Source organism: Solanum dulcamara, chromosome 12, assembly GCF_947179165.1.
Source record: "Solanum dulcamara chromosome 12, daSolDulc1.2, whole genome shotgun sequence".
Classification (NCBI taxonomy): Eukaryota; Viridiplantae; Streptophyta; class Magnoliopsida; order Solanales; family Solanaceae; genus Solanum; species Solanum dulcamara.
The window spans coordinates 6,605,541-6,677,629 of record NC_077248.1 but is presented as its reverse complement, the minus strand read 5'-3'; the positions used below and the strand labels follow the sequence as shown (position 1 = coordinate 6,677,629).

The window sequence follows — 72,089 nt, the reverse complement described above, 5'->3', positions numbered from 1 at the left end:
TACTTTCTCACTTTCTTATTGCTGAACGCCACAACGAACTATTAATGAAAAATCATGATCGTCGGCCCATTGGTTCTTTGCCACTCCCTGAAGTAAATCAGACAAACTATAACCAACGAGAAAGAGGTCATGACCCCAGTCGTGGTCGTGCTCATGGTCGAAGAAGAAATTATAATCATGATACTCGGCTGACACCGAGAAATGATCAACAATATAAAAAGAAGAGTGAAAAGAAAGAAGTTATACCAAAGAAAAGTTCAGAAAGTATATATCATAAATGTGGAGGTATGGGGCATTAGTCACAGACCTGCTGGTCATCAAAACGTCTGATTCAGCTATATCAGGCATCTTTGAAAATGACAGAAAATAATCCAGAGACAAACTTTATCTCTGAAGACAATATTGAGCCTATGTATCTGGATGTAGCTAATTTCTTCAATTTTCTAGAAGGAAATATGAATATTGATAAGCTTGATAATATTTAAATAATTTTCTTTTTATTTGTCTGTACTAAATAATATGTTTATATTTTTCTAATTTATGTAAATAAATAAAATTTGTATAATGAGTCATGTTTTAATTATAACGTTTACCTTATTTCTTTTTTTAAAAAAATATGGATATGCCTCAAATTTCATTTGGATCAATAATCAATCACGAGGATATTTGTGTAATTGATAGTGGAATGACTCATGCCATTTTTAAAGACGAGAAATATTTTTTCTACTTGCTTAGAAGAAAAGCGAATGTTACTACAATTTCTGGTAATTCAAAAATAATTGAAGGTTCCAAAAGAGCTACTATATTTCTGTCTAAGAGGACAAAGATTGTTATAGAAGATGTACTATTCTCTTCTAAATCCCCAAGAAACTTGTTAACTTTTAAAGCGAAAATGGATATCATGTTGAGACGCTAAATGAAATAAATACTAAATACCTTGGTATAACCAAGAGTGTCTCAGGCCAGAAATATATTTTGGAAAAATTACCAGCTTTGTTATCTGTACTATATTATGCAAAAAATAGTGCAATTGAAGCACATTTGATCGTAAATCGAAAATTTACTGATCTAAATACCTTCGTGCTATGGCATGATCGAATAGGTCATCCTAGATCAATAACGATGAGATGAATTCTTAAAAATTCAACTGGACATCCGTTAAAGAACCTGAAGATTCTTAGGAATGATAAATTTTCATGTGCTATTTATTATCAAAGCAAATTAATTATCAGACCATTGACCCTGAAGGTTGGCATCGAATCTCTTGACTTTTTAGAGCGTATATATAGAGATATATGTGGACCTATTCATCTACCTAGTGGATTATTTAGATATTTTATGGTCCTAATAGATGCATCATCAAGATGTTCTCATGTGTGCCTCTTATCATCTCGCAACTTGGCGTTTGCAAAGTTGTTGGCACAAATAATAAGATTAAGGGTGTAATTTCCAGATTATCCAATTAAAGCTATTCGCCTTGATAATACTGAAGAATTTACATTCCAAGCTTTAGATAATTATTGTTTATCAATTGGGATAAAATTTGAACATCTTGTTTCTCATGCTCATACTCAAAATGGCCTTTGCAGAGTCATTTATTAAGCGCTTACAATTGATAGCAAGACCTCCACTAATGAAAACAAAATTGTCGATTATTGTTTGGGGTCATGCTATCATACATGCAGCAGCCCTTATACGTCTCTAACCGACAAATTATAATAAATACTCTCCGTCATAATTAGTATTTAGTCATGAGTCAAATATAGCCCATCTACAAATTTTTCGTTGTGCGGTATACATGTTTGTAGCACCACTACAACGTACAAAGATGGACCATCAACGAAGGTTGATGTAATACCCCGTATTTTCATTTGCTAACGTTTTAATATATTGTACTCAGTGTGAAATATTCATACATATATGAGAAATCATGACTTGTAGGTTAATGTATTGGTTGGAAATGGATTGAAAGTGTGGCAATGGTTTGAAATTTTAAAAGGTGGCATGTGATTTTTTTTTAATTCTAAGAGGGGTAGTAAGTTGAAGTAAGATGTATTAAGATTTGGACATGGTGTAAGTTTAATAGTAAGTTGAAGTAAGAGGTATTAAGATTTGGACATGGTGTAAATTTAATGGGTTGGTTATATGGTACTATTAAGCTAAGTAATGACTTATTGTTGGGCCAATATAAGTGAATTGTGGAAAAACCCAATTCTAAAATTTTTCTGGCAACTCATTGTTGGTGGAATTGATGAGGATTTTGGGCTGCCAAACTCCAATAATTTTTTTGGTACAAAAGCCTAATATATTGTCCATATAATAAACTATTTTTGGTCCAAAAATTAGCCCAAAAACCGATCCAAAAGAGCCCAATTAAAAGGGACAAAGATCAGGCAATTTTCAGCATTTACACTTCACAAAAATTTCCAGAATTCTCTCCCACTTCTCTCATATCTCAAAACCTATCCAATAACGTCCCAACACTCTTTGAACTTCAAAAATCTCTCCAAGATTAAGGTAAGTTGATTATTTATTATTTTAACTTAATTCTTCCATGGAATTCATTGGAATCATGCTATAGATGTTGGAAACATAAATCTAAAATTTTTGGAAAGTTGTCAAAAATTTTGATTTCTAACTTTCGAGAATTACTTTGATCTTTGATTTGTTTTGAGAAGAATGATTTAGGATATTGTTGTATAAGTCTAAATAAGGGAATTAAAGATTTTCAATGAAGGTTTATTTCTCATTTTTGGTGTTTTTAAAGATGGAATTGAGAAGGAGTTTTACATGTTTTTGGTGTAAGGACTTTTGAGTTCAAATATTCTATTGTGTTGTGAAGTTATGTAGGGGCTGTTAGATGTTGTTTTTGTGCATGATATGGTTAAGGTATGTTTAAGGTGTAAACTACAAAGGATGTGTAAAATTTGGTTGAAGTAGAATAACATATTTGTATGAGTTAAATTGAATTAATTACAAGAACTAATTGGAGAAAGAAATTTGTCCACTAATATTGTTGTCGACATGTATTGGTTGTGGGCTGTTTTAAGGTTATTTTTGAAGTAGTTGTGCAGGAATTTATTGATATATAAATTTGAATAAGGTGGTTGTTGTTGTTAAGTAAATGGTGCTGAATTTATGCATTGTTTGGACTGTTTTGGAGTTAATCCGAAAGTACGAATTGTAGGGAAAATGCTGCCCAATTTTCGTTAGAATTCCTAATTATAGTGTTACTCTCTTATTTGTAGACTTATAAACATAAAGAGTAGCTGTAGCCATTGGACATTAGTTAGACATCCAAATATGTAAAGCTAACTTTTCTTTCCTTCGGCATGATCCATATATTAAACAACGGACGACGAATGTATAAATTCTAAAGAAACTCTTATTCTTAAGTATAATAGGATGACTAATGTTCTTAATTTTCCGAATGTATATCGTTATGCCTTAACTCATAGGTATGGTTTCAGCCATCCTAGTTGATAAAATTCATATTTTGTTACAATTCATGCTTCAGTATAATTCATATTTAGCATGATTTATAATGACAATCGAGGGTTACTTAAAACGACTATTGTCTAGATTTTCAAATGACGGTTCATTTTAATTGGTCTATTGAGATTGAAATGCATATGGTTACTCACTGCTCTATTCGTGCATGCCTTAATGTATCTTTCACCGAGTTCCAGGTCGGGTATGTATTCGTGCATAGTTTCACTGCATTATTCATCGAGTCTCTCACTAGAGGGCCGAGTACGATATATATATATATATATATAATGATATGGCCCGAGGACATGATGATAGTGTCGAGCCCATGATGGGCTGAATATAATATATATGTATATGACGGACTCACCGAGTCCCTAAAGGGCCGGATATGATATATGATATAAGCATGCATGACTTTATTTCATAAGGCACACAGGTATAGTGACTTCTTGAGTATCATACTTGTCTTTTGAAACCTCTACTTTAGCTATGATTTTTCTTACTGTATTTTATGCTTATATACTCAGTACATATGTCGTACTGACCCCTCCTTTCTTTGGGGGGGATGTGTTTCATGCCCGCAGGTACAAATACTCATTTTGGAGAGCCGCCAGCTTAGGATTCTACTCAGCGGGTTTAAAGTGCTCCATTGTCTCAGAGCCTAAGTTTTTGGTACCAATCCTTATAATATATATATATATATATATATATATATATATATATATATATATATGTATGTGTATTTAGGAGTACGGTAGGGTCCTGTCCCATCATATGTTTTTGTTAATTCTCTTAGAAGTCTGTAGACACAAGCATGGGTTGTATATAAATGTCGTTCGGCTGCACTAGTACGACTTATGTTTTGGGATGTTTCCATTCGGAGTGGTAGCCTCGTCGGCTTGCGTATGTAAATATTTGTTTTGGGATGTGTTATGTTGTGCAGCCTTGTCGGCTTGAATATTATGCTATCCTATCTTTGAAAATTTTAACTCCCTAGGAGACAAGTAATATCGGTATATATACAAGTGACAGTTTTGAGATGAAGTACTACCCATATAAAGCCCATAGCATGTTCTATTGCCGATTGATTATAGATAATAGGCGTGTATACGAGTGTCCAATTTGGACACTAGTCATGGTCCACGGAGTTGGATCGTGACATTGGGCATATATGTTGGGTTTGACTCACCCTCCATAATTTTTTACCTTGAACCTTTGACATGACACTTATTTACTGCTCAATTTGAAGATTGTCGGTTTGATGAAACAATATCCCCGCAATTAGGGGGAGAGAAAAAAAAACCCAAAAGAGAAATTACATGAAAAGTTTCATCACTGTCTCATTTTGATTCATGTACCCGCACATGTGAGCAGGAGGTCCAGAAGATCATCCACTTACAGAAAATAGCAAATCAAATACCAGATGCATTTACTGATTTGAAACGAATAACTAAGTCACATATCCCTATAGTAAATATGTCTATCCGGATTGATGTCTCAAAAGAACCATCTACTAGTATCACAGCTTCTGAATCCCAAACACAACTGAAGCGTAGTAGATCATTGGGTTGAAAGGATAAAAATTCTAGAATGAGAAGCGTGAGGAATAATAAAGATGATACTACAAAAGAACCTTCTGAAGAAGGTCAAGTTTGAGTATTCCTCATATTCCTAAAGAAATCAGTGAACTCGAGACTCAAGTGAATGAAGAACTTTCAATAAGTACTACCGATGATGAGATAAATTTAGATCGATCAAAAATCACGATTGATAATGTTTTCGTATATAAAGTTGCACTTAACCTTATGCAAGACAACGAGGAGCTTGAGCCTAAATTCGTCAAAGAATATCAACTTAGATGTGATTGTCCAGAATGGCAAAAGGTAATTCAATCAGAATTAGACTCACTTGCTAAACGTCAGGTTTTTGGACCTGTAGTCCAAACCCCTGAAGGTGTAAAACTAGTTGGCAGTAAATGGATTTTTGTGCGAAAATGAAATGAGAGAAATGAAATTGTAAGATACAAGGCATGCCTTGTTGCACATGGATTCTCTCAAAGACCCGGAGTCAACTATAAAAAAAAATATTCACCTGTTATGGATGGAATAATTTTTCGGTATCTCATCAGTCTAGCTATACCTAAAAATCTTGAAATACATCTAATAGATGTAGTTACAGCTTACCTTTATGGTTCACTTGATAATGAAATTTACATGAAAATCCCAAAAGGATTAAAATTATCTAAAACATGTACTAAGTCTCGGGAGATGTACTTAATCAAATTGCAAAGATCATTATATGGTCTAAGACAATCAGGGCGTATGTGGTATAATCGCCTTAGTGAGTACTTAATAAATGAAGGTTATATAAATGATGTCATTTGTCCATGTATTTTTATTAAGAAAACATAATTATAGTTTGTTATACTCGTCGTTTATGTTGATGACATAAATCTCATTGGAATCCATAAAGAGGTTCAAAAGGTGATTGAATATCTAAAGAAAGAATTTGAGATGAAAGATCTTGGAAAGATAAAATTTTGTCTGGGTCTGCAAATTGGACATTTAGCAGATGGAGTCTTTGTCCACCAATCTACCTACACTAAGAAAATCTTAAAATGATTTTACATGGATAAAATACATCCATTAAGTACTCCAATGGTTGTTCGATCACTTCAAGTGGATAAAGATCCATTTCGACCTCCAGAAGAGAATGAAGAACTTGTTGATCCTAAAGTACCATATCTCAGTGCTATTGGTGCACTTATGTATCTTGGTAATTCAATCAAGCCTGATATAACATTTTTTATTAATTTGCTGGCAAGGTATAGTTCATCTCCAACGCGAAGACATTGGAACAATATCAAACATATTTTGCGATACCTAAAGGGTACCATTGATATGAGTTTGTTTTATACTAGCAAAAGTTGTGCAGACCTTATTGGTTATGTAGATGTGAGTTATTTATCAGACCTACGTAAAGCTTAATCTCAAACATGCCATCTATTTACATACAAAGGAACTGCTATATCATGGCGATCTACAAAGCAATCTATTGTTGCTTTTTCTTCAAATCATGCTGAAAAAATAGTAATTCATGAAGCAAGTAGAGAATGTGTGTGGTTGAGATCGATGATATAGTTCATCAAAGAAAGATGCGGCCTGGAAAATAATGTCAAAGTACCCACAGTTATATTCGAAGATAATGCCGCGTGCATAGCTCAATTAAAAGGTAGCTTCATAAAAGGAGATAAAATGAAACATATTTCAAAAAAATTATTCTTTACATATGATCTCCAGAAAAATAGTGATATTGATGTACAACAAGTTCGTTCGAGTAATAATCTTGTAGATCTATTCACAAAGGCATTAACTACATCAACTTTTGAGAAGCAAAGATATAAGGTTGGAATGCGTCGTCTCCAAAATATCAAATAAGGTTTTCATCAGGGGGAGTAAAATACACATTGTACTCTTTTTCCCTTAACCAAGATTTTGTCCCACTGAGTTTTCTTGGTAAGGTTTTTAATGAGGCAACACTAAAGGCGTATTATCAGATGCGTGTACTCTTTTTCCTTCATTAGGCTTTTTCCATTGAATTTTTCCTAATAAGATTTTAACGAGGTACAACATCTATGGGTGTTCAGGATATTTATTTTTTCACTAGAATTTTTCTTTTGTATTTGAACATTCAAGGGGGAGTGTTATAAAAAGTAGTAAAAAGTGGATGTCCATGGGATCCACTTTCACTGTAGACTCACATATTTTTACACTGTAGCTCACCGTCCTTTTTGTAAAATTTGCCTATAAAAAGACATTAAAACTATGAAATGAAACACAATGAATTCTCTAATCTTTCTCTCCCTTTCTCTTACTGTTTCTTACTATTTCTCCTTTAGTTTGTTTTATAAGATCAACCGTCATTTTTTGCAATCCGCATTTTGGCGCAGAGAGTAATTACTACCATTAGAATTAAACAGACACCTATTATGTGAGAGACATTCAATGATAATATTTAATTGTAAATCTTAATATTGAGAATTTGAGATTTTTAAGAAGTTACCTTCTCCATTCTATATCAGTTGGTCATATTATTATAAATAGTTATCTCAAATTATTTAGCAATTTACAAAATCAAGATAGAATTGATTGTATTTTTTCTCATTTTACCCTTATAATTATTATTTTTTAAAAAGTATAAATAAGATTGTAATGTTTCAAAAAAAATAAGGGGTAAATTAGTAAAATTATTTTTTTTGTTTATGATTTTTAAGAGCCATGTAAAGAAAAAAATAGACAACTAATATGAAAGGAAGAAAATTGCTAATATTTAGTGAAACTTTCTTAAATATCTTTTTTTTTCTTCACAAAACTCTCAAGATCTTCTTCAAATTTGCATATCCACCTAACCGTTTGACTTATGCGCCTAGTTTGAAAAAAAATTGGTTTTAAAATTGTTAGGCATTGAAAATCGAGAATGAAACATGTGGCACTTAATTAAGTACTGCAATTTTTTGTTCTTTTGTTTCTTCATGTTTTTGTCAACTACTGAATGTCAAAATTACATTTAAACATATGCTGTTTTGCATCTATATATTGTTTCTACAATGACCGGATGTCAGTAGAGCATATTAAAACGAGATTTTTACCTTGTATAGCCGTCCATAAAAATAATAATAATAATAATAATTGAAAAATATATATTTTTCTTATATTAATATTAATATATGCACATATAATATTCATATTTTATACATAATTAGAATATATTTGGCTAGCGGTTGTAATTTTTGGCAGAGCGACTAAATATTTTTAAATTCCTATTAAAACTAGAGGTCCATTTTAAGCCATCTTGGTCAGATTAAGCCCATTCCACAAAATGTTCAGTTACAATGTTGAGAACTTGTTCAAAAGGAGTCGAACTAAAAAGCCCAATAGTAAGGAAAATATGCAGTGTAGAAAATATTTTCAGAAAACATATATTAATGTCTATGTGCTAAAGCATACATGAAATTAGTTAAAAGTTAATATAATCATAATGAAAATGACCTTAATCTTCCCAAACAAGTTTGGTATACTCTTATAATGATATTTTTTTAATGGAGAAACTACCTAATTACATAAGCATTTCCTACCGTGTATGCTAATCCATTTTATAGTTTGAAATAATTATATATTGTTTCACTAATTAATAATTTCATATTAGATTTCAAATCAGATACACCACTCCTTCAAATCTCCCCCTTGCTCTCTCCCCCTTGTACTCTCTCTCTATTCATAGATACACTGATTGATGAATGTATCAATGCATTTTTTGTTCCTAGATGCATGTATTTTTCGTATCAGATCCCATTTGAAATTTTAAAAAAAATACATAAGGAACTAGAGAGGCGAGGAGAGAGTCAATATGTATCTTTATACTAAATACATGTATCTTTTGTAAATTTCAGTGAAGCTAATCAATGAACACTAATTAGTGTAGAAGAATCAACGAGGAACTCAACTCCATTTCTGCAGAATCTCAAGAATACAAATGAGAAGAGAGAATTTGTAACTATTTTTCTATATCTAACTTTACTGCAAACATATCTATTTATAAGTGAATTGGCTAACAAACTTTCTAACAACCTTTAACAAACTTACACTCCTAACTTAACAGTCTACTAACTAACTAACTAATCTAGTTGTACATTCTACCTAATCTTCTCAACATCCTCCCTCAAGCTAGGTGTATGAAAAATATTTTTCATTCCTAGCTTGGTAAGTAGATATCCATGTTGTACACTAGAAAGTTCCTTTGTCAAAAGGTTAGCAGGCTGTTCTGTTGTGTTCAAATACACAGGCTTAACCATTCCAAGTTGAACCTTCTCCCTGATAAAATGACAATCAATGTCAATATGCTTAGTTCTCTCATGAAATACTGGGTTGGCAGCGATTTGAATTGCTGATTTGTTGTCACTATGTATAGTTACTGGCAACTTTACCTGCACTTTTAGTTCCTTAAACAAGCCTACCAACCATATTATTTCTACAACTGTTGAAGCCAAACTTCTATATTTTGCCTCAGCTGAACTTCTAGATATAGTATCCTGCTTCTTAGACTTCCAAGAAATCAACGATTTTCCATATGTAATCATGTAATCAGTTATGGACTTTCTATTGTTTGGACATGATGCCCAATCTGCATCGCAATATGCAGTCAGTTCATTTGCACTATCAGCTGCCATAAGTATTCCAAGGTCTGGTAATTGTTTAACATATCTAACCACCCTTATTGCTGCATCCATATGAGAAGTCTTTGGACTGTGCATAAATTGTCTTAATAACTGAACTGCAAATGCAATATTTGGCCTTGTAACTATTAAGTAAAGTAATCTTCCTACTAGCCTTTGATATTTACTAGGATCCTCCAGTAACTTATCCTCTCATCAGTAGGTGGAAAGTGCAAATCAAACTCTGTAGTTGTTTTTGGTTTAATTCAATGGGAGATCCAACAGGCTTTGAGCTTGAGAGTCCTATATCTGAAATAAGTTTAAGACAGTACTTCCTCTGATGCATCAAAATTCCAGTGTTGTTTCTAGCAAATTCAATCCCTAGAAAGTACCTCAACTTTCCTAAGTCTTTGATCTTGAAATTATCCTGGAGGATTTTCTTTGTATTCAGGATCAACTTGTGATCAACAAATCATCCACATATACCAAAACCAATACCAAGTTGTCTCCTTGATGTTTGGTGAATAAAGAATATTCATATTGACTTTGTTGAAATCCAGACTCAATCAAAGTTGTTGTTAACTTGATGTTTCATTGTCTACTAGCTTGTTTAAGTCCATAAAGTGATTTAGTGAGCATGTACTCTGTCCCCTGCTCACCTTTATGGACAAACCCCAGAGGTAACTCCATTTACACTTCTTCATTCAGATCGCCTTAAAGAAAAACATTGAACACATCCATTTGATGAATGTCCTAATGATGTGTATTAGCTAATGCTATGACAGCTCCAACAGTCCCCATCTTTACAACACGAGAAAAGGTTTCTTGATCGTCTAGGCCTTCCTTTTGGTTATAACCCTTGGCTATTAACCTAGCCTTGAACCTATCAATTTCCCCATTGGCCTTATACTTTATTTATACACCCATTTATAACCTATAGGCCTCTTGTTCTTAGGCAATTGAGTGATCCTTCATGTATGATTGTCCTCCAAGGCTTATATTTCATTCTTCATAGCTTCAATCCATCTGGGGTCTTGAATAGCCTCCAGATAGGAAGTAGGTTCTTTTTATGAGAAAACTTAGCTACAAAACTCATATAGGAAGGTGTGATTCTTTGATAATCCACTGCATCTGTAATAGAATATAAGCAATTTCCAGTTGTCTTCTTGTGTGGTAATATGTAATCTATATGCCAAATAGGAGGCTTAGCTGCTCTGGTGGACTTTCTGGTAGCTATTGGTGAAGTCTGATCCTGAGAAGAACCCTGAGAAGGCATATAAAGCAGTGATGATCCTTGGTTCTGTGAAATTATAACCCATGCAGTGTCCATAGACTGAGCACCTTCAGAATCCACATTATCATGTTTAGAGGATAGTGTAACAGTAGGCATAGAAAAAGTATGCTCTGTAGGTTTAGTAATAGTATCACTTGCTTCAAAGTTGAGGACTATACATGGTGTATGGTCACAATCTTCTGCTTGGGAATATGGCATAAGAAATTTTGGGCCATTGGCTTCACAAAGATCTTGATCCTGAAAAGGAACTCATTCTCATGAAAAAAATAAATCTCTACTCACAAAAATAACTCTGGACTTAATCTCTAGCAATTTATAACCTTTCTGATTGACAGCATATCCAAGCAACACTGCTCTTCTAGCCTTTGGTGCAAATTTATCATCTCTTCTCAACTTTGTGGCAAATGCAATACACCCTATCACTCTGAGGTGTGTCAGAGAAGGTTATTAGTTGTACAGCTTCTCATATGGTGATTTATTTCCCAGAACTAATAAAGGCATCCTGTTGATGCTATAAGTTGCAGCTTCTATACACTCTCCCCAAAATCTATTTGGCAGATGTCCTTAAAACTTGATAGCCCTTGGAATGTCTAGTAAATGTCTATGTTTTCTTTTCACAACTCTATTTTATTGTGGAGTATATGGACAGGATGTTTAATGACTAATACCATTCAATACAAATAGATCATGACAGTTAGAATTTAAGAATTTCCCTTCATTATCAGACCTGAACACTTTAATACACTTTCCAAACTGAGTCTTTATCATTACTAAGAATTGTTTCAGAATTACAAATACATCAGAGTTCAAGGCAATCAAAAAAGTCCATGTCCATCTAGATTTATCATCAACCAAAGTAAGAAAGTACTTTATTTCATTGTAAGTAGGTACCTTATATGGACCCCAAATATCCATGTGTACTAAATCAAACACAACATCTACTGTAGTACTACTGATAGGAAATAGAATTCTAGTTTGTCTAGCTTGTGGACAAATGATGCAATCTTTAATGGTGAAGCTATTACAGGGACTAAAAGACTTTATTCATCTAAGAACTTCCATAGGAACATGACCTATTCTTTTATGCCAAAGTGCTGGATCTCCTTCTCCATTCCTTATTGCAGACACTGTCTTAATCTCTTGTGGTGACTTTGGCCTCTAGTTCAGCACATACAATCCATCTTCTACATCACCAATCCACTTGACCTTCCCAGATAAGTGGTTCTGAAATATACAGCAAGTAGGGAAAAAAGAACACAACAATTCAATTCTTTTGTCAGTTTGTACATAGACAAAAGATTAAACTTGAATTCTGGGATACACAGGACATCACTTATCATTTCACCATCATTCAGTTTGAAATCTCCCACATGTGACACTGCTACTGATTCTCCTATTGGTAAATGCACATTTCCTATATTCCCTAGCATGCTCTTAAGTAGTAGATAATTGGGATTGTGTATCATGTGGTCTGTAGCTCCTGTGTCTATAATCCATTTCAAATAGTAAATAGCATTACCTTCCATGTTAGCACAGCTAACCCTGTTGTTTGAATCCATAATAGCAGTATTTCCTTTTAGCACATTGAAGATCTGATTAAGTTGTTTTGGTGAGGTCTTGTTTAACAGCTGATGTAGTTGTTCTTGTGTGACTTTTGCATTATACATGTGTTCTCCCCTAATTGTGTGTGCCTTCCTGTCCATTTGATCCTGCAAGTTCTGTGGTTGTAGATGAGCTTGACTTTCACTTGCTCTTATATCCTGACTTCCATTACCTTTCATCACTGTATTCACTTTTTTCTTACCTTTGAAATTATCTGGATATCCAATTAGCAAATAACAGGTCTCCTTTCACATGTTCTGTAGCATGACAATGATCACATTTCTTGAGCTTATTGCAATTTGTTCTAGTATGCCCCCTCATATTGCAGTAATCACAAAACACAGATTGAAAGTTCTTTCTTGGATATTGATTTGATCTTTTATTCCCTGCAGTATACATTGCCAAGGACTCCATTTTCTCCTGTATGTTTCCTGCCAATCTTTTTGACGTTCATCCTATATCACTAAAGCATAAGCTTGATTCACATCTGGCAAATTAGGCATCATTAAAATTTGTCCCCCTTGCTTGTGAGTAAGCATCATTTAATCCCATCAAAAATTGCAACAAGTGTTGGTACTGCATCTGCAATACGTAATCCTTAGCTTTGTGACAATCACAGCTAGGTGGAGGTAGGATGAATCGTATTCATCCCACAAGTTCTTCAGTTTAGTGTAATATGCAGACACAGTTGATACTCCCTTTGTAAGAGTAAAGATACTTTTGTGCAATTGATAGATCCTAGATCCATTTATCTTATCAAAATGTTCTCGAAGGTCTAACCATACCTGATGTGCATTGGACGAGTACAAAATTCCACTTAGTAACTCCTTACTAACATTACATATAAGCTAGGAAATAACAATCGCATTGCATCTATCCCAATTCTTCTTCAATTCTCCTTCAAAATCACTGCGCAGGACTGAGCCATCAATGAATCCAAGCTTGTTTCGACCAAGCAAAGCAATTTCCATAGCTCGACTCCACAGTGTATAATTCTCCATTCCTGTCAATTGAATTCCAACTGAAAGAGCTCCTGGTACATCTGCATTGCTCAAATAAAGTGGATGATTGTGATCGATTGTTATCGAACTACTTTCATTTAGAACTCCAACTCCTCTGCTTTCTGTTCCTCCTGCAACTCCTTCTTCAACTGTCATAGTTATCCCAAAACCTTAGCTGAAACAGAATCTCTCAATCTGCCGTGAAATCCTGTGATAGATCCCTAGATTCGTTCTCCAAGCTCTGATACCATGTAAATTTCAGTGAAGCTAATCAATGAACACTAATTAGTGTAGAAGAATCAACGAGGAACTCAACTCCATTTTTGCAGAATCTCAAGAATACAAATGAGAAGAGAGAATTTGTAACTATTTTTTTATATCTAACTCTACTGCCAACATATCTATTTATAAGTGAATTGGCTAACAAACTTTTTAACAACCTTTAATAAACTTACACTGCTAACTTAACGGTCTACTAACTAACTAACTAATCCAGCTGTATATTCTAATTAATCTTCTCAACATTGATATCAGATATATTTTGAGACAGTTACATCGGGAAAGGCAAAACGGGAGAGGAAGAGAGGCAGTATATTTCAGATACATGCCGATCACGTTTGGATATAATGTAATTGAAATAAATTACATCTAATTTGATCCGCATATATTTCAGATACATGTATCTGACAAAGAAAAAGTAGACATAATATAACTTCCTAAACTGTTATAAGCCACATAATTAGCACCTAAACTAATAATATTTTTGCTATTTACTTCTTTTTTTTCATTTACTTATAAACCAATATAAATAAATAAGAAAACCAATAATGTCAATATTGCGAGGCACAACAGAAAGCAGCCAAGTGGATGGTGAACTTTTGTGTTCATAATAGATAGGAGCTTCTCGAATTCAGGATATTTATAGCTATGAATTGCAGTGGTCATATTTTGCTAATGACCCAAATGAAATGCTATAAATGCAAATTAAGACAAAATAAAGTATTATAAAAAATACTTTATTTTAAAATATTAATAAAAATTCACATAATTTAATATAAATATGATAAAAACTATATTTTAAAATATTAATTAAAGTTCACATAATTTAAATATTAATAAGCTAAAAGTGGGTCATAAATTGGACGAAGGAATATTTTGTTTGTAGGTGTACACCCATGAAATTAACATTTATCTACTTGATGTCTTAAGGAAGACATATATTGATCGAATTCATGAACAAATTACAATCATGAATTTCTTGATATGTATGCGTCTATGAAAAAGAGGAGACTATAGTTTATAAAATACAAAACGTAAATTTTAAGACACGAAACATATGCAAATTTATTCCATTGATAGCAAGTTTCTATAAGAATGTGTTTTGCAATGACTAGGGCTGTACAGGGCAAACCGATAAACCGCACCAAACCGACAAACCGAACCAAACCGGAAAAAAAAAACCGACTAGTGGTTTGGTTTGACTTGGTTTGGTATTTGAAAAAAAAACCCCGACCATTATAGGGTTGGTTTGGTTTTAACTAAAAAAAGTCAAACCGAACCCAAACCAACCCGATTATAGATATACTACTTTTAAATTATGTTATACATAAAAATATTTATTAAAATGTAATTTATAAATATTTTTTAAAACTTTTTCATAATTTTTGTTTTCTTTCTTATATTTAGATTTAGATTTGAGAAGCTCATCTAAATAATATACAAAAAAAGCTCATCTTATAAAGTTATATTATAAAGTTAAAACTTCAAACAGTGTTCTGCATCCATCTTATATATTGATATTTTGTACTAGAACTCTTTTTAAGAAGTACTGCTCTGTGCTTTTTACTAGATACTATGAAAACCCGAGAAACCCAAAAAAACCCGAAAAAACCGAGAAAAATTGATATAAAAAAACCCGACTTTTATTGGTTTGGTTTGGTTTATAGATTTAATAACCCGACACAAATGGTTTGGTTTGGTTTGTAAAAAATCCGAACTAACCCGGTCTATGTACACCCCTAGGCCCTAGCAATGACAATAAATATCAAATAGGCGTCCATTATTCATCAGTTTGAACATGAATTTTTCCTCCTCTAAATTTAGATTATTCATCGCATGCTTATTCTAAAATTATTTAATTATATCATTTTAAACACTTGTATTAATTAGCATGAGATACGTATGTCCAGAAATTAATTGGTTAAAATATGTAAAGGGTTTTAATCCAATAAAATTTCTTCAAAACTTAGGTTTTAATTTTTTTTAAAAAAAATTGTCTGGAAGAAGGTGACAACTTTTGCACTCTTGTTACGGTTAAGTTCTAGAGTAGTGTATTGCTTCCAATGTTTTAGTTGACAAATCCAATTCAATTTTTTTTCTTCAAAATTTTGGTGGATGTGGAAGTTGCACAATAATTGACTCAAAGTTTCTTATATTCTACAATAAGAAATATAGGAAAACAACAACAAAAAATAAAAAAAATTATGGATGGGACAAAAGCTTAAATTTGTGTTGACCACAAAGCCAACTAGTTCCTAGAAGACTCCATTTTGTTGTTAATTTAGTTTCTAGGGCATTCAAAAAAGACAAAAAAAAAATGTCCATATCAGAAAATAAAATCCTCATCAAAATGTCCACGTAATATAGCCAATCCACCATTTTGTGGTTATTATGAATTTGTAATCCAAAAAATAAAATTGTAACATTCTCATATACTCCAAGCAACTTGTGCTATATAAATTCTCTTCCTTCCCCTATTACTCAATTCAACAATCAACTAATTTAACTCAGAAAATAAAAATAAGAGTTTGTGATCAATCAGTTGTTTGATTTTCAAAGTTGTCAAAAAAATATTTTTTTTTAAAAAAAAATGGCTAGCTCTGTCTCAACTATTGCAGCTGCTAACAAAGCACTGGTATTTTTTATTTTTATTTTCCTTATAATTTAATACATGTCAACTTGTTTATTATAGTTAAAATGGAATCAGCTATGTCTTTATCTTTGTTTTAGCTAGGAAACAATAATGATTCTTGTTTGTTTAGTAAGATTGGACCATTCCTCTTTTGGGTAAATTGTTTGTCTCATGCACTCAATTTTCTACTAGAAACAAAAGTAACACTTGTATCTTATGTACATTAATTTTGGTCATATACCGTTAAATGGAATGTATAAAAGAAATTGAGTAAAGATAGGAGTAGTATATTGCCTTGTGACTAAGGTCAGAGGTTCGAACCCTCCATCATGTTAACTAAGTCTAGTATTTAAGTGGAGTCTGATAGATGTCGAATTCATTATCTCTGAGTTTCAAAGGCAGAGTTGGTTCTAAGGAATGGCCCGAGACAAATTTTTCGATCATTAAATTTAAAAAAAAAGGTTCTCCTTGCGTCTCAATTTATACCATGTTTTTGCCTGTGCACATAGAGTGTTATGTAAATTGTGATAGAGAGACCGAGTAGTATATTGTTAATTTGTCTTAGTTAAAGACTAGAAGTTGGATAATATGTGTCATTTTTTTTATGAGAATGATGAATTGTATGGAAAGATAGCAAGAAACTTAATGGATTGATTTTGGGAATGTTCATGCTTTAACATTGATATACTTATACTGAGAAAACATTTTTGGTGCAGTTGAGTTTGAATAACTCTGTTGCTGGAACTTCAGTTCCAAGCACAGCCTTTTTTGGCAAAACCTTGAAGAAGGTAAACGCGAAAGGCAATTCCAGCTCCAAGGTTTCGAACAGGAGCTTCAGGATTGTAGCCCAAGAACAAGAAATAGACGAGAAGAAACAGACCGATCAAGACAGATGGAAGGGCCTTGTGACGGACATGTCTGATGATCAACAGGATATCACCAGGGGAAAGGGTATGGTAGATCCTCTTTTCCAAGCTCCTGTGGGTACTGGTACTCACCATCCTGTCTTGTCATCATACGAATACATCAGCCAAGGTCTTCGTCAGTACAACCTGGATAACACACTGGATGGATTCTACATTGCTCCTGCTTTCATGGACAAGTTAGTTGTACACATCACAAAGAACTTCTTGAAATTGCCCAATATCAAGGTCTCTTGTTAAAATTTGGCTTAGAAATTTTTTCGTGTCATAAGTTGAATGGTTTTAATCTTGACAAATTTTCTTACAGGTACCACTAATTTTGGGTATTTGGGGAGGCAAAGGTCAAGGGAAGTCATTCCAGTGTGAACTTGTCTTCCGTAAAATGGGAATCAAGTGAGTATTAATGATTTGATCACATAAAAACATTACCAATTTTTCAGAACGACGTTACTCAACTATGTTCGTGTCTTGATTATTTGCAGTCCCATCATGATGAGTGCTGGAGAATTGGAAAGTGGAAATGCAGGAGAGCCAGCAAAATTGATTAGGCAAAGGTACCGTGAGGCAGCAGAAATCATCAGAAAAGGAAACATGTGTGTCCTCTTCATCAACGATCTCGATGCAGGAGCTGGTAGAATGGGTGGAACTACCCAATACACAGTTAACAACCAGATGGTGAATGCCACCCTTATGAACATTGCAGACAACCCAACGAATGTCCAGCTGCCCGGTATGTACAACAAGCAAGAGAATGCCAGGGTCCCTATTATAGTTACTGGTAACGACTTCTCCACGTTGTATGCCCCTCTTATCCGTGATGGTCGTATGGAAAAGTACTACTGGGCACCAACCAGGGAGGACAGAATTGGTGTATGCAAGGGAATTTTCAGAACTGACAACGTACCTGAAGAGCACGTTGTAAGGCTTGTGGACGCCTTCCCTGGACAATCTATTGGTAAGAACACTCAAATTTGTGACTAAAAAAAAATGTACTTCCAAATGAGGATAACTTCTGTGCATATTTATTGTTAAAAACAGACTTCTTTGGTGCTCTGAGGTCAAGAGTATACGACGATGAAGTCAGAAAGTGGATTGAAAAAACTGGAATCGAACAGGTTGGGGAAAAACTATTGAACTCTATTGAAGGACCTCCAACATTTGATCAACCAAAGATGACAATTCAGAAGCTTCTCGAGTACGGAAATTTGCTTGTCCAAGAGCAAGAGAATGTGAAGAGAGTTCAATTGGCTGACAAGTACCTCAAAGAGGCAGCACTTGGAGATGCAAATGCGGATGCCATCAACTCAGGAAACTTCTAATGTTTGCTAAAACATAAAGAAGAGGTTTGATCTTCGTTCTAACGATAAGATTTTACTAGTGATGAAGGAACCTGTTTCTTCAAAGTTTTCGGAGGATCTTTTGTGACAGTAGAAATAGGATACAAATTGTGTAATCCATGAAATCTCTGTTCAATATAAGAGCAAACAAAATTTGAGTAATTTTTTAAGTTTGTTTTACACCTCAATGAGTAATACAAATATAATTAGAAACAAATATCTAAAGTTTATATCAAGTTTAATGACATGAGTTTCAACAAATTCAAATACCAATTCTCAAATTGACAAAAATAAAAATAAAACAATCGAGTCCTCACCAATAAGGTGTAACTTCAGATACTGAACTACTAAGATTCCACGCCACTGAATGACATGATTGGTAAGTTGGGACGAATAAATGACTCTCTCTAACGTCTATTCTTGTGGAGGCAAAACTGAAGCTCTGCACATGGGGCAATCTAACTTCTTCAACAGCCACTTGTAGATGCAGTCAATATGATATTTGTGTCCACACCGCAACATCCCTAGACTCCCTTCTTCAGAGAGACATATAGCACAAATTTCTGATTCAACATCAGCTACTACTCCATCTTTAGCAGGAGCATACTGATGTGTGTGATTATGGAAAGAGCAATGAATATGCCTATAAGAACTCATTAGTTTCTTTGATCAAGAAATAAACGAACAAATTAAAAGTAATGTAATGAAGATATTTGAGATGCAACAAATGTAAATGGGGATATTTTGGAATGAGTAGTATTCCCAGTTTAATTTGGATTCAATTGTTTAATTTATTTTCTAAAAGGGGTTTTTAAGTTATATTCCTACTTTGGTTTGGTATGAGAATTTAATTAGAAAAGGAAAGGGCTAAGGGAAAGAATATAGGTAAATGAATGTGTTTGGTAGGAAGGAAATGTCTTTTAAGAAAAATGATTTTTTAGAACATGTTTTCTTGGAAAATGAGTAGATTTCTTATTTTCTAGTATTTGTTAAATAAATAAATAAAAATATTATTAAAAGAACATTTATATGTTATCTAGTAAAACGCATTGCAAGTGGGATTGAATGGTGAGTGAGGTTTAGGGGTGGAGGGGGGTGGGATGGTCAATGGGTGGGGTTGGGTGGTGGAGATAAGACAATAAATTTGGAATGTCAATTGTGCAACTTATTTTCCCTACTTCCATTAGGGAAGTCATTTTTCTCATTTTAAAGGAATTTGTTTTCCTAGAAAAAATATGTTTCAAATATTTTTATCAATCAAACATAGAAAAATTGAAAAAGCATTTTTCAGAAAATATTTCCTCCATACCAAACCCATAATATGACAAATAGATGATATGTATTTATTATATACAACTATATAATTCAAAAGAATTACAATTCATAGCTACAATTAGAGTTTCATAGCAAATTTCTCACTCCTCTCTCCCCCCCCCCCTCTCTCAAGCCCAACAACGTTTCAAAGTGCAAAAGAAGGTGTATCAATTGTATTATGTTAAATTGTTAATTGCTTTCTATCAAATATATACGTGAGAGATTTGTCTTTTGACAATTTTATTTGTATTTTGTATCAATTGTATAGCTAATTTGTATTCTGCAAATTGTATTCGTTGATAAAAATTGTATTCGTTAATGACAAGTTTTATTTTGCAAATTCTATTCGTTAATACAAATTATTTTCATTAATACACTTGATACAATTATATTCGTTGATACAAATTAATTATATCAATTGTATTCGTGATACAACGAATACAACATGTATTCATCCCCTTCTCTCTCTTTCATCACTCCTCTCTCTCATAAATCTCACTCTAGTCTCTCCTCCCTCTCTCAATCTGGCTCACCTCTTTGCTCATTCTAATATGTAGTTATGAAAATCGTAATAAAGCAAACCATAGTTATAGATCTCTAATTAAGTTCAAACTATAATTATTTTTTAAAGTTAAATTCATTTGCATTAGAGCTCCTTATCGGGCAAAACATGCATATTATTATATTTAATTGTTTGATTTATTTTTTATCGACTTTTAAATGCATTAATCCGTTAGTCAACCGATAAAATATCGATTGGTTCAATGTCATGTTAGCACCAACGAAATTAAAATCAGAACTTTTAATTCTTTTGCACAACTGTCATGCTATGAATTTAAGACTTTGAATCACTATGATAAGATAAATCGAGAAATAATTATTGAAATTACAGCTACGATCTTTAGATTAGGAAGTAAATTAATTTTCAATATGAAAAAGCATAAATCTTTAACAAGTTCCTCACTAAATCATCCCAAGTAATTCAATAAATTACCAAAATAAGAACAAACAACATGAGACTTAGAACATAAACACATGAGTTATCTCAAAAAAATAGCGATCCATCAAAATTAAATTATAATCTCTCGAATCATGAAATGAAAATAAACACAAAAAAGAGGGAATTACTTACATGACGAACTTGTTGTTGTTGAAGAAAAAATTAAGAAAAGACTGGTGTTTCGCTTCGATCAAGTTTATGGAGGGCAACTATGCTTTAGGGTTAAGAAATGACAAGAAGTGACTCGTTATTTCCTAAGCTAAGAAGTGAGTAGAAGACTAAATAGATCTTCAAATTTAGAGTTTATAGTAGATATTTTATATATCTAGGTAGGGTGACAAATGACTCGTTTAGGCTGAGGTTGGGCAGGTCAAGATGGGTTGAACCAATAGATGAATTAATGCCCTACTCCACCTAAAACTTGTGTGGGCTAAGATGGGTTGGGTCAAGATGGACTAAACAAGGTTTTCTTATATAACTATACAAGTAGAAAAAAATTCAACAAAATGATCGCATTTATATGTAATGTATATATAATATATAGGTATTGTATAAATAGTTATATAATATATCAATATTGTATAAATAGTATATAATCATGTATATTATGATGTATAACTATGTGTCATAGAAGTATATATATATCTATAAGTATTGTTATACAATATTTATACATTACAACAGTTCATATTTTTTATGAGCTGAATTTTTCCCCCAATCCTGTCGAGTTCAAATCTCCTCTAAACAATTTCAAATTTTGGGTGTGAGCTCCTCTCGATGTTTCGATTCTTTTGATACAATGTTCATTCAAAACGATTCATATTTACGATGAATCAAATTTTAAAATTGAGATTCAAAACTCTTCAATGACATATTCTTCCATTGATTAACATACTATACTTCAATATTCACAATCTTTATGGCATTTCAAGATTTTGACAAGTTCTAGCTAGAACAAATATAAAGGCGAATGTTGTATTTTTGAGTTTTAATGATGTAACAAACTATAGAGAAATATGATCGGGTAAAGGGATTTGATCCTCTGAGTTTTTTTTTTGTATAGAACAAGTCAATGACATGCAGCTATAAAGCTGTAAAAACTGCAGTGGTTAGTGGGCACTGAAGCAGAGGTGTAGAAAGGTAAGCAGATTTCGACAATGGCGTTGCTCTTAGGTTTTTGTCTCTCTTATGAAAAGAACATATTGACAAGAAACCTCTTAATTTTTGCAAATCAAATAAATATAAAAATTAAAAGCCATTCTCGAGGTAGAACGTTGCTCAACCACAACAAAGGATCTAATCGAGTATTGTAGAGTCCTTAGTTGTTTTTGAGTATTGTGTCATGTTCTCTACATTGTAAGATCTATAATCCTAAGCTATAAAGGAATAGATCATTCCAATTGTAACTCGTGTGAAGTGAGTTCGAGGCTAGAGTTAGCGGTGTGCGACTGTCAGAAGTCTATATTAACTAGAGTTATTTTATATAGTGGGCAACTTGCATCTTGTAATAGAGGTGTTACAAGGTGTATAGAATTAGGAGTTTAATCTTTGTTGTAATTACTGAAGTCTGTACTCACAAGTTGCTTGAAGTTATTGGAGTTCAGTAAAATTCTGTGTAACAGATTATGATTTTTTCTTTCCATAAGTAAGAAGGTTTACACGTAAAAACATTGGTGTTTTTTACTTTAAGCATTTATTATTCTTCCTGGTTATTAATATAGTGAAGGAATCTGGTCTCCTGAGTGGTGAACTCATATAACCCATTAGTGAATATAATTAATTAAATTCTCTTAAATCGTTGTCAAACATGCATGTTATAATAATTGATTTATTACTCATTCAGTTTCATGTGCTTAATTGATGGGTAATAAATGGGTAAGGTAATTTTTTAAACTCACATGATATTTTAATATTAAAAAACCAATTCTAGGATTTATTTTTTTTATTCAATAAAATATTCGAATGGTAAATATACATCATTTAGTAAACGGCGAGAATAAATATGCACCACATTTTAATGAGAATACATCAGTCTATAGGATATAAATTATGTCATCCATGAAATCTGTTTGCTTTGGTTCAGTGAAGTAGAATGTAACTTCAATTTTATTAGGTCTATTCATTATGTTTGCATTTGTTTGTGCCTCAATGAACTTAATTAATTATAGTAATGAGATAGAATGGTACCATACATATTAAGTTTAATGTCGACCATATTCATTTGTGTAATTTGTTGCTTTATCTTACAATGTTTTAAAACAACAGGGAAAAATATCTTACTACTAATTTGTATGTACTATACCAATGACCTGTTTCGGTCTTACAGTAGAAAAATAAAACAATCTCAAATTGACTAAAATCAAAATAAAATAATCTTTCATATCAATAGCGCGCCATTGAGTAAATGTCTCTCTATAATCTCTGTTCTTGTGAAGGCAAAACTGAAGCTCTGCACATTGGACAATCTTTCTTCTTCAACAGCCACTGTTTGATGCAATCTGCGTGATATTCGTGTTCACACTGCAGTACTCCTATGTTCTCTTCGTGTTCGTATTCAGATTGACATATAGCACAAATATTTGATTCTACTTCTGCTGATACTAATTTGGGATCGATTTCATCTTTATCAGGAGCATGATGAGTTCTTATTTTAAAATACTTCAACACATCGCCATCATTGTCATTATAAAAATAAGATACATAGTTATACACACGGCGAAAATCAAACCTTAAATATAAAAAAGTTTGATAATGATCCCAAAATTGTCGATCAAAATACACATATGAAGAATAATTCGCATGTGGATTATTATGAACATTGTGATGTCGTCTAGAAGACTGATAATTGTGGCGTCTTGGAGCGTTACGCAAATTATAGCCTTGTTGATGATTTGGTGAAGAATGACTATGTGTGCGGTTATGGAAATAGCGATGACTTCTCATTGTTTCTTTTTTATCAAGAAATAAACGAACAAAGTTTTTTGAGTACTTTGAACAGAAAATAAAGTAATGAGGATATATAACTTTAATTTTCAGAACAACAAATTATAAATAGAGAATTTTTTTTGTTCCAAGTTAGATTTGATTGGGTTTAACTCAAATAAAATATTAAATTTCAATTCTATTATTTTTCTAAATGGTTTTTAGTTGGATTCCTAGTTTGATTTGGTTTCGGCTAATTAGTAAAGAAATGGCTAATTATGGAAACAATAGAATATTCTATGATAAAAAAATTCACTTGTACTCTATGTTTATACCCCCAATTTCTATGTTTAGCTAATAAATTCATGACGTGTATTTGTATATAGACTTTTAACATAATTAATTAACATGCATTATTATCTCATTTAGATCACTTAGTGAATGTTTGATCATAAAAATCAAATATTTTTAATTTTATTTGAAATTGTGTTTGACCGTACTTTTTATAAAGAATATTAAAAAATTTAATGTATTTTTTCTAAATATTTTTATACTCCCAATTTCTAAAAACTAGCAAAATCGTCCAACTTATTTAATTTACTTAAAACATACGATCAAATTTACTCTAAAAGAATAATTTCTCAAAATAGATAGTTCATATCATTGCTAGGTTAGATTCCAGATACAAGCTACGACTACTATTACAAATATACTTTTTTTTTACTTTATTTAATTATTTTTTAAAATTAGAGTTGAAGATAGAGTTATGTTTGATATTTTTTTGTAAATAATACATTGAGTTGTTTGAATGTACTTAATATTATTTAAACATGAAACATAATTTAAATCGGGTCATTTTAATTAAAATAAGTAAAATTTGAAAAAGGAAAATACAATGAAAGTGAGAAAAAGAAGAAGTAAAAACGCGATATTAAATATTTTTCAGATTCCAAAAACTGCTTAAAATTGTATTTGAAATTTTCATGATCATACTAAGAACCTGTTTCTTCCCTACAAAAGAAGGGGAAAAAAAACAATTCTCGAATTGATCGACTAAAATCAAAATAAAATAATCTCTTCACAACTAGCGTGCCGCGCCATTGAGTAAATGTCTCTCTATCATCTCTGTTCTTGTGAAGGCAAAACTGAAGCTCTGCATATCGGACAATCTTTTTTCCTCAACAGCCACTGTTTGATGCAATCTGTATGATATTCGTGTCCACACTGCAACTCTCCTATATTCTCTTCGTCTTCATATTCAAATTGGCATATACCACACATATTTGATTCTACATCAGCAACTACTTCTTCGAAATCGATTTCATCTTGAGGAGGAGCATAATAAGTTCTTATTTTCAAAAACTTCAACACATCATCCTCTTTCTCCTCATCGTCATGATCATCCTCATTACGCGGATTATAGCCTCGTTGTTGTTGACGTTGTTGCTGATTGCGATAATTGGTTGAAGAAGTGTGATTACGGGAAGAATGATGAGTTTGACGACGAGTACTCATTGTTTCTTTTTGATCAAGAAATAAACGAACAAGCTTAGTTTGCATTGCAGTTAAGTATAAATAGAGATTTTGTTTTATTCCCAATTTGATTTGGATTGGGTTTAACTCAAATGACGTGTTAATTTCTATTCCTATATTTTCCTAAACGGATTTTTTAGTTGGATTCCTAGTTTGATTTGGTTTGGGATCAAATATTCTTGCTTTTGGAAACTTTTAATAAGGAAAACAAAAGGGCTAAGCGAAACAATAGAATATTCTATTCTGTGTTTATATTTAACCAATAAATATATGATATGCATTTGCAAAAACATTTAACATGTATATTGATTAATTTATATGCACTCTTACCTCATTTAAATACCTTTAAGTACAGTAAAGTTTATGTAAAAAATTTATTCACAAATTTTATAGTGTTAAGATCTAATTATATTTTATTTCTATTTTATTTCTATTCTTTTTCAAATTACAAAATTTTTTTAAAATTGATGGATCTCGGATACGTCACAGGCAGTACGGATACATGACCCCTAATACATTACCTTTACGATTGTACTTATGCTTAAATACAACAACAACAACCCAGAGAAAATCCCACAGCGTGGGGTTTAGAGAGGGTAAAGTGTACGCAGACCTTACTCATACCAAGGTAGGACGGCTGTTTTCGAGAGACCCTCGTCTCAAAAGAAGCATAAAAAGAGGTCAGATAAGGCTAAGAAGTTCAAAGCGATATGGGAAAGCAAATAACGAAAGCGACACAGATAAAGTAGAGTAGAGTAGAGTAGAGTAGAGTAATCAAAGTACCGAAAGTAATAGAGAGATAATAACAAAAGTCAGAGCACAAGAAATTATAATGCGCTAATGCGCCTACTAATACGGAAGAATAACGAGACTATGTACTAGCCTTCTACCCTAAAATGGGTCTTCCACACCCTCCTATCTAAGGTCATGTCCTCGTTAAGCTGTAACTGCGCCATGTCCTGTCTAATCACCTCTCCCTAATATTTATTCGGCCTACCCCTACCTCTTCTAAAATCATCCATGGTCAATCTCTCACACCTCCGCACTGGAGCATCTGTGTCTCTCCTCTTCACATGCCCAAACCATCTCAGTCACATTTCTCGCATCTTGTCTTCCACCGAGGTCACTCCTACCTTGTCCCGAATAGCCACATTTCTAATCCTATCACTCTTGATATGCCCACACATCCATCTCAACATTCTTGCTCATTATCAGGCAATCACTTATTCACAAACTTCGTGTGGGGAAAATAGTTTTCATTTCCCATCTCAATCTCGGCTACTTTCATCGTTTGAACGTGTGAGACCTTAACTGGCTAACACTCTGCCCCATATAACATAGACGGTCTAACCACCACTTTGTAGAACTTGCCCTTAAGTTGTGGTGGCACCTTCTTGTCACATAGCACATCGGAAGTGAGCCTGTATTTCTGTACTTATGCTTAAATAGAAAGAAAAAAAAAGTAAAATCAAATTACAATCCCTAAATCACGCAATCACGTTGTTATCATTTCTAATCAAACCCTTACAAAGCGTGACAACTTCAAAAATTTCAAATTTCTTCTCCCAGATCGTCCAACATCCTTTCGATTTTGATTTCAAATTATCAAAAATTTTGAGAAGATACATCATGAAAATCTTGATTTTGCTGAGACATTCAGGAATTTGGAAAAGTGAAGTGAGGTATGAACAATACAAAAGCTTTGAAATAGTTGTTGGAGAAAAGATTTCATTTGTGAATCTCAAATTAGTCACTGTAGTTGAATTGGAGATTGATGAATTGACGAAAAAATGGTGATATGATTCATCGCAAAAGGTAATTCATCTGTAATGATTATTAAGAATGACATGGGAGTAAAGTTATACGTCAAGGTGAAGAAACATGAAACTGGATTTGGAATGTATACACTATGCATCGATACAACGAACGAAAAGGCTGGAGAGATATATTGCTTTGATGCAACATCTGGTGCCAATTGATTTTTGATTTGTGTTTTTCAAGATGGATGATCATGATACATTACTGTTTATGTATGTTGTATAAATTGATAAGTATTGTATTCCTACTAGATACATTAAATAAGTAATTATTGCAAGTAAGGTGTTTGATTTGAGATCGATACATTATTGTGTGATAGTTTTTATGTATCAGATACATGTAGTATAAATTCATATTTAGGCTTAAGTCATCGACGACCCCTTAAAGTTGTCCACATAATTCACTTAGACACCTCAACTAGTACTAGTACCTATTAAACACCTAAAATATTTAAAACATGTACCTATTAAACACAAACTGATGATGTGGCAAAAAACGTGTTCTTCATTTTCGGTGGGCGCATGAAGAGATCCCAAATGACATTTTTCTTTTCATTTTATGATAAAGTACACTTTTTTTTACTTTATTGACATTTGACACTAAAAAATGACAAAAAAAATTATTTATTTGTAAAAATAATAATTTCTTAAGAAAAAGTCAAAGGAAAATCAGCTCCCACCCCGTCGATGTGTCTTCTTCACCTCTTTTTTCTTCAAAAACTTCTCTGTGCTTTTCTCTCTCCTGCAATTTTTTTCTTTTACTTTTTGTTATTTTATTTCTTTTAATCTTTATCAAGGAAAATAATTTTTGAATCAACTAATCTTCTTTCTCATTATATTTTTATTTAAAAATAATAATTTTTTTCTCTTTTCTCGCTTTTAAAATTGCACGACCCCTGTTACCACCATTTTTCATCGTAGTGACTGTGGCATAAGCCATACTGAATTTTTCTTATCAATTTCCTTCGTTCTCTCTTTTTTTTTAATCTTCTTGTTATTATATTAATTTTCAGATGTAGAAACACCTCTCGTCATTTTTTTTAGAAAAATGGAGACCATCCATGTTTTCTTTGCTGGCAAAAATGGAGACCAACATCCATGTCTTCTTCGCTGGAAAAAAAGGAGACCATTATTCAGATTTTATATTTTATCTCTCTCTCTCTTCACCTCTGCCTACACACACCCCGCCCCCAACCCACACCCCTTCTTCCCCCACAAAACAGGCAGAAACAAAGGAGGGAAAAGAAAATTCAAAATTAAAATAAAAAATGGAAGAACAGATTTAAGAAAAAAAATACTAACAATTTAAAATGAGAATAAGAAAGAAGACACAAAGAAAATAGAAATAGTAGATCATACTTAACATATGTTAAAACCTCCATTTTTCTAAACGAAGAATAACAATGATGGACAAGAGGTGGCTTTTAGGGGAAAGAGAAGAAAGGAAGAGGTATGGGGTAGCTGCAGTGGGGTGGGGTAAGTGAATTTTTTCTTTTTTAAAATGAGAATAAGAAAGAAGACACAAAGAAAATAGAAATAGTAGATCATACTTAGCATATGTTAAAACCTCCATTTTTCTAAATGAAGAATAACAATGATGGACAAGAGGTGGCTTTTAGGGGAAAGAGAAGAAAGGGAGAGGTATGGGGTGGCTGCAGTGGGGTGGGGTAAGTGGTTTTTTTCTATTTGGAATCGTGTTAGGTCTAATTCTTATTACTTTGGCTGAATTATTCGTAACTACATATTTACAATATAGGCGTGTAGATCAGTTGGACCTTTGATTAATTAACATTTATTTTTGATTGACCCCCTCCTTTCTTTAATTCACAGGTACAGGAGGTCAAATTTCAATTGTTGTGAAAGTTACTGAATGAATCTATTTTATTCTAATTCGATCTAAGAAGAAAAAAATCACGCTCTGTAGGATTTGAACCTACGACATCGGAACACTTATAGGAGCTCCTTTGTCAATCACAACTTATTTCTAAGTAAATCTATTAAAGAAGGGGTTAGTGCCTTGAGTTTGTGCAACTCTTCTTCTACCAAATTTCAATTTGCTTTCTTAAGAAAAACTAAGATATTATGACACATGTTAATTGTCACGACCCAACTCATCGAGCTGTGCGAACACCCACTCTATTACTTAGAGTAGGAGAACTTTTAACCCCTTTCATAAAATGTATTGTGGAATTTAAATCAAAACTTGAGTAATTTAAATCAGATGTTTATAGAAATCTATAATAATACACTTATACAAAAATAACACGTAAAAACCCATAAATACTAGTCTAGAACAGGTACAACAGCTTCTAAGAGTATTAATAAAATAAAAGAACAATGACCCAGCTTCCACCATAAGGAAGGAAAAATAAGGAACTTTTTCGTTTTCACCTAAAAGACATAACTGACCCTGCAACCAGACTACGCCAAGTGACATAGGAAAAGTAGTATTAGTACAAACAATACGTATTGGTAGGCATTATCGTTCAATCTGATACCCACCTTATAGTATATGAACTGAAAAATAAGAGAGATCATAATAATTGAACTTTGTAAATTGTCCATCCCAACCAATAAGTATACTCCTTACTCTCACCGTTAAGGTCTTCACCACTCTACTCTACAGAATTCCACTAACCACTCTAGTTACAACTTAAAACATGTGGTTTGGGGGCCGACCATACTACTGTTTATTCATTCTAACAGTCTCTACCTAACAACTTTAACTGCTCGATGATTTCACCCAGCCACCACTGGCCTTGGTCCAATTGTCTCACAATATAGGGCCTAGCCATACCATAATCACACTTCCTAACTAAACCTGATTTTAGATAACCACTACTATCACCACAGTTACTCGTGGAAACTTCAATGTTAACACTTTCGGTCAATAAGCAACCTCCACCTCTAAGCCTATGAATATAGACTACTTTATATATCACATATGTCACCTCAAGGCCTAATATAGCCCATCCTCTTACCCATAAATAAATTTATTCATGCTCACAATTCTTTATAACTAACACACCTCAACTCAAGATTTCCTTTATAGGTCCTTAATCCATGGCTCATTCACCACTAACCTTATTATTACATGTAAATACAGATATCATTAGGTCCTCTCATGGAACCATCCACACACACATACTTGGCCCTCTCAGGGACCTAGTTCAGTCATATTTATTACCAAAAAGTGACATCCGATCCAAAGATGTGTTGGAACATGACACTTGATCCAAATACATGTCGAAACATGACACCCGATCCAAATATGTGTCGGAACATGACATCTGATCCAATTTTACAACCAACCACAAACTATCAATAATAGACCACATTATATCACCAAGAACAAGTTCATCACAGAACAAGCCAGCGAGGAATCATTTGCATAAGGTCTAACATGTTTCCCCTAATCATACACACCTATGCATATCATAAGTATCTCAATCAAGTACATAAGACATTTCCGGAAAACAAACCCATGCCTACACTATCAAACCTTTAAGGTTTATCATCAATATTTATTAGTTTTATATTCCTGTACACAATACTATGCCCGCTATAAATTAACCATCTGTATGCAATAATATCCCAATCAATAAACTTTCCAATTCATTACAACACCTTTTTACCCAGGTCACATTCGAATTAGACCCTAACACAATCGAATTTCTTCCCGTGACCCATGACCCACAACTTAGTTATATGATTCTTTATTAACTTTCCTTCTATACTACACAATAGGTATATATTTACTACTCAAAAAAGAGAAGCCTAACATATTTGGGCACCAAGCAACTGTGGAGAGATATTACGATTGAAATCCTTGGCTCCAGATGTTCCACGGGCAAGACCGGGCTGAATTCCACCGGTTGAAAGCCTTCCAATGCTAAGATTCCTCCTCCTCTTCTTCCCAAGTCAAGAGCAGCCTTTTGGAGGGTTTTTGCAGTAACCCTCGCCTCTAACTTACCCTTGGAAAAAGTGGGGGAAATAAGAAAATCGCGACTTAAGTTTCTGACCCACGTCCTCCCACTCTGACAGCCACATTCCCGCTTTGACGGTGCCGCTAAGGCGGGACCATCCCGCTCTGGCGGGATGGTGGGACCCAATTAAGTAAATTTCTTGCGATTTCTTCTAATCTTAAATTAACGATGATTCAGATCATTACATTAATGTTTAGAACCACCAACCGATTATTATAAGATTAGAAGAAGATTGATAATCTTATTTTCGAAAATGATGTAACACACGAAAATCTATGGACGTTACACCTGCATTGGGTTTCTCAACCTTAGTAAAGGTCTTAGCTACTTTGATTGAAGATAAAAAAAATAAGAATAATAATTGAAAAAATTCATGAAGCTTACTTTGAATATGAAAAAATAATGGGTATTCTTTGTTCTTCACAAAAACAAGAAATTAAAGAGAAAAAATATTGGAACTAGAACTCCAATATTCAAACGACAAAGTGTACGTGAAACTTGTCTAAAAACTCCTTGAGAAAATAAACCTATAACGACTATTTATAATGATCCACAAAATTGAAATCCTCAATATATCAAACTACTCTATCGAGACATTCTACAAGAATATTTGCGCTTTGTGGATTGCCTTTAAACTTATTGTCGACATCTCCTTAGCACTTAGGTTTCTATTTACAATTGACAATGAAACATAGGAAATAGAAAATTTGAGGATAAGATTCAGAGTCATTTCTATAACAACTAGTCCAATTTATTTTTTAATGATAAAGGATCTTTTCTTTTTTTCTACAGAGAAATCCAAAGGTGAACATAAATCAATAACTTTCTCGTACGAAAATGATGATGATAAAGTTCCATCATATATTTGTGAACTGTAGAATATCTAATCATCTAACTTATCTTTATGCTTGACAAAAAAAAAAAGAGAGTTCTAAAAACAATGAACTAGTAGTGGTAGTTGTAGTTGAATATGTAATACTTTAGGTACACATGTTTAATTGAATCCATAATTTTCAACGTTTAATATATATTTATGTGTAAGAAATTGTTAAAATTATAATAAATTGTAGAATGAATTTAATTATTAAAACTATAATAAAAATACAATAAGTTTAATGCTAACAATCTTAACATTGAACCTATAGAATTTAAATTTGAATCTACGTTTACACTTACTCATATTTCTAGGGGTTAAATATGTATGAGTTGAAGCCCACATTTTATTCATTCATACCCGAGTTATCAAAATATGAATTCATTTTACTAGAGGAAATGATAGACACACTTTATATAATACTTAAGCAAAATTGAATGATTTTTTACTACAAAAAAAAATTTAGCGACATTTTGTGGATTGTGGTACTTCAACAAAGTTGATTTCTAGAACACAAGTGCATTAAAAAAATGTAAAATTGATCCCTAGTCTATTTTCAAGATAAATAACTCAACAATCAACCAAGTGCACCATTTAGCTTTTTGATAACATGGATGCCAAAATATAATATTATATCAATTTAAATATATATATATATATATATATATATATATATATATATATATATATATATATATATATATAAAATATATTTAATTTTACGAAGAGATCACAAATTTATGTGCCTCATATTTTTAAATATAAACAAGTTTATGGAAACGTGCATTGTCCTCTATCATTATAATACAATCAACAAAATATTACCAATAGAGAGAAAAAAAAGTCATCATTTGATTACAAACTACAATAAAATTATATTAATAAAGAGAAAACAATATGATTAGATTACATGCTATATCTGTCTCAATTCATGTGACATTTTTCTTTTAAGTTTATTCTAAATAATATATTTTTCTAAAATTGGAGTAATAGATATCAAGAAAACATCACAACAAAAAGGATCTCATGAACATATAATAGTATAACTAATGTCTTTGGGTGAACTTAACATGTCTTTATCGAGTGTAAACCAACCGAAGCACAATTGATTTTCCTCTTGCAAAAGAAAACAAATCATTCTCTAATTAATTGATCGATGATGTAACATATGCTATAATAAACAGATAATAGTTTTTAAAAGCATAGTTACAAAAGAAAAAAAAGATAATTACAAATTTGTTTTACCTATTAATCTTCTCCTAAAGAGCTTTCATACTTTTATTACGTACAACAATTTACTTGTCCAATTTGGTAGGAACAACTTCATATAAATCAATTTTTCAAGATAATAAGGAAGGCTATATCATCTTGTCCAAATATAGTAACTCAAACAAGATTGGAATAGGGATTGCGATCGAATTTCTCAAGAAATAGGGAGAAATACTACTAATTGTACGATTATCAGATTTATTGTCTGAATTCCATTCCGTAGGAGTTGAAAAGATTTTTGTATAACTAAAGACTAGAAATTAAATTGTAGTAAAAAACTTTGAGATTTAAACTATATGATCAAAGCACTAAGGTTGTGTCTCCCTAATGGAATACACCATTTTCCGATTTTTATGCAATTATAGATAATTGGAGTTTCTAGATATGTACTCAGCCCTAAATCAGCCCTAAATCATCACTCAATCTTTTTTAAGAGTTGAATGATCCATCTCGTGATATTTTCACAACTATATGAGTTAGAGCTTGTAGTAAAAAGTCCTTTTAAAAAAAGATATCTTTTTGTGAGAAACAGTTTATATTTGACAAATTCATTTTTAAAATGCTTTTAATAATTCACTACTAAAAAACTGCCAAAAAGCGACGCAAAAAAGCGATGGACTGCGTCGCTTTTTTTGTCAAAATCGACGGAAAAGCAACGCAGTCACTGCCGTCGCTTTTTTGCTCGACGCTTTTGAAGGAGCGACGGATAGGGTCGTAAAAAACGACGGACTGCGTCGCTCCTAATTTTTTTAATTAAAAAAATATATAAAAAAATACGACGGACTCCGTCTTTTTATTTTTTTTAAAAAAGAAATTATTTAATCTAAAGCGACGGACATTTAGTCTCCGTCCGCCGCTTTGTTTATCTGAAATTTTTCCAGAAAAGCGACGGACAGGGTCCTTTTCTCCGTCGCTTTTCTGGAAAAAAAAATTTAAAAAAAAAAGAAAAAGCGACGGACTAAAGGACCCTGTCCGTCGCTTTTCTGGAAAATATTTTAAAAAAAATAACCAGAAAAGCGACGGACTAAAGGACCCTATCCGTCGCTTTTTCTGCAATAATTTTGACAGCAGAAACCTGCAGTTTCTGCTGCCCACCTGCAATCAAAATTTAATTCAATTGTATTCAATTCAGCCCATTCAAACACAAATAACAACAAACAAAATTCGCAAAATACATAATAACAAACATAATTAAACATTTAAAATGAATAAAATCATAATTTAGAACGATTTAAAGTGTTTCAAAGTTAATAAAAAATATTCAAAATGTTCATAAACAAACATAGGGAACCCTAAGGACTATTTGCTATATATTCATCACTATCGTCGGAATCATCCGGAGTGGACGCTCTTGAATAACGGGGCGGAGGCTGACGAACGAGGTTGAGCACTTGTTCTTTAATTTGCTCAACTTGTTCATTCATACTTTTTTGATCCTCGATCCTTCTTTTCTCTGATTCTGCCAATGCGCGTGTAAGCTCTGCAATTTGCTGAGACATTGCACCTATCTGAACCCCGTCAATGGCCTCGGCTTGACGCGACGATCCAATACCTTCTAAACCTGATTGGAGTCGTCGTACATTATTCCTAGAGCCTATTCCATATATTCGGCCCTTGTGGCTGCCTCCAACCACTTTTTCTGTCCAAATTTGAGTGGACTGTTCAGGCGTTAGCTGAACCGAATCTCCCATCTCACGTACGTGCCGCTCATAATCTTGCTGCATATTAGAAAATAAAAGTTATAATCAAACTATATATATATATTAAAAATAAAACTTAGAAACAAAAAACATTATAATATATCTTGAATAACTTACATAGGCTCGTTCGGCCCTTTCCTCCACTCACTCATCCGGATCCGACTCATTAGTCTTTTTCTTCACATGAGTCTTTTTAAAGACTTCATGGCGATAGAGAGTGCGTCCCAATTCTTTTTCTTATAAATAAAAATACAATTAATGAAATAATATTTTGTGAAATAATTTATTTCAGAAAATGAATTTAAACTTAAAATTTAGAAATCTTACCATCTCCCTCTGAATCGTACCAACACTCTTTGCACCTCCAGTGTGCAACGAGCCACCCTTTAGGCTGGCTCTTGCTTTTTTACCTTGATCTACCATGAATAACTTCAATCGAGCAAAGCCCGTATCAAAAATTACAAGCTAAAACATCAAGGTAAATCAAGATTCTCAAAAAAGCACAGCTAAAGATTTCAAATTTGAGGAATTCCAACCAATAATCAAGCAAAACCCATATCCAAAACTACAAGCCAAACCATAAAAGAAAATCAAAAATCTCAAAAACTTAAAGCTAAAGATTCCAACTTTAAGGAATTCCAACCAATAATATCTTCAATCCAACAAAACCCATATCATAAACAGCAAGCTAAACCATAAAAGTAAATCAAAAATCTCAAAAAATCACAGCAAAAGATTCCAACTTTAAGGAATGCAACCAATTATAACTTCAATCCAACAAAACCAATATAAAAAAACTACAAGCTAAACCATAAAAGGAAATGAACTATAACAAACTAAATGTAATCACCTAATTAACAAATGACAAATAAAAAAAATTAAAATTTAGTTTTAGGTTTAAGCCATAACCTCTTGAAAATGAATAATAGTCCAAAAGCTCCACAAGATGGCAGCGGTTGACTGACGGAGGACTGAGAGACGGTGGTGGGACGGCGGTGGGATGGACGGATTTAGAGAGAAGGCAGAGAGAAATAGAGAGTTTAGAGAGAGAGAGAAAACTGAAAAAAATACGTTCTGTGTTGAACATATTTAACAAAAAGCGATGGATAGAGTCTCTAAGTCCGTTGCTTTTTTAAAAATATTTGACCGTCATTTTGACCAAAAAGCGACGGTCAAAGCGACACCGTCCGTCGCTATTTTAAACATGTTGACCAAATATTTTGACCAGTAGCGACGGACTTAGCGACCCAGTCCGTCACTACGTTAAAAAAAAACAAGCGACGGACGGCGTCTTAATATTTAATTTATAAATAATTATTTTTTAATAAAATATATAAAATATTTATATAAAAATAATATTTAATTTTAGCAGAAAAATCTGCCAAAATAAGCGACGGACTAGGCGTCACTGTCCGTCGCTCCTATTATAAAAAAATTTAAAAATAAAAAAAAACGACGGACATCGTCATTTTATCCGTCGCATTTTATTTGTGACGCAGTCCGTCGCTTTGTGTTCTGTCGTTTTTTGGCAGTTTTTTAGTAGTGTAAGAGGATTGTGTTTGACTAATGTTTTTGAAAAAGTGTTTTGAGTGTCAAATTATAAAAAAACAACTATCAATAAACATTTACTATTAAAGTTATTTTATGGGGGAGAAACTATTTAAATCTATTATATATGAAAGAATTTAATTAAAGTATGTACTTTTATTTAATTAAAATAAAAATACGTATTAAAATTTTCAATCAGTATAATACAAAAATAAATCAAAGAAAATAATCTTCACTTCATCCATTCAGCGTCAATACGATGCGTGACATCATCGTTGATGTCCCCACTATTTTGGATGACGGACCCAAGATATTTAAAGCTATCCCTCTTGAAAATAGGATGAGTGGCAAGCCTTACTTTCATGCCCTCTTCACCCATCGCAACACTGAATTTACACTCTAAATATTCTGATTTAGTTCTACTCAATTTGAACCCTTTGAACAAGAAAATAAGAGCTAAATATTGATATAATATTAATATGATGAGGTAAATATACTAAAAATATGAAAAGAAATAAACTATATCAAATGTGTGATTAAAGGATTAAGTGGTTGTGCGTTGCTATGCGTACTAATCAAATAGGTTGTTTTATAATTAAAATTAATGAATTAATAAGGTATATATTGAGTAAACATATAATTACGGTAGGAATATTCGTACCTTAAAAATATAATTTTTGCTTCTACATTTTTTAAGAACAAAATTTTTTAACTTCTTTTCAACCGCAGAAAAGTTGTTTCTACTGCTCTCAAAAAAGAAGAAGCGCTTGGCTAAACAAGCTGTTAAGAGTGATCGTATATACGACATAAATTTAATTTATTTCCACGTAAATTCAAATTATTCCCACGAGATTGTAATTCCTCATCCTATCAATCAAATATAGAATAAGATAATTTCAAATTTAATTTCAAAATTATTATTCATTATTCTACCAATCAAATAAAGAATAAAACAATCTCACATTTTATTTTAAAATTATCCCTTATCCCACCAATCAAACCGTAAAAGTCTTTCGGTCAACTAAAGTGATAATGAACTAGTGGTTCATTGCGTCAGATGTCACAACAAACTACATTACTCCACTTTCCATAAATAAAGAGAACACAATGCTTCTGTAAGAATAAATGTCTCCTTTTTTTTCTCCGACTTTCCTCTCAACTCCATGTGCCCATTGCATAAAAAAAAAAAAATGAAAATCTCCCTCTCTATACAAAAATCTCTATACCCATCACAAAATCTTGAAAATTTGATCTGAAAAAAAAAATCTTGTAAAATTTACTCTTTACTTAAAATGTTCAATTTTCTCACATTCCTCTGCTTTACCATTTCTTTCTCAATTCTTGCTTCATCTAAACTTGATGAATTCATTTTTACAAGATTCAATGAACCAAATAACAACAACATAACCTTGAGTGGAGCAGCAAAAATAAGCCAGAATGGTTTTATTCAATTAACCAATGACACAAGTAGATTAATAGGACATGCATTTTGTTCTTCACCTTTCCATTTCAAGAACAACTCCAGTACTACTAATTTCACTTCCTTCTCTTTCTCTACGTGTTTCGCGTTGGCCATAGTCCCCGAATATCCAAAACTCGGAGGCCATGGCCTAGCGTTCACAATTTCTCCTTCAAAAGACTTTAGTACAGCTCTTCCTAGCCAGTACTTAGGCCTACTTAATGCAAGTGATATTGGTAACTTCTCTAACCACATTTTTGCTGTTGAATTCGACACGGTAAGAGATTTCGAGTTTGGGGACATTGATGATAACCATGTTGGTGTTAATATTAACAGCTTAGAATCCAATACATCTGCTGCAGCTGGCTATTTTACTGATGATCAGTTAGTGAAACAAGATTTGACTCTCAAAAGTGGAAAAGTTATTCTTGTTTGGGTAGAATATGACTCTGTTACAAAATTAGTTAATGTAACTCTTTCGCCAATTTCTTTAAAACCAAAAATTCCTCTTTTATCTTATCACTTAGATGTCTCTCCAATTTTTAAAGAATATATGTATGTTGGCTTCTCTGCTTCTACTGGTTTGCTTGCTAGTTCACATTACATTTTGGGTTGGAGCTTTAAGTTAAATGGAGAAGCAAAATTACTTGACTTGAATTCTCTGCCATCACTTCCTGGACCTAAGAAGAAGCATACTACTGGCCTAATTATAATCATCTCGGTTATAGTATTTGTGTTCGCGTTATGTTCAATCTTGATTGTTTTTTATTTAATCCGGAGATTCAAGAATGCTGATGTGATTGAGCCTTGGGAGTTTGAGATTGGTCCTCATAGATATTCGTATCAAGAACTCAAGAAAGGTACTAGAGGTTTTAAGGAGAGTGAACTACTAGGGCGTGGTGGATTTGGCAAAGTTTACAAGGGTGTTTTACGAAATTCAAAAGGACAAATCGCTGTGAAACGAATTTCTCATGAATCTAAACAAGGGTTAAGGGAATTTGTGTCTGAGATTGCGAGCATTGGAAGACTCCGTCATAGGAATTTGGTTCAATTGTTAGGATGGTGTAGACATCGTGGTGATTTATTGCTTGTGTATGAATTTATGCCTAATGGAAGTTTGGATAACTTCTTGTTTGATCAGCCAAAAAGGGTATTGACATGGGAACAAAGGTTCAAGATTATCAAAGGGGTTGCTTCTGGTTTACTTTACTTACATGAAGGCTATGAACAAGTCGTTGTACATAGAGACATTAAGGCTAGTAATGTGCTACTAGATGGTGAACTAAACGGTAAGCTTGGGGATTTTGGACTAGCAAGATTGTATGAGCACGGGTCAAATCCATCCACGACTAAAGTGGTAGGTACATTGGGTTACCTTGCACCAGAATTATCAAGAACAGGACGAGCTACTACAAAGACTGATGTGTTTGCCTTTGGTGCTTTGTTACTCGAGGTGGTTTGTGGACGTAGGCCAATTGAACACAAAGCAGGACCTGAGGAGTTCGTTCTGGTGGATTTGGTCTGGGATAAATGGAGAGAAGGGAAAATTCTTGACATTGTGGACTATAAATTGAAAGGCGAATTCAATGAGAGTGAGGTTTTAATGGTATTGAAATTAGGACTAATGTGCTCAAATAACAAGCCATTGGCGCGACCAAGCATTAGGCAAGTGGTAAGATACTTAGAAGGTGAAATTGGGATGCCTGAGGCTCCAACAACACAAGGTTCTGATGATCTTGAAGGATTTGAATTCGATGAAAGTGAACGTTGGAATACTTTAGGATCAACTAATATTATGATCAAGTCGAGTTCATTTACATGTTTGTCTAATGGAGATGAAAATAGTAGTACTTATGTTTCTTTTTCTACTTCACCACTTCCACTTCTATATAGTGGTGAATATACCTAGATACTGATGTGAACTAGCATTGCAAACTTCTCTTTATGTTTCCAGGAACATTTCCTGATGAACTCTAATGTACATTGTTTTTTTCATTTTCTTTGTGTTACCTCTCTCTACCAGTTCTAGTCTATAAAGACTCAATTGCATAATCGCTACTAAAAAAATCACTATTCAATTTAAAAATGTTTAGTGGCTATTTCCGCAGACAATTTGATTGAATCACTTAGAAAAGAAAAATAATAGTGTTTTCAGTGAGAATTTATTTTCCCTCATATGTTTTCTCAGTGAGCTGGTTTGGTGGGAAGTGTGTGGAAAAATTATGTTTAATAACACAAATTTCTCATTGACTTGCGAGGGAAAAAGTGTTTGTTTCCAATAGTGAATCTAAACTTCTCTTCAGTAGTGGCAAAGCCAAGACATTCAAGGAAACAAAATATAAAAGTAAACACACAAAGAAGTTAATGGGATTCGGCATCTACTATATATTAATAAAATATATCGTGTAGTTCTCCAACGAAGCGAGTTCAAATGAACCTCGTGTGCCCCTAACTCCGCCCTAGTATACTATAGGAAAATTTAACCAAACTTTGTGGTCATCAAATTGAAAATTATAGGAAAATTTAACAAAACTTTGTGGTTTAACAAACATTGAAAAATATGGTACTAAAGTCAGTCATCACCAAAACTGTATTTGACACTAGTCTAATGAAGCAATGATAAAGGCAAAATGATCAAAAAAGAGAAGTGATATAGAGCCCGTTTGGATGGGCTTTAAGTTGATCAAAAACAACTTAAAGTCCCTTTTTAGCTTTTGGACGTGTTTGTCTAATGCTAACTTTAAGCCATAAAGTTCTTAAAGTCAGTCAAAAATGAAAAGTTAGGATTCCTAACTTTTTTTTTCTAAGTGGTTAAAATCATTTTCTTTGACCATGAAAATTATTTTTATATCCCTTATATTTTAACTAAATTTCCAAACTACCCTTTTTATTCTTTTAACCCTAAAATTTACATCATTTTCCTCATTTAAGCACTTTTATCCAAATACTCAACTGCTTATTTATAAAAATAATTTTCAGCACTTCAAAGTTCTAAAAACACTTCATACATAAAAGTTATTTTTTTAAGCACATCCAAACGGGCTCAGTTGTGTTTTCTTAAGCAAAAGGCAAGGTTTAATACTTTTATAGTAGTTATAAAGCATAGTGCCTTTTCTGATGCCACCACAAATGAATGAAGATAAAGTTAAATAAGTACCTGCCTTGTTAAAAATGTAATTTAGATGATATTGCTTCTAGGCAAATAATTTCAACTTAGCCCTCTTTTGGATTTTGAATTTAAGCTCTTTTTTGAACAGAATATTAACAGCCACTAATAGTCAGTGGTGAAGTTGTTGAATAAAGTCTTCTAACGGAATATAAAATCTTCCAAATAAGGAACTTGGGATTATGCAGGCCTCTTTTGAGAACGAGAATAGATTTTGCATATTATCGATTCGAGTTTAAATTTCTATCATAATTCATTCTTTGTACTTATTCGGTGGAATTTTTAAAAATATATATAAAATTTGAATCAAAATTAATAAACTCAAATAATAGTAAGTTCTTAACTTCAGCCACACCCTCAAAAACATGGTATATTGTCAACCACAACAAAGTTAAGAAGGGGTCAAAGCTAAAAGGAAAATGCATAGTGCAATCTAAGATTTTTATGCAAAAGATTCCTAATATTTCGGTTTGAACCTATATGCATATGTACGAAAAATAAGTATTGGTAGAATTAAATATACATCATAGAACTTATTATTCAGACTCAGAACTCACTACGACTCAAAGATGATGTCTGCTTGTCTAGCTTCATTAGAGTTTAGATATATAATATAATACTTCCTGAACCCTAACAATATATTTCTGAAAGTATAAAACTTTGTACATTTTTTTATTTTTTATTTTTTATTTTTTTTGTGGAGAGTTGACGAAGTCTAGCAGCAGCAGTCTTTGATGACTTATAAAATGAGGTCCAGTGTTCATCACGCTGCTACTTTTGTTTCTTGTCTTTTTGTTTGGCCCACTTAATTTCTTTTCAACTGAATTTTATAAATTTGAGTTCGAGATTTTATCTATTTATATGTTCAAAATCAATTATTTATACTTATTTATGCAGTAAATTTTTAAAGGTAATTTGTAGAAATTTCACTAAGTTAGGAGTTAATTATTTAGATATACGTTAATTTATAATATTATGATTCTTACCAGATTTTGAACTTGGGATACATATATTTGGCGTCCAGATACATGTATCTCGGATACATGAGATCAAAATTAGGTGTAATTTATTTTAGATACATTATATCCAAGTGGATTTGCATGTATTTGAGATAAATAGACAAATTTCGCTCGCCTTCCTCCTATCTCGCGCGTGTATCAGGTATTTCAGATACATGTATTTAGTATCAGATATATATATATATATATATATATATATATATATATATATATATATATATATAGTGTGATTCATATGTATCTGAGATACATAAATAAATCTTGCTCGCCTTCCTTCCATTCTCGCTCGCCTCTCACCCTATTTCAGTGTATTTGATAGCAAAAAATATGTATCTAGGTGTATCTGATTTAAAATCTGTTATGAAATTATTAATTAGTGAGATAATATGTAATTATTTTAAACTATAGAAAGAATTGACAAGACCTTAAAACTCTAATTTGGTAGTGCTGCTTATAAGACTCAGAAGAAAATTTCGTCAACTAAATTTAATATTTCAAGTCACTGTTGAAATGGTGGATGCATCATATTTCAGATTAATAATTTTATCGTTCGTATTAATTTATGCGGTAAAATTGGTATAAAACAAAATTTAGAAGAAGAAGGTTATGAGTTTGAAATATATAATCATAAATATGTAAAAATAAGAATTATTTTATAAAATTAAAAATAAATTTGTAAAGAATTATAGAATCAAATTTCTCGAAGCAATCTTGTAACTCCCTCGTCTTCCTTTTCACTATTCGTTCTTCTTCCAAATATTATTAATTACTCCATTAGGTACTATATGTTAAATTATCTTAAAATAATTTAACAAAATAACAATAATATATTCAGTGAAATTTTACAAATGGGGTCTGGGGAGGGTAGGATGTACGCAGATTTTACCACTACCTCATGAAGATAGATATGTTGTTTTCGAAAGACACTCGGCTCAAAAGTCACAATCCTAAGCAATAGAGAAAAAAAAGTAATTAATAAAAATACTTATTTAATCAACTTAAAATATAAAGTAAATTGAATAATAGATCAATTTTTCATTTTTAATCAATTTGGTATTACAAATCTTTCAATGATCAACTTCTTTTCAGTGTAATGTAATAAGGGAAGCTAATATTATATTATTATCTATCAATTTATTTTATCAAATACATCAATTACTCTTTTTATTTCAATTTGTTTATTTTGATCTTAAATTAAAAGTACGCAATATAAACATGTCAGATGAACAATTGAAATTAAAAATTATCAAAAAAAAACATTTTTTAAGTGGATAAAAAAAGGAAAAACTTCTTGAGTGAGTAATTTTTAATATATAATTATTAATTTTAGCGATACTTTTTATTTGTTATCATTTATAGCAATACATAACAATACTATGATAAATATGTACTATATATTAAAAGTGAATTATGCATGTGATATAAATGTATTATAAGTATTTTTAAAATATATTATGCTTGCTTTATAAGAAATTGACACAATATATTATAAATGTATTAAAGTGAGTGATAAATGTATTATTCATCAGTAAAATTTGTATTATACATAATAAGGGAAGCTAATATTATATTATTATCTATCAATTTATTTTATCAAATACATCAATTACTCTTTTTATTTCAATTTGTTTATTTTGATCTTAAATTAAAAGTACGCAATATAAACATGTCAGATGAACAATTGAAATTAAAAATTATCAAAAAAAAACATTTTTTAAGTGGATAAAAAAAGGAAAAACTTCTTGAGTGAGTAATTTTTAATATATAATTATTAATTTTAGCGATACTTTTTATTTGTTATCATTTATAGCAATACATAACAATACTATGATAAATATGTACTATATATTAAAAGTGAATTATGCATGTGATATAAATGTATTATAAGTATTTTTAAAATATATTATGCTTGCTTTATAAGAAATTGACACAATATATTATAAATGTATTAAAGTGAGTGATAAATGTATTATTCATCAGTAAAATTTGTATTATACATATTTTATAAATTATTCTTTGTAATATATATTAAAATTATATTATGAATATTTACTGAAAATATAAATATTATTACTATAAATTATAAATATTTTCTTAATATAGTATATCGAAATGTAAGTTACCTAAAAAAAAATAAAAAAAATTAGGACAAACAAAATATTACTTACCAAAATCAACATAATTTTATTTTTTTTATAACTATTTCCGACGGAATAAATTTCTCTGAGAAGTAGGCTGAGTTATCAATTCTCAATAGAGACGACCGCAAAATGCCCGTGAGAGTGGTGGAGGGTTCTTCCGCACTTTCCCAGCCTTCAGGTAATCAATTTCCAATTAATTTATCATTCTTTTGATTAAATTTATCTTTATTTTTTAATCGAAGTTGCAAGTTTGATTATGAATATAGAAACTGGATTTAGTTTAATCAGCGCAATGTGGGTTTATTTGCTTCTTGTTTTTACATTGAGAATCAGACAAAGTTAGATTTATTTTTTTTGTTTATTATCTATTTGAAGATTCATTTGCAAAGATCTGGGCTGCTCACTTTGCTCAATTCGGTTGTTTAAGTGAAATTTGAATTGGGTTTCTTCAACTTCTGATTTCAGTATGTTTAATTCTAATTGTGTTAGTATGTTGTTTTCTTGAGCTGAGCTTCAGTCAGAAATAAAGGTCTGGTACACACTAACCTCCCCAGACCCACTCGTGGGATTACACTGGTAGGTTGTTGTTTTTGGTGGTGGTGGTTGTGTCAGTATGTAGTTTTCTTGAGCTGAGCGTCTATCGAAAATAAAGGTAGGGTATACACTACCCTTCCCAGACCCACTTGTGGGATTACACTGGTGTGGTGGCGGTGGTGGTGTTAGTATGTAGGTCTGGTACACACTACCCTCCGAGACCCACTCGTGGAATTACACAGGGTATGATATTGTTGTTGTTGGTGGTGGTTGTGGTGTTAGTATATATTGTTGTCTAAGTTTTGTACTTTTTGGTGTCAAATTAGTGTTTGCTGAGTAGTAAGTAGTTGTTGCACGACTGAAATGCTCGTTTTCTTTCAACTGCAAAGGTGGAACTTCAGGAAATACTTTGCCTTCAGTCTGTACACTTCTAAGTGTTGGACAGGTGAGCTTATGCTTTTTTTTATTTTCTCCCTCTGCTCCTGTTGTTTCTATCTTTTTTGTTTGTTTTCTCCCTGAAAGATGGAAGTATGATTGTTTCTATGTTCTTGTGGACTTTATACCAGAGAAGAATCTGAGCTCCTGTATACCTGATTTCAAAAAAATTGTTCTTTGCTGCTTGTATCATATCCAATTGTATAAGATGAGAATGATTTGAATGTTGCTTCCTAACCTCTTGGTAGACTGAGAATAGTTGTGCTTGCTTTGATTGAAATCTAACTTCAGTAAGCATCAGTGAGCTTCAAATTTCATTTTTTTGAAGCTTGTTTGGGACCCTAAAGGGATTTAGTAGCCTACACACCTTGTTCTTTTCCTAGCTGCAAAACCCTGAGGTGAAGCCATGTAGGCCATTTAAATTCTACCAAAGCATTATGGTCGATGGGCATCCATCTGATAGACCCACTGATCAACTGCTGCAAGGGGGCATACTTCTCACTGTAATGTTTTGGCTAATCGTGAAAAGGGCATTATGATGGTTCAATCCTTCCTTTTGATTGTAACTTTTGGCTATTAATTTATCCATGATGCGTTACAACTTACTGTTTATGGTTGTCCAGTTTGTCAAATAAGTGAGAAGTTTCATCATTTCTCACTGCATTGCTTTGTTCCAGGCATTTTCTGGGACTCAGAATGTCTCAAGTCAGCAAAAAGATGAAGCTTGGAGAGTAAATGTGCGAATTCAAGGTTGTGACCTTGATCATGGATATCTCTGTGGTACAATGGAAGCTCTTAATGTTCCTATGGCAGATACACCAGTAAGAAGCCTTTGTTTTACTTAAATGAGCATTAGATCTCTTTTCCTTTTTCTTCCACATTAAATTTCTTTGTTACATGAATATGTAGCTACATTAAAGATTAAAGAATAGGCATCTCTTGAAAGCTTAACCTTTTGGCTGCACCTTGTGAAGCTCCACAGGTGGGAAGACGTTGCTTGACATGTCATTGATAGGTGAACAAAGAGGGTCTTAACCTAACTGGTCTAATTTTTCTTCTATGCTTCCCAGTGGTGTCGGGGTAACAAGTAATCCAAGTTCACGTACATTTTTACTGTTCTCAAAGTTCACAGTCAATTTTGTTCATGTTCTCTAGTTCCAAGAACAGCTTTTTACAATTAGCTGTAATTGCTGCTTGCTGCCTTGTCCTGAAGTTTTCGCTGATCTGACCCAACAAATGATCCCTCCCCAGCCCCCAACCCACAGTGAAAAAAAAACTCTGGAATCTGCTTATCATTTCCTTATATGCTATTAGAATAGGAATAGGTGTACACAATCCTACTTAGAATAGGAATAGAAATAGGAATAGTTTATAGTATCCTACTTGAAAAAGAATTGGTTTATAGTGTCTATAAATAGGGTCTTTATGTAATATTGTTCTTACACAATTCAATAATATTTTTCTCCTATATTTCTCACATGGTATCAAAGCGTTGGTGAGAAACTTCAAGTCACCATGTGTCAATTATTTTTCCAGCAATTTTTGGGGGCTGAATTTTGTCAGTTTTTTGTTCTGTGGGTGTTATGAGAAAACCAACACCATTACAAATCTCTGAAAGCTCAGGCGACCAAACCCCAACCAGAACCACCAGAAAACAATACCTCACGCGCCGTTCAAAGGTGAGATTTTCCGGCAAGATCTGGTTCACGCCCAGCGCGTGAGGTTCTTTTATCAGTTATTTTTGAGTTTTTTTTCTTGGTTAGGGTTGTTCAGTCATTCCGACCAAACCCCAGCCAGTTTTGTCCATACCCGAGCCCCGAAACTAGGGTTCTGGCGAAATCAGGGTTTCCAGACCAGATTTTGGCAGTCAAATCTGTCTTTCTAGTTTCCAGCGACTGAACTTTCTCCAAATTTTTTTTCCAAATTCCTATATATATATATATTTAATAATGTCATTTGGGATTGATATTTTTGGCTCCAAAAATATAGGAAGTTCAAGCCCTATGATTACTTTTGAACCATTAATAGGAAGCTCAAACTATTTAGCTTGGGCTTCCTCGGTTGAACTGTGGTGTAAGGGTCAAGGCGTCCAAGATCACTTAACCAATAATGTTTGTGTGGTAAATGAAAGGGCCAAGGCTAGTGAGGAAGATGCAAAAGTCAAAGCACAATGGGTGAAGGTTGATGCTCAATTATGTAGTCTCCTATGGCAATCTAACGATTCCAAGCTGATGCCCTTGTTTTGCCCATCCCAGACATGTTATTCAGTTTGGGAAAAGGCTCGTGCTTTATACACTAATGACATATCTTGATTCTATGATGTGATATCTCGAATGACCAACTTAAAGAAACAAGATTCCGATATGTCTACTTTCTTAGGACAGGTACAAGCAGTCATGGAGGAATTTGAAATGTTGATTCTAGTTACTACGAATGTGGAAAAACAACAAGAGCACAGACAGATGTTGTTTCTAGTTCTTACACTTGTTGGACTTCCTACTGATCATGATTCAGTGTGTGATCAGATTCTAGCTAGTCCTATAGTTCCTACAATTGATGAATTATTCTCTCGTCTACTTTGTCTTGCCGGGCCTCCCAATCACAAAGTAGCCTCATCACCCACCATTGACTCCTCTGTTCTTGCATCTCAAACCATAGAAAAACAAACATATCAATCTATGGAGAATCGACAAGGAGGAGAGCGTTTTGGTCCAAGTGTAGTCATTGTCATAAACTTGGGCACACTCGTGACATATTTTATATTTTGCATGGTCCACCACCCAGTTATGATCCTATTGCTCTAAAGGAATATAATGAGTTCTTTCGAAATCGTGCACGTAAGCAGACATCTCCACAAGTAGCATTTGTGGCTCAGCCTAATCAATCATCCAATAATGCTCATATTGCTTATACAGAATATGATGAGTTCCTCCAGTAACGAGCAAGTAAGCAAACGTCAGCTTCAGTTGCACAACCTGATGTTTCTATTGCGGGTAATTCTTTTTCTTGTGTTTCACAATCTAGTACTCTTGGTTCATGGGTCATGGACTCAGGTGCTTCCGATCATATCTCTGGTAATAAATTACTTTTTTCTGATATTGTTTATTTACAATCTTTTCCAGCTATTACTTTAGCTAATGGGATCCAAACTAAACCAAAAGGGGTTGGCAAAGCCAAACCCTTATCTTCTGTCACTCTATACTCTATTCTTTATGTCCCTAGCTCTCTTTTTAATCTGGCATCCGTTAGTCGTTTGACGTGTGCCTTACATTATGTCATATTCTTTTTTGATGATTTTTTTCTCATGCAGGAATGCAGTACATGATAGATGATTGGCACAGGGCATGAATCACAAGGCCTTTACTATCTTACCTCTTCAAACTCCTTTACAGCATGCTCCGTTACAGATCCTCCAGACCTAATTCACAAATGTTTGGGACATCCGAGTCTATCCAAACGGCAAAAGATGGTGCCTAGTTTGTGTAGTTTGTCTAGTTTAGACTGTGAGTCGTGTCAACTTTGGAAACACACTCGTGCTACATTTTCACGTAGTACTGAGGGTCATTCCGAGTCTATTTTTTCATTAGTTCATTCTGATATTTGGGGTCCTAGTAGAGTTAGTTCACCCTTAGGATTTCATTATTTTGTTAATTTCATTGATGATTATTCAAGATGCACTTGGGTTTTCTTAATGAAAGATCGTTATGAGTAATTTTCTATATTCAAAAGTTTCCTTGCTGAAATACAAAATCAATTTAGAGTTTCTATTCGTACTTTTCGTAGTGATAATGCCTTAGAATACTTATCCTCCCAATTTCAAGAGTTTATGACTCACCATGGAATTATTCACTAAACAACTTGTCCGTACACCCCTCAACAAAATGGTGTAGCAAAAAGGAAGAATAGGCATCTCATTAAAACCGCTCGCACTCTTCTTATTGAATCTCATGTTCCATTGCGCTTTTGGGGAGATGTAGCCCTTGCGTCTTGTTATTTAATTAATAGAATGCCCTCATCCTTTATTCAGAATCAGGTTCCACATTCCACACTATTTCCTCAGTCATGTCTTTACTCTATCCCCCCTCGTGTCTTTGGAAGCACATGCTTTGTTCATAACTTAGCCCTAGGGAAAGATAAATTAGCACCTCGTGCACTCAAATGTGTCTTCCTTGGTTACTCCTAAGTTCAAAAAAAGTATCGTTGTTATTCACCTGAACTTCATCGATACCTTATGTCTGCCGATGTCACATTCTTTGAGTCTCAACCTTACTATACATCTTCTGATTATCCTAATGTATCTGAGGTCTTACCTGTACCAACTTTTGAGGAATCTACGGTCTCTCCTCCATCTCCAGTTGTAGTGCCACCACTCCTAACTTATCATCATCGTCCGCGTCCAGTTGTAGTCTCAGATGATTCATTTCATGTGCCAGACCCTGCTCCTACTGCGGACTTGCCTCCTCCTAGCCAACCGATTGTACTTCAAAAAGGTATGCGATCCATTCGAAATGCTAACCAACATTATACTTTCTTGAGTTATCATCGTCTATCCTCACCACATTATGCCTTTGTATCATCTTTGTCTTCTATTTCCATTCCTAAGACTATAGGTGAAGCACTTTCTCATTCTGGATAGAGGCAGGCTATGATTGATGAGATGTTTGCTTTACATACAAGTGGTACTTGGGAGCTTGTTTCCCTTCCTGTAGGTAAATCAACTGTTGGTTGCCGTTGGGCTTATGCAGTCAAAATTGGCCCAAACGGTCAGGTGAATCGACTGATGGCTCGCTTTGTTGCCAAAGGGTATACTCTGATTTTTAGGCTAGATTATAGTGACACTTTCGCTCTCGTGGCTAAAATAGCATATGTCCATCTTTTTCTTTCTATGGCTGTTGTTCGTCATTGGCCTCTTCATCAGTTGGACATTAAGAATGCTTTTTTGCATGGTGATCTTGAGGAATAAGTCTATTAGATTAACCACTTCGTTTTGTTGCTCAGGGGGAGTCTAGTACCTTTGTATGTCGATTGTGTAGGTCATACTATGGTCTGAAACAGTCTCCTCGAGCCTAGTTTGGGAAGTTTGGCACAGTAATTCAGTAGTTTGGCATGACTCGTAGTGGAACTAATCACTAAGTCTTTTATCGGCATTGTACACCAAATCTGTGTATTTATTTAGTTGTTTATGTTGATGATATCGTTATCACCGGCAATGATCAAGATGGTATCACTAATTTGAAGCAACATCTCTTTCAGCATTTCCAGACTAAAGACTTCGGCAAACTGAAGTATTTTCTGGGTTTTAAGGTTACTCAGTCTAGATTAGGTATTGTTATTTCTCAACACAAGTATGCCTTAGACATTCTTGAGGAGACAGGAATGACGGGATGTAGACCCATTGACACTCCTATGGATCCGAATGTTAAACTCCTTCCAGGACAGGGGGAGTCACTCAGTAATCTTGAAAGGTATAGATGGTTGGTTGGACAGTTGAATTATCTCACAGTGACTAGACCTGACATCTCTTTTCCTGTGAGTGTTGTAAGTCAGTTTATGACTTCTCCTTGTGATAGTTGTTGGGATGCAGTTATTCATATTCTGCGATATATAAAGTCAGCTCCCGATAAAGGACTACTCTTTGAGGATCACGGCCATGAGCATATCACTGGATATACAAATGCTGATTGGGCAGGATCACCCTCTGATAGACGTTCTACATCCGGGTATTGTGTTTTAGTAGGAGGTAATTTGGTGTCGTGGAAGAGTAAAAAACAGAGTGTGGTTGCTCGATCTAGTGCAGAAGCAGAATATCGAGCAATGGTTGTGGCAACTTGTGAGCTAGTTTGGATCAAACAGTTGCTGATAGAACTAAAATTTGGAGAAACCGGTCATATGGAACTTGGGTGTGATAATCAAGCAGCCCTTCATATTGCATCAAATCCAGTGTTTCATGAGAGGACTAAGCACATTGAGATTGATTATCACTTTGTTAGAGAAAAGATACTCTCAGGAGATATTGTTACAAAGTTTGTGAAGTCAAATGATCAACTTTCAGATATCATCACCAAGTCCCTCACTGGTCTTCGTATTAATTATATTTGTAACAAGGTAGGTACATATGATTTGTATGCACCAACTTGAGGGGGAGTGTTAGAATAGGAATAGGTGTACACAATCCTACTTAAAATAGGAATAGAAATATGAATAGTTTATAGTATCCTACTTGGAAAAGGATTGGTTTATAGTGTCTATAAATAGGGTCTTTATGTAATATTGTTTGTTCTTACACAATTCAATAATATTTTTCTCCTATATTTCTCACTCAAACAGAGTTTGGAACTAAATCAAGTGAGTTTTGAGAGGTTGTGTTGAATAGAGTAATGCAGTACCAGAAACTTTACTTTGAAACCTAATGAACGAAATACTTCATCCTCAATAATGAAAGAACATGTTTTGAAAGAACATGTTGTGGAGGCTGGTGAATTCGTTAAGCTCTCTCCATACTCAATGAGGTAGATTGTGTTAAGGGCTCTGTCACTCAATCCTTTTATAGATTTCCCTTGAGAGATACTTTTGTAATTGTACCTAATTTATCTGGCATCATATCCCACAAGGTGTAAAACATTAAGAACTCTTTTAGATAAAAATATACACATATTTCTAGCCTTGGTGGACAGAGTTACCTAGTACATGTTACTGGTGGGAGGTGGCAGGTATCCCGTGGAATAAGTAGAGATCCGCAAAAGCTGGCCCAGACAGCACGATCATAAAAAAAAAAGTAGACATATTTCTGGAGGTCCTTGATCCAATGTTTCATACTGGATCCTTGGGAATGATCACTAGTGCAAAATGGCTTGTTTTCTAGAACCCTGCAAATGGAGATTGAGGCAAAAGAGATTATTATGAAAAATAAATTAATTTGGTGTCTAGTGTCTACCTTGGACTCTTAACTCATATGAAAAGCCAAACATTATTATGGCCAATGCATCGTGCATGTGTCTCGATGGGACACGTGTGTAACGGGGAATTTCTTTTCAAAATAACTCACACGAGAAAGTAAAAAAGGAATTTGCAGGAATGAATAATCACTGTCAAAGATTCTGCAGTTATATATCTGATAAGTGAAATCAAAATTCTGCTTCACACGATTTAATATTTCTTTTTATTTAATGATATTTTCTTGTTAAACCTTTTAGTCTTTTGTTCAACGCATGTTTGTTGAACTCTGAAAATATGTGAGTTTGGTTCAGTGCTCAAAACTTTATCTCGTATCTTACCTTGAACCTCATTCTTCTTGTTTTCACCTTTAACAATCAGGTAGCTACCTAATTCTCACTTATTAAATTATAAAATAGAAGTGACCTAATTCTCCATACACTTAAGCTGTAAACTAGCAACACGGAATCTGTAAGTTTGGTAACCACTTGAAGCTGGGTCTCCTCGTCTGTCCTTGAGAATTTCTTACTTCTGCTATCAGACTTAAACAATCAAGTAGTTACCTAATTCCCATTATATTATAGTAGAGCTGCTGTAAAAGGCTCTGGCAACACACAAAGTACAGAGAAGTGCACACCCTCTAATCTCTATAGCAGCTTCGTTTCCATAGAGAATAAACTTACTGTTGAAGTGATTCGTCAAGTTGTGATCAGTCTTCAGCATGTAACTGAAACTCTAATCTGTGATCCGTCTCTTTTGGTAAAAAGGCTGTTAACCAATATGTTCTGAATGCTCTTTTATATATCTATCATGGGCCAACCTCGAAAATGTAGTATAACACCAGTTCTTCGTGGTATTGCCAGGTAGTTACTTTCTGGGAAGGAGAAATTGTTGATACCAAGAACTATACTTTCTTCACTGGCAAATGGGGTGCCACGTATGCTCTTTCCCTCCTCTTTCTACATTAACCAATATTTATTCCAAATGGTTCCAGTAATTTACTAGATTAGAAGTTTAACTAACTGGTTTGATTTTGTGATCAGATCAGAAGATGACATAAAGCACTGGACCAAGTTTCCGTCATTTTCACCCCTTCTGGTAAGCAGTCAAAGTTTCTTCTTTAAATACAGATATTCAGCCTTCTTTATCTTTTCTGCTCTTTTCAGAGCCAAGTGGACGTCGATGGCGGTAAATCACTGGACCTGAGTAACTACCCATACATATTCATGGTAACACGTCTTCTATTACTGATTTATACTGTAAGGGAGCTTGATTGCATTGCTCATGATGTATTACCATTCTGACTTTGGCTGTGCAGAGATGGAAAGAACAATACTTCGTGAATGTTGGAACAGACTGTGGGTTGACAATAGCTGGTTTTTACTATGTTTGCTTCTCCTGTAGTGATGGTTCCATCAATGGCTTCTATTACGATCCTAATAGCAGGTACCATCTTTTACAAAGCTCTTTCTCTATAAGGTTTTCCCATTTAATATGGAGTACCTATTTCGTGCTCATGAACCTTGCCCATCTATTATAAACTTTATACGTCTGAAGTTGATGAGGAAGTGATTGGATTTATTTTGGCAGTCCTTTTCAGAAGTTGGAACTGAAATCCACAAATGAGGGAAGATTGGGTTTCAGTTTTTCCTCATATGAGTTGCAGTGAATCGTCATCAAGATCGGTGTATGGATGGTCAGTAAATATTAGCTTTTACTGGCTTTGATATGTTATTTCTGAGTTGTCCATCAGATTTGCTCATTGTCAAGTGGACGCGAAATTTCCAGTATACACATTTGAGACTTGGCAATGGATAGAGCTACAGGGAACAGAGGTCCTGATTTAGTTCACTTTTCCAGTAGATGAAGATTTATTAAGGAGTTGAATCCTAGTGACAAAGTAGTCATTTTATTTGAGATTTGTTTTAGTGGTATATTCTTATTATTAACTTATATCTAATCTATTGATTCACTGGAAACCCCAAGATTCAAAAATATTTTTACTTTCTTAAATTTCGTACTAAGTCAAAATCAAACAAACAAATTGAAACGGTTGGAATAGTGCGCTTGTGATGCAAAGGGATAGAAACCAAGACAATATGCAACTTTGATCATGAAAGATCTATTGGACTGCTGCTAATAACAAGTGCTTAAGCTTTTCTAGCATAGATGATGACACTTGAGAGAAAAGAATATGAAAGGTGATTAAAGCTATAAGAGAAGTTTAGTTTAATTAAAGATATCTTACCCCTATCTTTCTATTTTTATAAGATAAAGATGGAGATTGAGATGTTGTTTTCAAAAAATTCCGGAAGTAATCCATGAAGGATTGTAATAAAAGAGAGACACATGATTGCAGGAAAAGAGACAGATTATGTCCAATCCAACCTCTAGCTACTGTGAAAGTTATGTATAGATTAACACTTTAAGCAACTAAAAAAAATCTTCCTTGTCAAGAATAACATTCTTTAGTATTAAAATCATTTCTTTTAGAATTCCATTCAGGATATTACCAGACAATTCTTTATCATGTCACCATATAAATATTTAGAGGCCTCCCTTTTCCTTTACAAAGCTCAGAAGATTGCTTCTACTACACAACATTTCAAAAAGTTAAAAAACGATCTTTTCTTTATAGTAAAATCAATCTTGCGTGTGATTATAGCGTTGTATACACTTTCAACAAATATCGATAATCTTCAATAATATTTGTTATCCTCTTTGATAAGTTTAATAACAACTAAGCTTATTCTACACTTCTTTCAGTATATAAGATAATATAGTTCATCAAGAAAAAAGTAAAAAAGAAAAAGTTATAAGGAGACACACTATATATGTTGTTGAAAATATTTATTAAAACGTAGTTTTAATAAATGAATGACATTCAAACATATCATGAATCATCTTGAACTGTAAAGCCATTCACCATTTTCTTCAAAGTTTAACCATGTGAATTTATATTTACCTCTGCCATTTAATTAAAAACAATTCTGCTTGTAGAAGTCCTCCACTTGAAGCAATGCATATATGCGTCTTCTTTCCAAAGAAAAAGACTAAAAGAATTTAAAAGTATATACACCGTCAGTACAAGAAATTTTATACTGCCAAAATAACATTTACCTATTGTAGCAGATAACTTGTCTTATTTTCAAGATTACAAATCTCACATTTTAAGAAAATTACCTATAAATATCCTTTAAATGACTTGATAATGCAAAAAATATGTAATACTGGCGATGTATATAACCTTTAAAACTCAAAACAATTAATATATTAAAAAACTAAAAAGAAAAAGAGGCAAAGAGAAAGCACACAAGCACTTATCTTCTAAAGGGGAATGTTCTCTACCAAGAAAAATTGTACTTTAAAACCCTTGAGTCCTTGTCCATAATTGATCATCACCAATTATTCTCACTTACTAGAGCCAATTTCTAGTCATACACTTTCAAAATGCTTATTTCACCTTATCTTATCCATATTTTGCTATGCATATTTCTCTTCCTTTTTAGCACTGGTAATTCTCTAACTTTTAACTCATTTTCAGTAATTGTTAGGTTCGACAGAACTTAGTAGCTTTTGTCAGAATCCTATGTTTATGTTATGAAATTCACACTCAAAATTCTGGTTCCACATTTGTGTCTAATTTTATCACACACTGATTTTCATGTGACTGCAGATGGAACCCAAGTCATTCTAGTAAACAACTGCAAGGAAAGCATATGGCCCGGTATTCTCGGTGGTGCAGGACAGACTACGTTAAAAGATGGCGGGTTTCACCTCAGCACTGGCCAGCAAATTGTCCTCGACGTGCCTGACAAGTGGTCGGGGAGAATATGGGGGAGACAGAACTGTCATTTTGACGAAAATGGGAAAGGAAAATGTGATACTGGCAATTGTGGTGACCAGTTACAATGCCGGGGGCTAGGAGGTGAGCCCCCCGCTACTGTAGTGGAAATGACACTAGGCTCATCGACTTCACCCTTACATTTCTACGATGTAAGCTTAGTCGATGGGTTCAACTTGCCAGTGTCGATGAAACCTGTGGGAGGAGGTGTTGGCTGTGGCGTAGCGGAATGTGAAGCTGATTTAAACATATGTTGTCCATCAGCACTTGAAGTGAAATCTGGAGACAGAGTAGTTGGTTGCAAAAGTGCTTGTTTGGCTATACAATCACCAAAGTATTGTTGTACAGGACAATATGCAGATCCTAAAACTTGCAAGCCAACTGTTTTTGCAAATCTATTTAAAGCAATTTGCCCAAAGGCTTATAGCTATGCATTTGATGATTCTTCCAGCCTTTATACATGTAGGGCTCCACGATATCTCGTAACTTTCTGTCCTCCCAAGTGAGGGCTTATATATGTTGTTTACGTAATCCCCCTGTAATTTAACACTATGTTGTTCAGATTCTCCAGAAATGTTGTTGCACCTGTGTCACAGATCCTTCAAAAATACATTACTTTTGGAGGATCAGATACACATTCAATGGTATTTTTGAGAACTCGCGAGCAACATATATTTAGGATGTGACTGAAGAGTCACTTCCCTCCTATTAAAGGATACTTTGTTGTCTATTTTTTGTTTTTCAGTTTTAATGGGAAAAAAGTAGTTTAAATTAATAGTCTGTGTTTGCTGCATTCTATCAATCAAGTACATCTCAATCTCAAATTAGTTGGGATCAACTATTTTCTGTAGTTCATTCACTGGGCGCGAAATCACGAATTCAACATGTTCAACATGTAACAATGACTAGTACCAAATCATAACAACACTTTAATCATCAAGTATGTCTCAATTCCAAATAAGTTGGGACCAACTATCCACGAGATCTCGAATTTAACATGTTATAGTGACTAGTACCAAATCAATATGTTTGTTTTAATTCTGATAAAGACTAAATGAGTGTAAGAACATACTACCATTGGTGATGTCAATTGAATCAACTTGTTCATGTAGCTCATCTAACATTTGTGAGATCATATAATCAGAATAATGTAACAACAAACGCATGATAGAGCCAAACAAACAAAAACAGAATGTAAAAAATAATCCAGCACCTTTAGTACTATCTTGAGAAGTTATCCATTTCTAAGCTCTGAAATGGACTACTTGCATCATATGGCCATTTTGAGGTCATTCCTTCCTTTAAATTATGTCCTCCTAAGCTTGGTTGGGCTAAAACTTTCCTTTAAAGCAGTTGAATAGTAGTTTAGCCCACCAACAATAAGGGCCAATTGTGACGTTACAAGGTGATTCATGTATGAGGCCCCTATTCCTGTTAGTAGGTACTCCATCCGTACATTTTACTTGTTCAATATATTAAAGGGATAATTACAGTAGGTGGTCATTCGATCATTTTAATTATAAAAAATAGTCATTTGGTGTATATTTATATATACTCAGTATATATTTCATGTATAAAATGTATCATAAGTATAGCTCATCTATAAGTAATATATATTGTATAGTCAGTGTATATATTTTCTATGACTTTTGGAGTCACTGTATATATCCTATGATTTTTGGCTATTTTGTATATAAATAAAACATAGCTATATTTGTTGTAAGCAAATTAGTTTATTGTATATATTTGAAATTGTCTCATTATTAAACCCCAAAATATAATAGTTGTCAAATTTTATTTGTCCTATTTGGAAAATTAAGAAATAATTTATCTTTCTGCCAGTTTTGCCTTCGCTATTAAATAGTAGGGGTGGGCATAAATACCGAAAAATCAAAAAACCAAACTGAACCGAACTAATTCGATTTTTTGGTGTCGGTTCTTCGATTTTCAAGTTCGGTGTTGGTTCTTTTTTTCGGAAACTTCGGTTCGGTGTATGGTGTAAGGGTCACGAAACCACAGTGCACCAACGAGCCGAAGTTTTATTAAATAAATTTAAAATAATATTTTAAATTATATTACTTATATATTTTGACCCAAAATATTTTATTTTTTACCAAACCTGCCTTCAGGCTTCACTCCCTCGTCACTCTTCACTCTCCATTGCTCTCTTCACCCAATGAAGTTTCTTTCTTTCAATACAAAAGACCATTTTTTTTATTTTTGAGTTTTAGTACTTATATTTCTAGTCTTTATATATTTCAAATTACTCTATGAAATATTAAAATTACATGAATAGAGTGAAAAATATATAGATCACCTATATAACTAATTTGGAACAAAGACAAAATTAAAATAATTTACCGATATTGTACTTCTATCAAACCGATAAACTTCACATAAAAAATATAGATGTCACGTCTAGATTCAACAAATCTCTTCTTTTGACTAATGAATAAGCCATATATAGAATAATCATAGTTAATTGTACCGAAAAATCATTTTAAAAACACCGAAATAAATCGAACCGAAGTTGAAAAAATCAAACCGAACCAATCTAGTTTGGTTTGGAATATGGTGCACACTTTTTCAAAATCGAACACCGAAGAATCGAACCGAACTTTAGCAAAATCGAACCGAAGAACCGAACGCCCACCCCTATTAAATAGTGTTCATTTCCCAACATTTAGATAACTTGTAAATAATAGGGGCGACATATTAAAATTACCCTTCTATTTATTTTTTTCGTAAGAGGTGTGCCAAGTCAAATATGTACAAGTAAAGATGGATGGAAGGAGTAATACTTAATGTGTCTCTTTCACCAATGTATCGATTGGTTCAATTTAGTTCGATGTTAAAGATTATGGACCTAATTTATTGATTATCGCTTTATAGATATATTAAATCGTTAAAATATCAATCAATTAGTTAATCATTATTATTTTAGTTATCAGTTTAGTAGTTAAAATTTAAGAAAAATTCTTTCATTGAGCATCACTAATAAACTATGTGACAGACCAAGACCAATATGCACACACCCCTAGATGCTCCTTCCTTATGCTCCCTGATATGCTAAAATTTGAAATACATAAAATAAAGAAAGAATCAAACAAATATTGGCAGTATCTTTAGAAATTTCAGAAAAAAAAAACTGATGTATCCAAGGTTAGTCAAGTCCCTAATTTCCTGAAAATTGAGAATAGTTTATCTTTATCAAGCTTAAACCAATACAGACAGTGATACACCAATATTAGAAAGAATATGTTATATAATAAATATAATTTATTAATTCACTATTGAATTATCAATTTATCCCTTAAAATAATTGGACAAATGGAGAACTTCGGTAACCCCATAAAAAAAATCTAAGTTATTAGTAAATCGTTAAATCAATAACTCTTTATCAATAAATTAATATCATTTTTTCCTTGTTTTAGTTAGATTTAGATTTGGTTATAAACAGTCCTACCTCCAATGAGTGATTAAGGCTATTTCATGTTTAGTTTCGGAATTTTTAAGTAGATGAACTCTTTTAGATTAATAATTATCTTTTTTAGAATACTTTTTTTAATTACGATCTAACATATTTATCTTAATTAATAACTAAAATCACTCATTAGCCCCCCTCTCTCTCTTTCTCTTTCCCTCCCTCTCTCTCTGCCCCCACCCCCCTCTGCGTGCTTCTTCTTCTTCTTTTTTTTTATCTATTTTTTTCTTTCTCTCTCTTTCTCTTTTTCTTTCTCTTTTTTTTTTTAAATAATAATTAATTAGCCTAATTCAAAACTAATTTAAATAGTATCGAAGTGTTTGAAATTCACATATAATACTTATAATTCATTTGTATTAAAAATATTTTAATTATATATTCACCACATTTATTGAAAGATGCCTATAATATGTATCATAAATTAATTTTAAAATGTATTTTAATTATTGTTTATTTTTTCTCTTATTAATGATGCTAAAATATATTATTATATTATAAATATTTTAGTTATATTCACCATGTGTACTGAAACATGCCTATAATATATTGAATTCAAGATTTATTATAATATTTTTTATTTTTTTCTCTTATTAACAGAATATATTATTGTATTAAAAATATTTTAGTTATGTATTCACAACGGGCATTGAAACATGCCTATAATATATTGAATTCAAAATCTATTATAATTATTTTTTATTTTTTTCTCTTATTAATAAAATATATTATTGTATTAAAAATATTTTTGTTATATATTCACCATGTGCATTGAAACATCTCTATACAACAACAACAACAACCCAGTGAAATTCCACATCGTGGGGTCTGGGGAGGGTAAAGTGTATGCAGACCTGACTCCTACCAATGTAAGACGGTTGTTTCCGAAAAATCCTCGGCTCAATAGAAGCATAGGAAAAGGTCAGACAAGAATATTAAAAGTAAATAACGAAAGCGGTCCAAACAATAGTATAATCAAAGCACAAAAAACAGTAAATATTATTAGATAATAACATAAATACCATAAATAACATAAATGAGAGTACAAGAAATCATAGTGCGTTAATACGCCTACGAATAAGGGGTAATAATACCACTATGTACTAGCCTTCTACCTTAATGTGTGTCCTCCACACCCTCCTATCTAAGGTCATGTCCTCGGTAAGTCGTAAATGCGCCATGTCTTGTCTGATCACCTCCCCCCAATATTTCTTCGGCCTATCCCTACCTCTTCTGAAACCATCCATAGACAACCTCTCACATCTCTGCACTGGTGCATCTGGGACTCTCATCTTCATATGCCCAAACCATCTCAGTCGCATTTCACGCATCTTGTCTTCCACCGAGGCCACTCCTACCTTGTCTCGAATAGCTTCATTTATAATCCTGTCGCTCCTGGTATGCCCACACATCCATCTCAACATTCTCATCTCGGCAACTTTCATCTTTTGCACATGGGAGACCTCAACTGGCCAGCACTTCGCCCCATATAACATAGCTGGTCTAACCACCACTTTGTAGAACTTGCCCTTAAGTTGTGGTGGCACCTTCTTGTCACATAACACACCGGAGGCGAGCCTCCATTTCATCCATCCTGCCCCAATACGATGTGTGATATCCTCGTCGATCTCCCCGCTGCCTTGCATGATAGAACTAAGGTACTTAAAACTACTTTTCTTTTGGATGGCTTGGTCCCCGAGCCTAACTTCCGCGCCAACCTCCTGAGGAGTCTCACTGAACTGGCACTCTAGGTACTCTGTCTTGGTCCTACTCAGCTTAAACCCTTTAGACTCCAAGGTGCGTCTCCAATCTTCCAGCTTAGTGTTAACTCTGCTACGAGTCTCATCGATGAGGACTATGTCGTCCGCAAAAAGCATAAACCATGGCACCTTACCTTGAATTTATCGCGTCAATACATCCATCACCAAGGCAAATAGAAAGGGACTAAGAGTTGATCCTTGATGCAACCCCATCACAACTGGAAAGTGTTCTGAGTCCCTTCCTACTGTCCTTACCCTGGTTTTGGCACCCTCGTACATGTCCTTGATCACCCTTATGTACGCTACAGGTACACCTTTAGCCTCCAAACATCTCCATAGTATCTCTCGTGGGACTTTATCGTAAGCCTTTTCTAAGTCGATGAATACCATATGCAAGTCTCTCTTCCTCTTCCTATATTGCTCCATTAGTCTCCTCATAAGATGGATGGCTTCCATAGTTGAGCGTCCCGACATAAATCCGAACTGGTTCTCTGAAATAGACACGCCTCTCCTCACTCTCATCTCCACCACTATTTCCCACACTTTCATAGTATGGCTTAGAAGCTTGATACCTCTATAGTTGTCGCAACTCTGGCTATCCCCCTTGTTTTTGTATAAAGGAATCATGATGCTCGACCTCCATTCTATGGGCATTGTTGCTGTCATAAAGATGACATTAAATAACCTAGTCAGCCATTCCAAACCTACCGAGCTCGAACTCTTCCAAAATTCTCCAGGGATCTCGTCAGGTCCCGTCGTTCTTCCCAGCGCATCCTACGAACAACACCTTTAACCTCATCGATCGTAATACTCCTAAAAACCCCCACTATCGTGACTCCTTCCTGTATGTTCCAAATCTCCTAACATAATTTCTCTGTCCCCTTTGTCGTTCAAAAGTTTATGGAAGTATGACTGCCATCTTTGTTTGATAAGGGTCTCCTCTACCAATACTTTTCCGTGCTCGTCTTTAATGCACTTCACTTGATCCACATTACTTGCCCTTCTCTCCCGGGCCTTGGCTAGCCTGAATAATTTCTTGTCCCTGCCTTTCTCTTCTAGTTCAGTATAAAGGCGTTCAAAAGCTGCCGCTTTTGCCGTTACAACCGCCGACTTCGCCTCCTTCCTCGCTATCTTATACAGTTCCCCATTCGTCCACTTCTCCACCTCATTCTTGCTCTCCATCAACTTAGCATACGCCACCTTCTTTGCTTCCACTTTTCCTTGCACTTCTCCATTCCACCACCAGTCCCCTCGATGCCGACTACGACTATTTGTCGAGACTCCTAACACTTCCCTTGCTACAGCCCTAATACAACTAGCTGTCCTATCCCACATACCGTTCGCATCCCCACTACTATCTCAGGCCCCCATATCCTTCAATTTCTCTCCCATCTCTAGGGCACTAACCATTGTCAAACTCCCCCATCTGATCCTAGGTCGTTCTTCCCCGACCCTCCTCGTCCTTGTCATCTTGATCCCTAAATCCATCACTAAGATCTTATGTCGGGTTGTAAGGTTGTCGATCGGAATGACCTTACAATCTTTGCACAAACCTTTATCATCCTTCCTAAGGAGTAAAAAATCTATCTGAGTTTTAGCCACTGAACTACGAAAGGTTATCAAGTGGTCCTCCTTCTTTGGGAAACTCGGGTAGTCTATCACCAACCCGAAAGCTTTTGCGAAATCCAAAAGTGAGATTCCTCCTCTATTTCTGTCCCCGAAGCCAAAGCCCCCATGCATATCATCATACCCTCCCGAAATAGATCCGATGTGCCCATTGAAATCCCCTCCCATGAAAAGCTTCTCAGTAGGTGGTATGCCTCCCACTAACTCGTCCAAATCCTCCCAAAAGCGCCTCTTATCCTCCTCGCGTAAGCCCACTTGCGGTGCATAAGCACTAATAACGTTCAACGTGATCCCTTGAACGACCATTCTAATCGACATCATCCTATCATTGACTCTCCTAACCTCCACCACTTTATCCCTTAAATCACTGTCTATTAAAATGCTTACCCCATTCCTATACTTCGATTTACCAGAAAACCAAAGCTTATACCCATCTACCTCCTTAGCTTTAGAGCCTACCCATTTTGTCTCCTAGACACAGGCTATATTAATCTTCCTCTTCTTTAGAATCTTAACCAATTCTATCGATTTACCCGTTAACGTCCCAATGTTCCAAGAACCTATTCTCAGTCTAGACGCTCTTTTAACCCACTTACCCCTCCTTACCCTCGTCCCCGTCCATGAGCGAGAACATGACTCTAGTCTACCATCACTATCCAAAGCCACGAAAATGCGTATGAACTAATAAATTATTCGGGGGTCAAAAGTCGGCAAAATGTAACTACAAGTATGTGAACAAAGAATAGATATATAAAGATATAAAAACCGGAGGTACCAACTCCGGTAGAAATGAACCTGGTTGCCGCCGGAAAATACTGGTCACGCCGGAGTACTGTTCACGTCGGCGTATGGAGTTGAGTTGCAGTGGTTGTTTGTCATCGGAAATACAGATCTGTACACCTGGAAAAAAAAAGATTCGCCGGAAAAGCTGAAGCTTCACCGGAAACACAAATATTTAGATCTAAATCTATAAATATCTTAAGTTTTGGGTTCAAATCCTTGAAATGAACTCGGAGACTTGAACCCTGGATTTGCAAGCTAATTCCAGAACACCAACAAAACTCAAAACGAGCAGTCCTTGATGTAGCAGACAAGCAGTCCTTAATCTCGAGACCACTGTGAGTTTGCTTGCGATGGAGAAAGCAAAGAATGGTGTTGGTGGTTGTTAGTTGTTACGGAAGTGAAGAAACTCAGGGAGAACCTCTTAGAAACATCTCTATAATAAGCATAATATATTGAATTCAATATTATACATTGTTTTGAATTCAATTGTTGTTATTTCAACAAATATAATACATTTTTAATAGCGTAAATTAATTTGAATAGTACTAGAATGTTTGAAATTCACACAAAATACTTATAATGCATTTATATTAAAAATAATTTAGTTATATATCCACCGCGTGCATTGAAACATGCTTATAATAAGTATAATATATTGAATTCAAAATATATTACACTTATCGTTTATATTTATTTCTTTTATTGTGTTAGAAATGCATTATATATTTATTAATATAAAAGATTATTTAATTTAAAAAATATTAAAAGCATCATTTCTATAATATCCAATTCAAAATTAAGTTTTAAATTAAAATAATTAATTATTTATACTATATTAAAAGTACGAATACCCTTAAAATGGTGATTGAACGTTTTCCCCTTCATTAAAAGGTTTCGCTTTAAAAAAAATATTTTTTCACTATTTTTCTTCAATTACTATACCATTATAGTTTTATTAAATATTAACTATAAATAAATATAATAAAAATTAAATGGAGAATCCTCTTCCAATTAAAATAGGCTTGATCTCATTTACTATTTTTTCTCAAATTATTTTTATAATATCTTAAGTGTCCCACATCATGTTTTGGTTATTTTCTACCGTAGCCTTTCTTTTGAAAATTATTCCTTTTTGATTAGGAGTCCTTTTTTATATTATTATAATTACAACACAATGATTATTTTATGTCATAATTGTTTTTTTGAAATTTTTTCCTTTTTTTGAATCGGAGACCCTTTTTAAGATGTTACAACACTAATAATATTATTTAAAATAAAGAAAAGAAAATATTTATTATACATAATTTAACAACTAAAATAATGTAAAAATATTATTTTTGCCATTTTAATAGTGTTGCATCTATTTTAATATGTCATTGCTATTTTAAATAAAAATAAAATTGTACGGAATTTTTAATTTTTTGATATGTGCTAAAAATCCAATCAAATAATATATTTATTTTTTTTACTAAATTTCTCCTTATTTAAACTATGTAAAATAACCATAATACATTCAAGTTACTTTTCATTAGTTAAATTAAATAAAATTCTATTTAAATTAGAAAATCATATCTATAAAAGATCTAAACATAAAAAGTAAAAATTGAGATTAGCCACAACTCTATTGCCTATGAACTGTCGAGCAGTCTCCCATTTCTGTTGCCTCCAAAGTAAGTCATCACTTTTGAAGGAATTCATTGATGCATTGCCAATTTGTCATGGATAGAGATCCGTGTATTGTATGCCAGCTTATCAACTAAATTTTTGGTCATTAGTTTTTTGCTTAATAAATTAGGTAAGATTCAAGAACGGACTAATATTTTACCTTATAAAATTTATTTTGTTTTTAGTTTGAAGGTTTTCATCTTTTGCTCCATCATAATTGTTTTTGTTAAAGCCAAAAATATTTTTACGTGACCAGCTTGTGCAAAGGCTGAAAAATATCTTGAGAAGCTTCTGGATTTGCATATCTGTGCTTTCCAGGTGGACGTTTAGGATTTAATCCATCATAAATATAGACTTTCTTTGTGATGTTGACACGTGTTCCACCTTTCCCTTTTGTATCAATTTTTTTATTCAGACAAGGAGAACTGGTCTCTTTCAGTTCATCTTCTTCATGTCTATTCTTCTTTGTTTGCGAGTCAATTTTACCATGGCTGAGTGAACTTCGATACTCATTCTCAACAATTTTAATATATTAACTCAGGTTAGAACCTTAATGAGTTTGCTATTCTGACTCATTAAGTTCTGAATTTCATGACTATCTTATTGTATTATCTATTTGTAACCCGAGTTAATGATATCATATGACAGTAAAAGTTAAATATATTGACGGCCTCTTCAATTTGACATTGATCAAACTTTTTGCCTCTCACTAAAAGACTCTATAATAGAAAAAATTATTATTTATTATTTAATAATTATCCATTACTTATTATCATAATATTTGAATTTGAAAATTTTGCTTTATTATTTAAACTATATTAAAAATCTTAACATTTAAGTCTTTGATTAATGACAGTTTTGGTAATTTAGATATTTAGAAAAAAATTAAGGAGATATAAATAAGAACTATTTTATATTTTCTAAATATATTGCTTAAATTTTTTGTCTTTTAGACTCTATAATAGACAAAATTATCAGACTATTTTTTTCTTCTAATTATTGTCGTATAACTATTATCGTAATTTTTAGGATTTTAAAATTAATTAAACTTATAGCTATTAAATATTTACTTATTAGTAATATATAAGAATTCTTAATATTTATTATTTTAAAATTGACTTAGATTGTGCTTCTTAAATTTATCCGTATTTTAACTATAAATAATTTAGGATTTAGGGGGAGTTTAATCACTTCGGGCAAGGACATGTTTGTACTGGCCAGTTGCTGCTTTTTCAAGTGTTTGGATAATAATTATTTTTCCAAAAAAAAAGACTTATAATGGTTCTTTTTAAAATAAACACGAATTCTCCTTGGTGAATTGGTGTTCACCTTTTTTATCCTCTAAAAATAGAGTTTAGATTGAACAAAATCGTCAACTAATAATTATACTAAGACTAAGGACTTTAAAAAAAAAATCGAATTCGAAAGATGAAGAATTCCTAATATTTATGACTTTGAAATTGACTAAAATTTTACTTACTAAATCTTTCCTTATTTGAGTTGAAAGTTTTAATACTTTAAAATTAATTAAATTATTTCAATTAATCGAGTGTTTTATGCCTTTTTTTTGAGCCGAGGGTCTCTCGAAACAGCCGTCCTACCTTGGTAGGAGTAAGGTTTGCGTACACTCTACCCTCCCCAGACCCACGTTGTGGGATTTCACTGGGTTGTTGTTGTTGTTGTTATTCTTTTTAGTGCTTAGTCATCTTCCGTTAATTCTACACTATAAAAACATAAAATCTCAATATGAATTGTTGATTGAATTTTTATTATTTTAAAATAACTTTTATATTAATTGGATAAAATATAACTTAGTTATTTCCTAAAATTAGAATTTTCAGTTTTTGTAAGCTTCATTTTATTATGAGTTGAGCAAATATTTTTTAAGTTATGCATTATATTAAAGATTAGTATATTAAATATAACTTTATTAATGCAATACACATGCGCAAAACACGTACACTAAACTAATTATTTCTAAAAGAAGGAGAAAGAGAAAGAGAAAAAAAATGGACAGAAAAAAAGGGAGGAAAAACAGACAAAAATAGAAGAGAAGAAATAGAGAGAGAAAGAGAAAAAAAATGGAAATTGTTTAAGTGTGAATTTTGGCTGACTTTAGTTGTCTTTTTAGGCCATGTTGTTTCAAAAGAAGGAGTAATGGTGGATCCACAAAAAATTGAGGTAGTTAAGAATTGGGCTAGGCCTAGTTATGTGAAAGAGATTAGAAGTTTTGTGGGACTGGCCAGTTACTATCGCCGGTCCGTGAAAAACTTTGTTTCTATTGCTACTTACCTGACCATGTTGACTAAAAAAGAAATATCATTCGGGTGGACTGACAAGTGTGAAGAGAGCTTTCGAAAGCTCAAAACTTTCTTGACCACAACATCAATTTTGACCCTGCCGGTCGAAGGTAAAGATTTCATTATTTCTTGTGATGCTTCACATTCCGATTTAACTACTCTGTTGATGCGGGATAAGAATGTTGTAGCATATGTTTCACGATAATTGAAGGTGCATGAGAGGAACTACCCTACTCATGACTTAGAGTTGGCAGCGGTTGTGTTTGCACTAAAAATCTGGAGAAATTATTTGTACGGTGTCAAGTGTGAGGTTTTTACTGATTACCGCAACTTGCAACACGTGTTCACCCAGAAGGACTTGAATTTGAGACAGCGAAGATGGATGGAGTTACTTAAGGACTATGATGTCACTATCCAGTACCATTCAGGCAAGGCTAATGTGGTAGCTGACGCATTGAGCCGGAAGCCGGTGAGCATGGGCAGTTTAGCTTGTTTGGGGCCCTTAAGCGGCCCCTGACTAGAGAAATTCAGGCCTTGAAGGCCAGATTTATGAGGCTAGGCATCTCAGAGAAAGGTGGATAATGGCCAGAGTTGATCTAAGGCCCACTTTCATAGAAGAGATCAACACCAAGCAGTTTGAGGATGTATACTTAAATAAAATTAGAGGGAAGGTGTTAATGAGCAAGGCTCCAGACTCAACACTAGATGCAGGTGGGGTGCTTCATTTTAGAGGAAGAATTTGTGTTCCCCGGGTAGATGGACTAATTCAAAAGATCATGTTTGAATCTAATGGTTCACGATACTCTATTCACCCTGGAGTGACTAAGATGTATCAAGACTTGAAACGGCTATATTGGTGGCCGGGTATGAAGAAAGACATAGCTGAATATGTAGCCAAGTGTCACAACTGCCAATAGGTGAGGTATGAGCACTAAAGACCTGCAAGTCTGTTGCAAAGAATGTCCATTCCTGAATGGAATTGGGATAAAATAGCCATGGGTTTCATGTGGGACTTCCTAAGACTTTGGGAAAGCATAACTCTATTTGGGTGGTGGTTGACAGGTTAACGAAGTCAGCATATTTCATTCCAGTTAGAGTGGATTACAAGGCACAACAATTGGCTAGAATTTATGTGAAGGATATAGTAAGGTTGCACGGGGTGCCCCTTTCTATTATTTTAGACCGTGGTACGTAGTTCACTTCCATATTTTAGGGCAAGTTGCATAAAGAGTTGGGTACTCAACTCACTTTCAGCACAACTTTTCATCCATAGATAGAGGGACAGTTAGAAAGGACCTATCCAAGTGATGGAAGATATATTGAGGGCATATGTGATAGACTTTGAGGGACATTGGGATAAGTTTTTTCCCTTGTTTGAGTTCTCCTACAATAATATCTACCATGCTAGTATTTATATGGCACCATTCGAAGTCCTGTATGTAAGGGAATGCCGGTCTCCCATAGGGTGGTTTGAAGCTAGGGAAATGAAGCCATTGAGGGTTGACTTAGTGAGGGATGCTCAAGATAAGGTAAGAAGCATCCAAGCTAAGATTCTAGCGGCTCAAAGTCATCAGAAGGAGTATGTTGATCGCAATGTGAGGGATATGCCATTCAAGGCTAGTGAGAAAGCACTTCTAAAAGTATCACCCATTAAAAGGGTGATGAGGTTTGGCAAGAAGGGAAAACTCAACCTCGCTATATTGGTCCCTTTGAAATTCTTGATTGTCTAGGGCCAGTGTCGTACAGGTTGACCTTACCACCTAGCTTGTCTGGGGTACACCCAAATTTCCATGTGTCTATGTTAAAAAAATACCATGAGGATGGGGACTACATCATTAAATAAGACTCGATATTTTAGACAAGAAACTTCAGTATGAGGAAGAGCAGTTGCAATTCTAGATTGTAACGTCCAAAAATTGAGAAATAAGGATATCAATATGGTTAAAGTGCAATGAAAAAATTGTTCGATATAGGAAGATACTTGAGAGACTGAGAAAGACATGCGAGACAAGTATCCTCAACTGATCGACGAAACAAGTACTACTCTATCTTTACTTTAGCTCTGTTTTTCCTAGTTAGTCACTCGGGGACGAGTGATGGATAAATTGGTATCTATTATAACGACTTGTTCCCGTTTTTAGGGATAAGCTAATGAGGAAGGATTTCGAGTTAGAAAATTTCGAGTAGTAACTTTAGAAAATTTGAGCCTAGGCCAGATTTAGACAAATTCAGAGTCAGGAGAAATCTAGGGTGATCACGTGAATGATGGAAGGTCAAATCTATAATTTTATTAGACAGGCTGATAGCTAAGATGATATGGAGTATTTATTGCGGAATTGCATTCGGGCAAGTAAAACTCTCACAATAGAATTTGGCATGAAGTAATTTTAATGCATCTTTGAAAGGGGTGTATTGAGAAATGAGGGCTTGGAGCACAAATTCCGAGCTCACTGTTTCTGCATATCCCGCCATAGCGCGGCAGTTAGAGCTAGATATGTCTCATCAGAGCGGAACAGTCGCGACTTAAGTCGTGAAAAAGAGCAGAAATGGTCTTTTTTGCAACAATCAATTTCTAAAACCACAAGAGGCAACCTAGGACGATTTCCATTGATTTTCCATGGATTTTCTTGCTTAAGATAAGGTTTTTACTCCCTAAATTCATACTTTGATTCTTAAAAACTAGAAGTATGGGTGATAATCATTGGGGGAAGGTTTGAACTGAAAATCTATGGTGGAAAATAGCCTTAGGGTAAGGTTAGGATCATGGGTTTGGCCTAGGGAGAGAAATTGTGTTATATTTCCTGATAGTTAGGCCATTGTATTGATCCTTGATATGTATTTAATATTTTCTAGACCAAGAACGAGAAGAACGAACCTGAAAAGGGAAGGCTCTTGCATTGTAAGGTTATGAAAGCTTAAATTTGAGGTAGATGATGGTCTAGTTTCCCGTATGTGTTTCATATACTTGTTAAATTGTTTCATGATATGCATGTGTGTATGAATAGGGAAACATGCTAGATTATGTGTGAAATGATCATTTGCTGGCATGTTATTGTGACGAACCTGTTCTTGGTGGTATAAATGTTGTAAACATTGAATGTTCTTGTGATATCTTGGGATCGGGTGTCACGTTCCGACACATAATTTAGATCGGGTGTCACGTTTAGACACGTATTTGAATCTGGTGTCACATTCCAACACATACTTGGATCGGGTGTCATATTTCGACACAAAATTAATTATTTGTAGGTCCCATAAGAGGACCCTTGTGTGAAATTACACCATGTGGAAGACATTGAGTTGTGATATTGAGATGTGGTTGGCTTATCAGTACACCATTATTTTTGTGTACTGATACTACTCTTGCTCTGCCTTTTTGTTGAGTACATGGCATGTTCAGCCGACTGCGGAGAGACCTTGGTTGGAAGATTAGAAGTTTATTCAAAGTCCAAGAGTGAGCTATTCTATCATGCTGCCGTGGACTTTTCCATTAATCTCAGTCCTTCTTTCGGAACTCGGATGTTTAGACACTGTTGTAGTATTTTGACTTCTGTTTGGAGAGTGTTTCCCCTTTCCTTACATTAACACTGGTTAGAGTTTTGGTACAGACGACTTTCAGTTCGTAGAATGTGTTGACTTTTTGCATTTTCGCAGTTATTAAAATTATTGGCTGAGTTTATGAGAACTCAGTATTATTTTCTGATTATATTTCTGCTTCTTCAAGGTTTTTAATATTTATTTCTTAAGTTGATAAGTTGGGCTGTAGAAATGATTCTCCCACTGAAATAAGTATTGTGGGTGCCAATCACGGCGGATTAAGGTCGTGACAATCAACCTTTCAAAATCTACTTATTTTTTTAAAAAAATCGAAAATAAGTTCTAAAAATGGACAAAAAAAGAAATTTGATTTACACATAAATTCTGAAAATAAGTTCTAAAAATAGACAAAAAATGAAATTTGATTACACATAATACAAATTCTATTTACAAAACAAAATTGACTACAGTTTATATTTACACCTAGATTAAAAATAAACTAACAAATATTAAATCTAAAAATAAATAGTTTCTACAACTTTTTAAATTAGTCTTCAATAATTCAAATTGCACGACCTATAATAGGACAAACAGAAACACGGAATATTTGCAACTTCAAAATTATGAAATCCCACATCACATGTTACTTGATGCTCAGTAGGTCCTCTAGAT

General features: G+C 33.5%; 5 protein-coding genes across 6 annotated transcripts; 4 read left to right on the top strand and 1 right to left on the bottom strand.

Annotated features, from left to right (window-relative positions):
• Nucleotides 1-16,377: 16,377 nt before the first annotated feature.
• LOC129876575 (ribulose bisphosphate carboxylase/oxygenase activase 1, chloroplastic-like) lies at nt 16,378-18,918 on the top strand. The gene is made up of 5 exons (XM_055952043.1): nt 16,378-16,514; nt 17,228-17,662; nt 17,742-17,827; nt 17,917-18,389; nt 18,473-18,918. The coding sequence occupies exons 1-5, from the start codon at nt 16,470-16,472 to the stop codon at nt 18,751-18,753; spliced, it is 1,320 nt and encodes a 439-aa protein (XP_055808018.1). The 5' UTR covers nt 16,378-16,469; the 3' UTR covers nt 18,754-18,918.
• Nucleotides 18,919-25,126: 6,208 nt separating this feature from the next.
• On the bottom strand, nt 25,127-25,522 carry LOC129876943 (probable E3 ubiquitin-protein ligase HIP1). Its single transcript, XM_055952422.1, has one exon. It carries the CDS (start codon nt 25,520-25,522, stop codon nt 25,127-25,129), a length of 396 nt encoding a protein of 131 aa, XP_055808397.1.
• A 12,352-nt stretch (nt 25,523-37,874) lies between these two features.
• Nucleotides 37,875-40,245, top strand: LOC129876485 (L-type lectin-domain containing receptor kinase S.4-like). The gene has a single exon (XM_055951934.1). The coding sequence runs from the start codon at nt 38,027-38,029 to the stop codon at nt 40,100-40,102; it is 2,076 nt and encodes a 691-aa protein (XP_055807909.1). The 5' UTR covers nt 37,875-38,026; the 3' UTR covers nt 40,103-40,245.
• Nucleotides 40,246-44,585: 4,340 nt separating this feature from the next.
• On the top strand, nt 44,586-54,367 carry LOC129876150 (uncharacterized). Of its 2 annotated transcripts, XM_055951498.1 has the most exons (9): nt 44,592-44,697; nt 45,443-45,498; nt 46,166-46,309; nt 53,285-53,358; nt 53,465-53,519; nt 53,588-53,650; nt 53,740-53,867; nt 54,012-54,117; nt 54,210-54,367. In XM_055951498.1, the coding sequence occupies exons 1-8, from the start codon at nt 44,649-44,651 to the stop codon at nt 54,088-54,090; spliced, it is 648 nt and encodes a 215-aa protein (XP_055807473.1). In that variant the 5' UTR covers nt 44,592-44,648; the 3' UTR covers nt 54,091-54,117; nt 54,210-54,367. The 2 variants fall into 2 exon arrangements, with proteins under 2 accessions (XP_055807472.1, XP_055807473.1); XM_055951497.1 differs by having other exon boundaries at nt 44,586-44,697; nt 54,012-54,367.
• Nucleotides 54,368-55,791: 1,424 nt separating this feature from the next.
• On the top strand, nt 55,792-57,040 carry LOC129876482 (thaumatin-like protein). The gene is made up of 2 exons (XM_055951932.1): nt 55,792-55,935; nt 56,098-57,040. Exons 1-2 carry the CDS (start codon nt 55,872-55,874, stop codon nt 56,769-56,771), a joined length of 738 nt encoding a protein of 245 aa, XP_055807907.1. The 5' UTR covers nt 55,792-55,871; the 3' UTR covers nt 56,772-57,040.
• Nucleotides 57,041-72,089: the final 15,049 nt, after the last annotated feature.

Coding starts and splice junctions, on each gene's coding strand:
- LOC129876575 (XM_055952043.1), top strand. CDS start 16,470: ATGGCTAGCTCTGTCTCAACTATTGCAGCTGCTAACAAAGCACTG. Junction 16,515..17,227: donor CAGCTGCTAACAAAGCACTG/GTATTTTTTATT, acceptor TTTTTGGTGCAG/TTGAGTTTGAATAACTCTGT. Junction 17,663..17,741: donor TGAAATTGCCCAATATCAAG/GTCTCTTGTTAA, acceptor ATTTTCTTACAG/GTACCACTAATTTTGGGTAT.
- LOC129876943 (XM_055952422.1), bottom strand. CDS start 25,522: ATGAGTACTCGTCGTCAAACTCATCATTCTTCCCGTAATCACACTTCT.
- LOC129876485 (XM_055951934.1), top strand. CDS start 38,027: ATGTTCAATTTTCTCACATTCCTCTGCTTTACCATTTCTTTCTCAATT.
- LOC129876150 (XM_055951497.1), top strand. CDS start 44,649: ATGCCCGTGAGAGTGGTGGAGGGTTCTTCCGCACTTTCCCAGCCTTCA. Junction 44,698..45,442: donor CGCACTTTCCCAGCCTTCAG/GTAATCAATTTC, acceptor TCAACTGCAAAG/GTGGAACTTCAGGAAATACT. Junction 53,359..53,464: donor ACTGGCAAATGGGGTGCCAC/GTATGCTCTTTC, acceptor TTTTGTGATCAG/ATCAGAAGATGACATAAAGC.
- LOC129876482 (XM_055951932.1), top strand. CDS start 55,872: ATGCTTATTTCACCTTATCTTATCCATATTTTGCTATGCATATTTCTC. Junction 55,936..56,097: donor TCTCTTCCTTTTTAGCACTG/GTAATTCTCTAA, acceptor ATGTGACTGCAG/ATGGAACCCAAGTCATTCTA.